The 72089-nt window shown below is 38.1% G+C and overlaps 1 protein-coding gene and 1 pseudogene across 1 annotated transcript; both read left to right on the forward strand.

Annotated features, from left to right (window-relative positions):
* The first annotated feature begins 13141 nt into the window (after positions 1-13141).
* On the forward strand, positions 13142-35424 carry FMR1NB (FMR1 neighbor). The gene is made up of 6 exons (XM_055269165.1): positions 13142-13275; positions 16682-16822; positions 18605-18701; positions 33580-33728; positions 35095-35129; positions 35261-35424. The coding sequence occupies exons 1-4, from the start codon at positions 13188-13190 to the stop codon at positions 33713-33715; spliced, it is 462 nt and encodes a 153-aa protein (XP_055125140.1). The 5' UTR covers positions 13142-13187; the 3' UTR covers positions 33716-33728; positions 35095-35129; positions 35261-35424.
* Positions 35425-59640: 24216 nt separating this feature from the next.
* Positions 59641-61960, forward strand: LOC129475433 (ferritin heavy chain-like; annotated as a pseudogene).
* The last annotated feature ends 10129 nt before the right edge of the window (positions 61961-72089 follow it).

The following is a 72089-nucleotide window of genomic DNA, read 5'->3' on the forward strand; positions in this document are numbered from 1 at the left end:
CTGGGTTAAAAATTCTTTTCTTTAAGAATATTAAATATTGGCCCCCACTCTATTCTGGCTTGTAGGGTTTCTGCAGAGAGATCAGTTGTTAATCTGATGGGCTTCCCTTTGTAAGTAACCTGACCTTTCTGTCTTGCTGCTCTTAACATTTTTTCCTTCGTTTCAACCTTGGTGAATCTGACGACTATGTGCCTTGGGGTTGCTCTTCTCGAGGAGTATCTTTGTGGTGTTCTCTCTGTTTCCTGGATTTGAATGTTGGCCTGTCTTGCTTGCTAGGTTAGGGGAAGTTCTCCTGGATAACATCCTGAAGTGTGTTTTCCAACTTTGTTCCATTCTCCCCTTCACTTTCAGGGACCTCAATCAAACGTAGGTTTTGTCTTTTCACATAGTCCCGTATTTCTTGGAGGTTTTGTTCGTTCCTTTTCAATCTTTTTTCTCTAATCTTGTCTTCGTGCCTTATTTCATTAAGTTGATCTTCAATCCCTAATATCCTTTCTTCTTCTTGATTGATTTGGCTATTGATACTTGTGTATGCTTCACGAAGTTCTCGTGCTGTGTTTTTAAGCTCCATCAGCTCATTTATGTTCTTCTCTAAACGGTTATTCTAGTTAGCAGTTCCTGTAACCTTTTGTCAAGATTCTTAGCTTCCTTGCATTAGATTAGAACATGCTCCTTTAGCTCAGAGGAGTTTCTTATTGCCCACCTTCTGAAGCCTACTTTGTGAAACTCATTCTCTATCCAGTTTTCTGCCCTTGCCAGAGAGGAGTTGTGATCATTTGGAGGCGAAGAGGCTTTCTGGTTTTTGGAATTTTCAGCATTTCTGCACTGGTTTTTCCTCATTTTTATGGATTTATCTACCTTTGATCTATGAGGCTGAAGACCTTTGGATGGGATTTCTGTGTGGGGGTTCTTTTTGCTGATGTTGGTGTTACTGCTTTCCGTTTGGTAGGTTTTCTTCTAACAGTCAGGCCCCTCTGCGGCAGGTCTGCTCGTTTGCTGGAGGTTCACCCCGGACCCTGTTTTCCTGGTTATCACCAGTGGAGGCTGCAGAACAGCAAAGATTGCTTTCTGCTCCTTCCTCTGGAAGCTACATCTCAGAGGGGCACCAGCCTGATGCCAGCCAGAGCTCTCCTGTATGAGGCGCCTGTCAACCCCTGTTGGGAGGTCTCTCCCAGTCAGGAAGCACAGGGGTCAGGGACCCACTTGAGGATGCAGTCTGTCCCTTAGCAGAGCTCGAGTGCTGTGCTTGTAGAACCCTCCTTGTCAGGGTCCACTGCTCTCTTCAGAGGTGGCAGGCAGGAACGTTTAAGTCTGCTGAAGCTGCGCCGACAGCTGCCCCTTTCCTCGGGTGCTCTGTCCCAGTGAGATGGGAGTTATATCTTTAAGCCCTTGACTGGGGTTGCTGCCTTTTTTTCAGAGATGCCCTGCCAAGTGAAGAGGAATCTAGAGAGGCTGTCTGGCCACAGCTGCTTTGCCACACTGTGTTGAGTTCCACCCAGTCCTTAGCACAGTCAAGGGAAAGCTGCCTACTCAAGCCTCAGTAATGGCGGATGTCCCTCCCCACACCAAGCTCAATTGTCCCAGGTCGACTTTAGACTGCTGTGCTGGCAGGGAGAATTTCAAGCCAGTCATTCTTAGCTTCCTGGGCTCTGAGGGAGTTGGACCCACTGGCTTGGCTCCCTGGCTTCAGCCCCCTTTCCAGGGGAGTGAACAGTTCTGTCTCACTGGGGTTCCAGGTGCCACTGGGCTAAGAAAAAAAACAAAAACAAAAAAAATTCCTGCAGCTAGCTCCGTGTCTGTCTGAACAGCTGCCAGTTTTGTGCTTGAAACCCAGGGCCCTGGTGGTGTAGGCACATGAGGGAATCTCCTGGTCCGTGGTCTGCAAAATCCGTAGGAAAAGCATAGTATCTGGGCCAGATAGCACAGTCTGTCACAGCTTCACTTGGCTGGGAAAGGGATGCTCCGCTCCTTGCACTTCCCAGGTAAGGCGACAGACACCCCACCCTGCTTCTACTCACCTTCCATGGGCTTCACCTACTGCCTAACCAGTCCCAATGAGATGAACAGGGTACCTCATTTGGAAATGCAGAAATCACCCAACTTCTGCATTGGTCTTGCTGGAAGCTGCAGACCAGAGCTGTTCCTTTTCAGCCATCTTGCCAGCAGATGCCCCTGTTTTTGTATTTTTATATTGATATATCATAGTTGTATGTATTTTTGGGGTATATGTGATATTTTAATATGTATATACAATGTGTAGTGATCAAATCCAGGTAATTGAGATATCCATTACCTCAAAAATTTATCTTTGTGTTGGGAACATTCCAATTCTTCTCTTCTAGCTACATTGAAATATAAAACAAATTATTATTAACTATAGTTTCTCTGTTGCAAGGGAGGTTTTGTTTAGTGTTTCAATCTCTTTACTTGTTATAGGTATTTTTTGAAAGGTCTTCCCTCCTTAACCTCCCTTCACAAAATACCACATTTCCTTTCCCTCCTTTCAGAAATGACTTTCTCTCACAGATGGCTTTCCTCCCTCATCTCTCCCAAGGCCTTCTTTTCAGTACCTCCATCACATGGGACTAACCTTCATCGCACCACTCAAACTACTAACCTTCATCATCTCCTCTCTTAAAGCTTTTCCACCCCTAGCCTCACTTGCTAACCTCCCTTACTTCATCACACATATTTCCTCAATCACCTCCCTTCACAAAAGTCTTTCCTTGCTCATTTCCCCTCATGAAAGCCTTTCTTTACTCACCTTCCATCACAGAGTCCTACCCTCCCGCATGTTCACTCACAAATGCCTTCCTTTATCTCTCTCTAAAGGCTTCCTACCACACTTCTTCTGAAAAAGTGCTTACTTTTCTCACCTCAGTCATGGAGGCCTTTAATTCCTCAACTCTCCACTAAAATTCCTTGTGTTCCTTCACAAAGACCTTCCTCCCTCATCTCCTCTCACAGGGGCCTTTCTTCTTTCACCTCCCTCATGAAATAATAACCCCCTTCATCGTCCTTTCTTCTCTCACCAATACATTCCCTGCCTCACCTTTGCTTATATAGTTCCAACCTCCCTTATCTCTCCTCACAAAGGTATACCCTCCATCTTCTCCTCTACCAAAATCTTCTTTCCATGCTCTCCCCTAACAAAATTCTAACCTCTTTCACCTCCCCTCACAAATATCTTATCTTCTTTCATGGTTACCTTTCCTGCTTTCTTTACCCTCACAATTGACTTCCCTCCCTGCTCAAAGGCCTCCTTCCCTCAAGTCCCCTCAAAAACCCTAACTTCCTCACCTCCTTTCCCAAAAAACTTCCCTCCTTCACTTATCACAAAGGCCTTCTCTCTTTTACCCTTACAAATGCCTTCCCTCCTTCATCACCATTCCAAAAGTTTTTCTTGTCCTTCAATCAAGGTCCTTTCATTTCTCACCTCCCCACAATGACTTTCCTTTGCTCACTTCACAGGCCTTTTCTCAAAAGCTTTTCATTCCTTATCTCACAGAGCCCTTTTCTCCTCTCTTCAAGTCTTCAGTCCCTTTACTTCCCTTCTTTTACCTTATATCATCCTCTCCCTCTCTAAGCTACCTTCACTAAGGCCTTCCCCTCTCCCTCAAATTCCTTCCCTTACTTCTTTATTTACCCTCCTCCAGGCCTTCACTCACTCCCTCTCAGAAGCCTACTTTCAGCTCTCCAAAAGTTCTTCTCCCCACTCAAGTTTTCCTTCCTTTGTCACCCAAAGGTACTTTCCACTTCTTCCCCAAAAGCCTTCTTTTCTTCCTTCTATTTAATGATCTTTCTGCCTCACTTTCTTCACTCAAAGTCTTTCCCTCCTCCTCCAGATTCTCCCAACCTGAACTGCTTTTCCTTTTCCTACAACCTTCTTTCCTTCCATAACCTTCCTAAGTCTCAGATGGTTTTCTCAAAACAGCTTTCTCAATATTACCCACAATGGCGTGCCTTTTCTCCCAACCCCCTCGCAAACGTATTTTATGTTCTCATCTGCACAAAGGCCTTAGATTTCCCACAGTCTCCTGCCTTTGAGCTCCAGACCCAAGCCCAAAGACTTCAGCATCCCCACCTCAATCCCAGTGGCTTCTTTCTCCCTGCTCTCCCTAGAGGTTTTCCGTCTTCTCAACCAAGGTCCACCCACAGTCAAAGAGGGAGGCAAAGATTGGGCAGTGGCATCACAACTAAAAAGAATAGACACTTCTATACACTATGTCACAACTACATGGGTTTATAGGTTTTTGTGAGGAATGAAATTCGAAGTTAAATAAAATATATGCTGTGTTTTATCAATTATTTGAAATAAGTTAGAAAATATGATTTCTGTTCTTTGAAAAAATATTAAGGTATTTTTAACGATCATTTACAAATCATAATGCTACTACAAATTATTCAGGTTTATTTCTACTATTTATCTAAAACACCAAAGTATTTTTGAATTACTAAATTTGTAATAGTACAATACTAAAAGTCTTCTTATCCTCTAAAAAAGTAAGCTGAAAAACAAAACTATAAATTGTGTATTTTTTCTTAGTCAGTGAGTTCTTCATTTTCTATTTCTATTTTGAGTAGAACTCCCACGCAAAAAAGAATACTGTCTAATTCAGTGTGATTTCTTTATTTCCAGGAGTACTTTTTCCATTATAGGTCTAACATGTTTTCTCCTAAAATAATCTATGATTCATTCTTTATATTGTTAGATTTCCTAGATTCTCAGGAGGTAATACGTGACTGTATGAATTAAATTTAATTTGCGTTTAAAATTAGTTCACTTAATTAACGTAACAAAATGCACTTGTTATGGGTTAAACTGTGTCCCCTCACCAAAAACAGTTGCAATTATAACCCCAATACCTTATTTGTGATCTTGTTTGGAGATAAGGTCTTCATAGAGATAATCAAGTTAAAATGAGGTCATCTGGAGTGTATTTTAATCCACTATGAATGGTGTCCTTATAAAAAGGGGAGACCTGGACACAGAGACAGACACCCGTACAGGAAAGACTATTTCAATCTGCAAGCCAAGGAGAGGCCTTTCCTCACAATCCTCAGAAGGAACCAGCCCTACTAACACCTTGATTTTAGACTTCTAGCCTCCAGAGGTGTGAGACAATAAATTTCTGTTTTAAGCCACCCAGTTTATGGTATGTTGTTCAACAGCCCTAGAAAACTAATATACATCAGAAGGTAAAATAATTGTCCATGGTCCTGTAGAATTATGGCGAAAGCAAAACATATGGTTCTGACATTAAAATTCCCTTTCTCATTTCTAGACGGACCCTAGTGAATTCTCTTAGATTTAATGCTACTAAGAGGAATTGAAGTTGAGTGACCTGAGGTAACTCTGGGATATACCTCCAGTTTGTATTGTCATTTGCATTCCCAAGCCACATTGCCTTTCAAGCTATATTTATGCAGAAGACGTACGGACCAGTGGCACACAGGATGAGGAGAGAAGCAAACTGTGGACTGGGAGTTTGATTCCACCAATAATCTGTAACCTATTCAGTCAGTCCTAATTGCTCATCCTTTTCAGGGAAATTTAAAAAATGAGAAATAAAGATGGACTAGTAGGTAATATTTTCAAATTGCCTTAGCTCCATGGACAAATCTCAGTAACTAGTTTCTGTATCATTATATTAGAATATTTATCTGATATCCTTGGGGAGTGAATGAGGCATTACACATAGAAAGTCTGGCTGCCTGCCGTGTACCTAATTGATCACGAGACTAGCTTTTGCTTTAACCCTGTGTACATGTGGTGTAGTTGGAGGAGCCCTAAGCTAGGAATCAAGAGATCTAGGTTGCCCTGATTGTTCACACTAACTTGCTGTGTGACCATTGATGAGTCATTTTACCTCTTTAGGCTTCAGTTATCTTGTCGAAAAAATGAAGAAATTTCACTAGGTGGGCATTTCTCCTGTTCAGTCAAAATGCTTGGTTATCTTAATGATAACAATCTTTCATATTTTCCTTTAAGCTACCTTACTTTTTTACATTAATATATTTATTTAAAAAGGGAACTGTACCATAGTTATAAATGGAAAGTTGACCATATTTGCGATTAAGAAAGTTATTAATAAAAATAAATATCCTGAAAACAAAGTAATGATATTAAATTTAAAGTTGTAAGCAATAAAAATAAACAATGAAAGACATGTAACAAACTATTTGTTTTGCATTGTATTAAGCACTTCACATGTGACATCATTTAATCCTCATAACACTTCAAAATAAATATCACCATTTTGCAGATGAGTAAACTGAGGCAACAAGAAGTTTACTGACATGCTCAAGTTCACCAACTAGTATGTGGCCGAGTCAGGATACAAACTCAGGTCTGTTTGAGGCCAACACCCAGAAAGATAGTGGCATAGGTAGACCCTCAACTTGAAGCCTCAGCAAAATCCTTTGGAAACTGATACAGTTAGCCACTGCTTTTTCTGTCTCCTCACCCTGTCATTCAGTTTCTCATCTATTAGACCTCACTCCAGAGCGGGGGGTGAGGGGCAACATAATTCGTAAAATGAAAATACAAGATCTCTCATTCAAAATTCATGGATTTCAAAATGGTGATAGCAAAACATTAAACCAAGCATGGAGCTCCCCAAGTGTGGGGCCCTGTTTGACTGCACAAGTCACATATAGATGAAGCTCTCTGTCTGCACTGAGTCTGGTGTTTCTTTTCCGTTGAAATGTAGTTAGATTTTTAGTCTTTTATTTGTAACAGGGAAATTAAAAATTAAAAATTCTTTGTGACAAGGAAACATAATTGGTTCTTTAATATTTTCTGCTATCAATTTAAAAGGCTGACTCCTAATCTTTTATTTGCTGAACATGCTAATGAGTGTAAAGATGCAAATTAGAGGCAAAGAGGATGACATTATTCTTCATATGAAAAATAATGGAGGAGGGGAAAAAGGCTGGAGGCTGTTTGGGTAGAGAGGAAGACCTGAGAAAAAGGCTTGTGTGCTAGCTGGTGGGAGACTTTGGAGAGAGTTAAAGAGGAAAAGGAGGCAATCGTCCCAGGGAAGAAAGAACAGGGACAAAAGTTTATAAAGCCTAAGCAAAAAGAACAAAGCTGGAGGCATCACACTACCTGACTTCAAACTATACTACAAGGCTATAGTAACCAAAACAGCATGGTACTGGTACCAAAACAGACATACAGACCAATGGAGAAGAACAGAGGCCTCAGAAATAATGCCACACATCTACAACCATCTGATCTTTGACAAACCTGTCAAAAACAAGTAATGGGGAAAGGATTCCCTATTTAATAAATGGTGTTGGAAAAACTGGCTAGCCACATGCAGGAAACAGAAATTGGACCCCTTCCTTACACCTTATACAAAAATTAACTCAAGATGGATTAAACACTTAAATGTAAGACCTAAAACCGTAAAAACCCTAGAAGAAAACCTAGACAGCTCCATTCAGGACAATGGCATGGGCAAAGACTTCATGACTAAAACACCAAAAGCAGTGGCAACAAAAGCCAAAATTGACAAATGGGATCTAATTAAACTAAAGAGCTTCTGCTCAGTAAAAGAAACTAGCATCAGAGTGAACAGGCAACCTATAGAATGGGAGAAAATTTTTGCAATCTATCCACCTGACAAAAGGCTAATATCCAGAATCTACAAAGAACTTAAACAAATTTACAAGAAAAAACAAACAACTCCATCAAAAAGTGGGCAAAGGATATGAACAGACACTTCTCAAAAGAAGACATTTATGCAGCCAACAAACATATGAAAAAAAGCTCATCATCACTGGTCATTAGAGAAATGCAAATAAAAACCACAATGAGATACCATCTCTCACCTGTTAGAATGGCAATCATTAAAATGTATGGAAGCAACAGGTGCTGGAGAGGATGTGGAGAAATAGGAACGCTTTTACACTGTTGATGGGAGTATAAATTAGTTCAACCATTGTGGGAAGACAGTGTGGCAATTCCTCACAGATCTAGAACCGTAAATACCATTTGACCCAGCAATCCCATTACTGGGTATATATCCAAAGGATTATAAATCATTCTACTATAAAGACACATGCACACATATGTTTATTGCAGCACTATTTACAATAGCAAAGACTTGGAACCAACCCAAATGCCCATCAATGATAGACTGGATAAAGAAAATATGGCACATACACATCATGGAATACTATGCAGCCATAAAAAATAATGAGTTCATGTCCTTTGCAGGGACATGGATGAGGCTTGAAACCGTCATTCTCAGCAAACTAACAGAGGAACAGAAAACTAAACACCGCATGTTCTCACTCAGGAGTTGAACAATGAGAACATATGAACACAGGGAGAGGAACATCACACACCAGGGCCTGTCAGGGGGTGGGGGGCTAGAGGAGGGATAGCGTTAGGAGAAATACCTAATGTAGATGAGGCGTTGATGGGTGTGGCAAACCACCATGACCCATGTATACCTATGTAACAAACCTGCACATTCTGCACATGTATCCCAGAACTCAAAGTATTAAAAAAGACAAAGTTTATAAAGATTTGCCATATGGCAAGTGATGTCAGCCGTGTTTGGTGTCATGGTAGGTTTGATATGTTACTCATATTTTTTTCTTCTACACTTTCAAATAAACTCATAGCAAACATTAATATATCCGTAAGTATTCATATATGTTCCACCTAAAATTCTTATGTACTACTAGTGGTAGACTACACTTTGAGACATACTGCTCAAATTAATTTAAAAATAATTTTCTTTCAGAGTATGGAAGAAACCAAAGGTGGAGGGCAGGGTAAAATATATTCTAGACTTATGGTTGAGACTGCCACTGATGTTGCTCATCTTAGTTAAGATATTTAATTGTCGCTTTCATTTCAATGCCCATTGTAATGACCAAGATCTATAAAGGGTGAAAACCTGGAGAACCTAGAAAGTTTCCATCTGGCATCTATATGCCAGAAACTTGGAGGGTTCTCTGAAAGATAAAAACATGATGGAGAGAAATCACAGCAACTTGTGTTTCATGTCAAGCCAAGGGCAAGCCTGTCCAGCAGGGGCTGGAGGCTAGGGCACTCTGAGTTGGGTACTCTAAGTTGGGGGATCAGTATTCTAGAGGAATTCCAGAGAGCACATAACTTGCTGAATATAACTTGGAATGGAGACTCGGGCCTCAGTGTGCTACTGTCAGCCAACACTTACTTCAGATGGTGTGCTGAATCAAGTGGCAACAAGGACAGCAAATTGACGAAGGGGGACACTGAGCAAACAAGCAGCAGTATGGAACTAAAGTCTTGTCAAGGTCCCTTCCATCTGTAGCTCCCTTCTCATGTCATGTAGGTCAGAGGGTTCTCTGATCTGGCAAAGTGTGCCTAGCAACATTAATCTCATTTCTTGTCCTTGTGCTGGACAAGAAATGTCCACTTTCTTTCTTCATAGCACTCATTACAATTTGTAATTACTTAATTTGTTAGTGGTCTGTCTTCTCTACTGCTTTGTAGTAAGCTCCATGAGGGCAGGGATCTTGTCTGACTTGTTCACTGATATATCGTCAAAACACAGAATATAGTGGGTGTTCAATAATGAGTAAGCATTAGTAGAAAACAAGCAGGACAAAATGGACTATGTTTAATATTGTCAAGGTGTAATATATAGTGAAGATAAAATTGTCATGATTGAATATTTATGCATTGTTGGAATATATGAAACAAATAGTTTTAGAAATTTATGTAGAAGTCGTCAAAACCACAATCATGGCAATCATGGTGAGATACTTTAATATTTATCTTTTAGTCCTTGACAGAAAAATAAAGATACAGAGCATTTGCATAATATAATTTAGCTTGATTTAACATTTATAATAGAGTTCATTGTGAGAGTACACATTCAAATGTATGTGTATGGAAGTCGCTCTCATTAAAATGAGAAAGAAGATATTATCATTGATATAAAGGAGATTTAAATATTACAAGTGAATAGTCTTATGATTCCATGCTAATAATTTCTTTGTAGATGATTTCCTAGCAAAATAAAAATAACAAAATTAACTGTGACCTTGAAGAAGCAAAAGATAAAGAACTACCCCTCTCCAAATAATGAAGACTCAGACTTTTTCTGGATGAGTTTTCCCAAACCTTTAATGGATCAAATCACTCCTATATTGTTTCATCTGTTTTAGTCTAGAAAAAACAACAAGAAGCTTCCTAGGTTATTTTATGAAACAGGTATAACTCTCATGCCAGAATTTACAGATGTAGCACACACAAAAGAAAACTGCAGACACACTTCACTTAGGAGTGTTGAATCATGAATCCTATATGAAACATTAGCACTTGTGTACTTTGTTCAAGAATGCAAGAATATTTTAATATTGGCAAATATAAATAATATTCAATAATTAATAGGCAGGGGGAAATATCATCATGGCAGTAAATATTAAAAGGATTTGATAGAATCCCAGTTCTATCCCTGATTCAAAATGAAACAAAATAACAACAGAAAATTTGAGAAATATATCCTTAATTTAATAAAGGGTATCTATCTTACACCAGCAGCCAACATTATACTTAATTATGAAATACCAGCACATTCCCATTAAAGTCAGGAATGACTCAAGAATGCCCATTATTATGCTAAATGACGAGTTAATGGATGCAGCACAGCAACATGGCACATGGATACATATGTAACAAACCTGCACATTGTGCACATGTACCCTAAAACTTAAAGTATAATAATAGTAAAAAAAAAAAAAGAATGCCCATTATTATGGTTATTAATCAACATAGTTTAAACATTTCTAGGCAATACAGTGAAAGAAGAAAAATAATTCACCTGTTAATATTGTAAAGAAAAGAGACAAAGTCATCCATATTTAGTGTTAATGTTGTTGTCTATGTGGAATGAAACTGAAGAACAGTGAGAACTAACGAGAGTTAACTAAGGGAGTAAGAAAATACATGTATAAAAATCAATAGCTCTCCTACATACCATCAATCCACTAGAAAATGTGGTGAAATGGATTATGTTCACAAAACAACAAAATATATATGATGCCTGGGAATAAGTGTACTAAGAAAAGTGCAGGGCCTAGCTGAATACAATGATAAACCTTATTCAGGGACATAAAAAGAGACTTGAATGAACAGAGAAACAAAACTACTTAGGTGAAAAAATTTTGTAACATTATCAATTCTCTCTAAATGAGTCTACATTTAATTGAATTCATGCCTAGCACATGGGACACACAATAAATGATTTTTGAATGAATGATAAATAAGTGAACATAATTACCATAAAATTTAGAAATTTTTGACTTGACAAAATGATTTTAAGGTTCATCTAAAAAATTCTCAGAGCTGAAAATAAAATTTGATAGTGGAGACAATGAAAGGATTACCAGATCATTTATTAAAACATAATGACATAAGATAGGCCGGGCGCTGTGGCTTATGGAGGCCGAGATGGGTGGATCACCTGGGGTCAGGAGTTCAATACCAGCCTGGGAAACATGGTGAAACCCTGTCTCTACTACAAATACAAAAATTAGTTGAGCATGATGGCGCATGCCTATAATCTCAGCTACTCGGGAGGCCAAGGCACAAGAATCACCTGAACCAGGGAGGCGGAGGTTGCAATGAGCTGAGATTGCGCCATTGCACTCCAGCCTGGGCAACAGAGCAATACTCTGTCTCAAAAAAAAAAAAAAAAAAAAAAAAAAAAAAGAAAAGAAAAAAAGAAAAGAAAAGATAAACAATAACAATAGTATTGGCACATGAATAGATAGATTGGTGGAACAGAATAGAAAGTCAAGAAGCAGATCTATGACTATGTAAGGATTTAGAATGTGATGATGTTATCGTAAGTATAATAGAAAAGGATGGATTTAATAAAGGGCCTTATGACTGCTGGAAAAATTGTATCCCTAGTCCACAACACACTCCAAAATATACTCCAGGTGTATTAAATATTTGAATTTAAAAAGTACAACCATGAAAATGTTGGGAGTATTAGAGTATGGAATGCCTTTATAGAGGTAAAAATAATAAAGGAAGAGATTAATAGATTTAATTACATATAAAATTTTAAGCTTCTGAGCTTCCCAAGCACCATAAAAAAGTAAGGATAACCAATTACCTTGAAAAAATATTTTAAATATGTGGCAGATTAAGAGTTAAGTTCTCTGCCATGCAACACACTATGAAAGATGTAAGCTCACTGATTATGAAAGTTGCAAATTAAAACAAAAGATATTTTGTTTTATTTTGGCCATCAAATTGGCAAATAATAAAAAATGGAGAAGTGTCAGAAAACTGGCACTTGCCTGTACTACTGGTAGAAGTGTATTTTGGGGTAGCCATGCTGGAGGATAATTTGGACATATTCAAGAGCCACCATGCCTTAAGAATTTATCTTAAGTAATTTTTCATGAATATTTGCAAATATATACAGCTTCAGTGATAATCATTGCAAGCTAATGATAACGTAATGATAATCATTGCAGCATTCTTTATAACATCAATAAATTGTAAACAACCTAAGTGTTTTCCTATGGAGAAATTGCTAACTCAGTTATAATAGAGCCGTACAATGGAATTCTGTGACATTATTAAAGATAGTTTTGGGAAATATTTAATGCTATGGACAAATCTGTGTTATCCTCTTCTCTCATGTAGGAGGGAATTGTGTAAATAAGACTAAAAACCAATTCTTTAAAATAGTGAGAAAGAAGGATAAGGAAGGTTTTACTGTATGTAAGGCCTTGATTTTTATCAATACATATGTAAGCCAACATATTTTCCAAAACTTTCTGTGATGGGATCTGATTTAGTTGGAATACATACTGTTTTCAGCTCATCAGTTGATTAGGCCTCTTAATGCCGTTTGTCAGAGGTAAGTTTACTATTGTAAATCAGCTTACAACAATGGCATGTGTCAGCCTATAGGTTAAGCATTTGTAAATTTAACACTTTTTCAGTTTCACAACAAAATTGCATTCTGATTATTAATAATGCTTCAGCTGTTATGAGATGAAAGTATATCTGTTAGCTATTTGACATTCTATAATTAATTTAAGCAAAGGCAATTACTATTAAAGGGTCATTGAAAGTGATAAATGCTTTATATGTTGGGATTAATAATTTTACTTCTTCTTAAGGGTCCTCATATTTTGTGCTTCCAAGTGGATGTATGCTGCAAAACAGTGAAAATGCTAATGGCCAATCTCTGGAAGAAGATTCCGCATGGGAAGCTTTGCTGAATTTTTTCTTTCCAACAAGTAAGTTCTTGTTTGATTTTTTTCCCCCTCTAATGTTCTTGTTTTGAAAACAGTAATTAAATGTTTAGGAAGCAGTGTGGTGTATTGGCACTGGAGTGGGACAGAGCTGAGTTTGGATCCTGGCTCTGCTCTTTGGCTTAGGCAAGACAATCTCTCTGAACCTCAGTGCCCTCATCTTTGAAATGAAAATATTTACCACAAAGAATTATGAGGATGAACTGAGATAACATTCATAAGGCATTTCATAAATGTGTGTTACTGTTTATAAAATACTTTTCCTTTGCAAATATCTAAATCTTTCACAATTTACCTGAATGGCATTGCCTGAAATTTAGTCACTGATCCAGTATTGTGAAATTAATGTCTTCTGTGGCATTAGTGAGGGTACTGTGTGACTGATGTTATGGAATATGCCAGATGTTTTCCCATCTATTTTAATGATAGAAATCCCAGGTTTCAAGTCTCACCGTCTTTTTGTGATTCTGTATATAATGTGTTTATCAAGCACATTGTGACCCCTGAGAATTATTAACCACAAATAAACGCGTTTCATTTTGTATAGCATGTGGTGCCCTTTCAAGGAGAAGCTTCATATAAATTGGAATATGTGAAGTACAAAGATAAAGCTCTTATGAAAAGTCATGCAGAATTTATTCTAACAAAATTTGATATACTCTATAAGCACAAAATTATATCTGTTTTTCAATTCCAGGCCTTACCACTGAATTCTTTAGTGAACTTGAAAAAATCTCTTCATGTTTCTTTATGCTTGTTATATTAAGTTTAAAATAGGCATCTACCAATGAGAATAGCAAAATAAACAAGTTCCTTAAATAAACTCAAAATACTGCCATGGTCAAATTGAGTAAATAAAAAAGAAATCTGAGAAGGTGTTATGTCGTATAGGCTGAAGGAATGCTTTGAGTGCCAAAGTTAGTCGTAAACAATAACTAATGATGATTTAAGCTTTAAAGCTTATGAAAACAACAGATGTAAATGGTCACATACTTACCTATAATAACTACATTGTACAGACACTGAAACCACCTGTAAAAATGGTCCGGAAAAGATACCTGCATTTCTCAAATATTTCTCCAACCTGGTGCAGGAAAGTAAGTCAAAATCAATTATATGGAGTAAAAATTTTGTCCAACGAAATAAAGTTGTGCCATTTTAATAGAAACATCTGACCTAGGTTGATTCTAAAAGTGATTAAATATTTATAAAATGTACATACTGTCTTTGAAGACAATAACTACAGCTTCATAAAACGTGAAATGTTTTTAACCAATTTATTTCCTCCCCCACGTAATTGAAAATAAACACTCTTACCACTTAAGCATGAAAAAAAAGTTTGTTGTTTTGTCATTAGGCTATTATTTCTAAAATATTTATCTCTTGCAGATTAAAATGATAACCTTGACACACAGTGGCAGGGAAGCTTGAGAGATCACCTGATCTTTCTCCCTTTGGACAAAACTATATACTTAAACCTGACAAAAAAATTGTTCTACCTTTTTGATTCTTTAAAATTACCAACGCCTCTTAGTAATTTGAGCCTGAAAGTTAATTTGTTTTTGTTTTTTTGAGACAGAGTCTTGCTCTGTTGCCAGGCTGGAGTGCAGTGGCACGATCTCGGCTCACTGCAACCTCTGCTTCCCAGGTTCAAGCAATTCTCCTACCTCAGCCTCCTGAGTAGCTGGGACTACAGGAACGTGCCACCACGCCCACCTTTGTATTTTTAGTAGAGACAGGTTTTCACCATGTTGGTCAGGACGGTCTCGATCTCTTGACCTCGTGATCCGCCCGTCTTGGGCTCCCAAAGTGCTGGGATTACAGGCGCGAGCCATCGCGCCTGGCCCGTGTTAATTTTAATATCTAGCATAAAGTCCATCAGATGCACTTAAAGCATAAATTAACAGATGATCTTAGAGATCATATAGTCTAGTCTCTTCTATGATTTAACCCTAACCCTAACCCTCTCTTTAGCATTTCTGGAAAGTGGTGTTTGAACGGTACCCACGGTGAGAAACTCAGCATGCAAGGAAATCCATCCCATCTCTGAGTAGTCCTGACTATTGTCACCATTTTCTGGCTGTTTGACACCCAGAACCTGAACACTTGATGCAGTCCAACCTAGGGGAGAAGAGCCACTCTGGGCCTAGCAGAATTGAAGAACAGATTACTTAGAATATAGAACAACAAGTAGGATAAACTGTCATGTCTAAAATGTTTGGAAAATGAGTATCTAGGCCACTTGGTAGTGCATTAAATTTTTGATCTTGCATAAGTTACTTTGATCCTTTATTATTTTTAAAACAGAGATTGTAAAACTCAGTTTGGGAGTTTGTTGCAAAGATTAGTAATAAAGTGTGTAAAGCAAGGTTCCTGGCCCAAACAGGTGCCTAAATAATGGTAGATATTATTATTTTTACCTTGGCTTCAGCAATTGCCAATCTTTAAAAAAGAGGAATGTAGTAAAATATACTGAGGTTAAAATTTGCATAAAACGATTGCATTGTTCTTTGCTGATGTTGAAATGCTTTAGTGATTATAAAATATCAGTTACTACTTTTAACTTTGTACTTATTGATAGTATAAGAGATTGAACCAAATCTATTCTGGCCTTAACACATAGACATACTGTGGAGGTTTTTCTGTTTGAATGAAAATCTGATATCGTGCTTTTTAGTTTGTATTTGTTTCTTTTATAAAGCAGGATATTATAGAAAATAAGCTATTTGAGCTTGCAAGTCTTTTAGATTCAGGTATGTACGAATTTATTGCAGTTGCATGAATCTTGGTGTTAATGCCATAAATCATTGCCTGTTTAAAATTATAGAGTCATAATTTAAGGGTGAAACGAAGAATCTTAAAATATATAGTAGTGCCAATATGATAAGTGTTCACAAAAAGTAGGTCAATACCAGTGTATCACTTACTTTAGTCACTAGCAGCAAACTGTGTAATTTTAACTTACATTCATTCTCATTGATGCATTCAATGAGTTTCTGTAGCTTAGTAACGTTAAGCCGGAGGATATATGTGGGATCATTTTAACAAGGGGTTAGTTTTAAAAGCATTTGACCTGTTGTTATTTAGTTCCTTCTGTGTTATATTTATATCATCACCACTCAGCTCATGATTTATTGTCCTTTTAAACTATCTTACCAATAATTTTTTAACAACTTGTAATTTTCTGCAGTTCACCTAGATTTGAAAATGTGATGTTAAATAACTTAGTGGTAACTTTTAGTTTAAGCCTTATTTTCTTTTAGCACCCATCACTAATTGTATATGCCATTAAATGTTTGCTTTTCTTCTTTGTCTTCCAGTAATTATTTAATTAGGGAAAGTGCCAATTAACCATGCTGTATTCTCTTTCTTAAATTTCTGTTTTTAAAAGCTTGCATTCTGAGGGAAAATCAGATGGCAAAGCCTTGTAATGAGCTGCAAGATCTTAATGAGAGTGAATGTCTGAGCTACAAATGCTGTTTTTCATCATTGGGGACCACGAGCTTCAAATGTTTTGCTCCATTAAGAGATGGTAAGTTATTCCTCTTTCATTTATTTCTATTTTTAAATATTAAATAAACAGATCACAATGGCATAAGTTCATATTTGGATTTCCCAGCTTAATACTTAAATGGGACTCCCAGTCCTAGAGCAGTGCTCCTTAGAAGGTCCTGAGGTGGTCACGACTCTAGTCAGGAGCAGTTTTTGCTTAGCCTTTAGATGGTGACTTTGGTAATACAAAAATTAGTCTCACATTTTCTTTTGCTTTAGTCACTCCCTGTGTTTTGTCCTAGTTTCCAGGCTCTATGGAACCCTCAATGGTTGAGAGAAGATACCGGTTGGGCATGCCTTAGCTTACTTTTCTTTGCCCAGCTTTTCCTCCTAGGTGGAATTCTTCCCATTTGTCTTGTCTTCATCTCAGTATGTAACAGTAGACTTGAATGTTTCTTGTTAAGGTCTGCTTATTAGTTTTTCTTTATTGGGTATTTTTTGAGATAGCATCTCACTCTGTTACCCAGGCTGGAGTGCAGTGGTGACGTGATCACAGCTGACTGCAGCCTCGACATCCAGGGCTCAAGTGATCCACGCGCCTCAGCTTCCTGAGTAGTTGGGACTACAGACGTGCACCAGCAAGCCCAACTAATTTTTAATTTTTTTGTAGAGACAGGGTCTCCCTAGGCTTCCCAGGCTGGTCTCCAACTCTTGGATTCCAGCAGTTCTCCCGCCTCGGCCTCCCAAAGTGCTGAAATTTATAGGTGTGAGCCACCACACCGAGTCTTGTTCTATAGTTTTTGAATTAGGTTCTTCTGAATATTTTTTTCTTTACAAAGTTTTGAGAACTACACCGTCTGTTTTTGCTACCTTCATTTGGATAGTGGGGATGTATTTCCAGTTGCTCTCATGATGCGTGGATTTGATATGATGAAACACTAACAAATACTACAAAAAGGATGCATGCAAAATATCTTAAGTTAATATAGTCCGTACTCAATTTACGGCTTTTTGTTGAACATGTAGTGTTAATACTGGAAACTAAAACCTGATCATGAATGTAATATTACAATTTTAACATTGTCACATGTTATTTGTAATTCGTTTATCAGTTTGGTCTTTATATTATGTATGAAGCAACATTTGGTTCTTGCAGAGGAAAAAATTTAACTGTGACTTACAATTCCCCAATCACATTAGGACGCATTTTCCAACGAATATAAGACTAAAATATGCTTATTTCACCTGCACATTCTTGATTCCTTGTTTAATTTAATGTTTCGTAATTTGGAAGTAAACATGCAGCATCGGGTTATTCCCAGACAGTCTCCCATCCAAGTACTAACCAGGCTAGACGCTGCTTAGCTCACAAGATCAGATGAGATGGGGCACATTCAGGGTGGTGTGACCATAGATTAAGAAGCTATTTATTTACCAAGTTAACGGTTCATAGATTAATGTGCTCCCCAAGTGCTCTAGGATATACAACATATGGCCAAGAGAAAAAGCCAATTTAGGGCCAGAGGAAGAAATATATCGTATGCATCATGATAATCAATGATTGTACAAAAAGAGTAGGATCATTTTGTTAAGGCTTCATTAAGGGATACATATTGAAAGTGTAGCCTTCAGTTGTATTTCAAGAACATTTCATGAACTCCTGTTCCTTATAAAGTAGCAAGGATATTTACCTGTCACATAAGAATACCTCCTCATTTCACTTTATTAACTGATAGTTTCTTTATAAGGACTTTATGAAAGAGCTTGGATTTACTTCTCTTGCTTAAGTCATAAAAGTAACAGGATATAATTAAACCAACAGAGCCTAAACAGATGATGCGAATGTTTGGGCTTGGTGCAATCAGCCTGATCATCCTGGTATATCTGCCCATTTATTGCTGCTCTCTTTTCTGGAGAAGGTAGGCAAACATAAACTTTTATTTGCTCTTTGCTAAGTATACGTGAGTATTTGTGTATAGACATATTTATTAATATACTTCAGAAATATAGGGATTATGTTTGGGTTCTTTATGTTGAAAATACGGTAGCTTGGGAAAAACCTAAAACTAGAGTTGCCATAATATGTTTTTAAAATGCATGTTATTGGCCAGGCCCGGTGGCTCACGCCTGTAATCCCAGCACTTTGGGAGGCCTAGGCGGCTGGATCAGTCTGAACTCAGACTGGTCAGGAGTTCGAGACCAGTCTGACCAACATGGCGAAACCCTGCTTCTATTAAAAAAAATACAAAATTAGCCGGGCATGGTGGTGCACGCCTGTAATCCCAGCTACTTGGGAGGCTTAGGCAGGAGAATTGCTTGAACCTGGGAGGCCGAGGCAGGTGGATCACTTGAGGTCAGGAGTTCAAGACCAGCCTGGCCAACATGGCGAAACCCTGTTTCTATTTAAAAAATACAAAATTAGCTGGGCATGGTGGCACACACCTGTAATCCCAGCTACTTGGGAGGCTTAGGCAGGAGAATTGCTTGAACCTGGGAGGCAGAGGTTGCAGTGAGCCAAGATCACACCACTGCACTCCAGTCTCAGCAACAAGAGCGAAAATACGTCTCAAAAATAAAATAAAATGCGTTATTTTATTTTTCCATAGATTTTATTCTTGCATAGTATCTGTACATTCCCTCATCAAACAAACCCACAATTAGAAGGAAAAATAAATTAGCAAGCTTGGTGTGTGTGCAGTGGGGGTGGCCATTAACTGCAAATCAGAAGAGTTCCTGGAAGTGTTAGTTTCCATTTAGTCATCTGCCGTTGGTCTTTAATGATCATCTACCGTTGGGTCATAAAGCCTTGATCTGTCTTCAAGCCAATTGGTAAACAGATTTCTTCTTAGCATCTTATACAAAATGCCAATGGACTACTAGCATGATGCTTCCAAGCTTTTTTTTTTTTAATAGCTCCCCACCTGTGGGGACAGAGTGGGTATAGAGGTACAGAGCACAGTCAGGACTAGAGTGAGGTGAGTGAAGCACTTAGAGCACAAAGTTAAGGGAAGCACTCACTCTCAGGTTTATGCGCGTGCAAGGTCAGCATTGTCACTACCCTGAGAATAAGTACCTCCTTAAATTCTCTGATAAAGAGAAGGTGCCTGTTGAAGGTTAAGCATGTTTGATTTTTTTATTGAAGTTAATGTGGAAGTAGTAGTTGAGTTCCCAGAATATGATTTAGATTTCGCAAGAAGAGTTAGACTATATACACTACCTTACTTTGGATAAAGATCATCAAAGTGATTGGCAGTAGGAGTGGAATTTTTGACCCTTCCTTCTTCTCTTCAAAGGTTGATTTTGTATTAAAAAAATAAACCATGAATAACAATAAAGTAACATTTGCTAGAAATTGGTGGCTAGGAATATGCCATGAAATTTAGAGAGTTTCTAGGATTATAAGTTTGGTATGATAACTTCATTATGGTCCCTGTGTTATACCTCTGTAAAGGAATTTTATGGGGGTGTTCAGGTCTCCTGGATTTTTTTTTCTCTAAAATGAAATCCAAAGGATTGTTCTCTGATCCTAATATATTTCCTTCTTTCTACATAATACAGACTGCTTGAGAAACAATGTGAATAAGTGTATATATTGGATACTATACATTTTGGTTTACTGTGTTTTATTTATTTTACTATTTTGTGCAAGAGCAGTGTGCTCCTTCTGTCATCTTGAGCTGACTATCATGACCTTTGGAGCAGGTAGCAGATTCATCTTGCTGCTTAGCTGAATTTCCAGGAACAATGATTGAGAGTGGATGGGCACTTTCAGCCTATTGTGGTAGGCTGATTTTAGAGGCAAGGAGAATAATTGTAAGAACGGGAAAATCCCATCCCTGATATCCAACAAGGAGCCAAGTGCAAGCCAAAGTCTGCTTTTGCAGGGCAAGATATCTCCTTAGAACGATTTCCTTAACTCACTTTCTGTTCTCCATTTCAAAGAATAAAGAGATAGATAAAATATTAGAGTAGGTAAAATAAATAACCCATAAAAGAGAAATAGACACAGCAGTAAAATCAATATGTGGTGGCTTAAAAAGGAAAAGAAAGAAGCCAAACACAATTGTTTGTCTAAATCAGAGGTACCAAAAGCTATTATGACTATCTGCAGTAATGTGATTTGGGCCTCTTTTGGAAGACATTTTTTTGCTCTTTAATCGTTGGAAGACACCCTTAAGCTCTTCCTCCTGCTAAATCCTGTCTTAAACATTAAATAACTGAGAATTCCTTTAAGAAAGAGCTGTCATAGCTCTCCTCTTGGCCTTCGGTTGCAAGCCAAAACAATGTTTTGGTATTCCCCAACCTCTGCAATTTGGACAGTGTCTTTTTTTAAGGATCACCTAAGGAGCCAGCAACTGACAAGAGTTGGAGAGCTTAAAAAATGAGAAGCACTTTGGGAGGCTGAGGCGGGCAGATCACGAGGTCAGAAGTTCGAGACCAGCCTGAACAACATGGTGAAACCCCATCTCTACTAACAATACAAAAATTAGCCGGGCATGGTGACATGCGCCTGTAATCCCAGCTACTCAGGAGGCTGAGACAGGAGAATCGCTTGAACCCGGGAGGCGGAGGTTACAGTGAGCCGAGATTGCGCCACTGCACTCTAGCCTGGGTGACAGAGTGAGACTCCGTCTCAAAACAAAAACAAAAACAAAAACAAAAACACAAAAATGTGAAGCGATTTGAGTTGGTGGGAGAAGTAAAAGCAGTGTAGGTGAAAAGGGTAATTACTCACCAGAGCCATATATACTTCAGTTTTTGGCGCCTAAGTCATTTTTCCACTATTGACCATATTCATTCAATGTTTGCCTGTGCCAGGTATAACGGAGGATACAGAAATTTTTAAGACATAGGCCCTACTTTTAAGGAGCTTAAATCCACCTTAAAACAAATCCCAAGTATGTCACATTTAAATTACAATATAAGATGAAAATAATTAAGGACTAAAATGGATGGTAGCAATAACTTACAAAAGTTTTGAAGCAGTGGAGATCAGGTTAAGTGGGAGAGGGCACATCAGGCTTCATGGTAGAGGTGCCGTTTCAGGTCGGTTTTGAAGGGGGACAGATTTGGAGTAGATAGAGAGGGGTCCTTTTCACAGAATTAATTACATTCAGATGGTGGTCTTCTCACTATAGACACCTTAATTTATTTCATTTCTGAGCAGATACAGCTTAATTTTGCCACTGGAAAAATCTATAACTGAATCTTTAGTTTACTTCTGCTTGACTTGAGTTCTAGTGTGATATGAACCCGGTACACAGAGGACTCAAGCCGGTTTGAACTGGTTGCACATACAAAAGGAAGCAGAGAGCATTAGTGAAAAACTTTCTAAGAATTTACTAATAGCCATATTAAACTAACATATAAGATGTGTTTTTGAAATATATTGTGTCCTCAAGGTTATGTAAGATCTATTTTTATCCTCATTAATAGGGATCAGAAGCTTCATTAGGTATAAGTGTCACTAGTAGGCTTAAGCCTTTGCTTAGAGGAGAAGGAAGGAAAAGATCAAGTGGATAGCGACAAAAGGAAGCAGGGGAGAGGAATTCTAAGGGGAAGAGAAAAAGGGAGGTGGCTGAATTGTTCTTATAACAGCTATTACTGTAGCCAGCGACAGTAGTCTCAAGTGCAGTTTCTAATTCAGTTTCTAATCTTTGTCTGTTTTTAGATAAAGTTTAAATCTGTGTGTATATGCCGTTTAAGCATCTGTGGATTATATAGTGATATGATACTTGAGTGTGTCTGTAGCTTTGGTAAGGTGGAAAATTTAAACATAATACCATGCCTGTTAAATTCAGATGAAGTGCATTTTCATGTTCTTTTTCTTCCTATCAGATTGAATTTGTAACTTTGAATTAAGATAAATTCAGAACTCAGTCTGAAAATGACAAAACTGTTTTCTTTCAATTAATAAAATATCTATTTTTTTAAAGATTGTAGATCATCTGATACACAGATGATGTAAAAAGCACATCCCCCATACACTTTCAATGTTGCTACTTGCCAGATGGCTGTTACTGAAAATTTCTACATTTAGACAAATCCTGCTGCATGATTCCCTGTATTATAATCTGGTTTTCATTATGCCGACAGTCTTAGTGCCACTTATTTTCTTACAATGGGAGGTAAAGAACTGGGAATAAATGTGTCAAAAACTGCCTAAAAATCGTCACCCTTTGAATTTAAAAAATAGGCATTTACATTTTCAATTTCCCATGTTTGCATATCTCATTATACTGTACAATATAATTAGTAATGTTATTTTGAAAAGCTTTATGCAGTAATTAGTGAACTACTGGAAAGTTTGAAGTTCCTAGGATTATATACATTTGGATTCATAGGAAAGAAATAAAATCTATAAATTTTGAAAAGTATGACTAGGCTCTAAGAACTTTGATAAAATATGTCAGATGAGAATGTGAGCAAACTGGAATTCTGTTCTAACATGAGTCACTATAGGTTTGAAATTCGTATAAAGCTGGTTCTTCTTGGACGCTGTTCATAGTAATTTAATTACTGAAATAATAAGAGAACCTCATTATACGGATCATATGTCTGAGGTGTTCTCATTGCAAGGACTCCAAAGACAGCATTTTACAGAACTCTGGCATAGTAGGTACTATTAAAAAGAACATTCTGTTGCCAAGTAACTAATAACTTCATTGCAAAATGAAGTGACCTTTTCTCAATTCCCATTCAATTTGATCTTTTTGTCACAAAGTACACTGTTGACTGCTCCCTTCTTGAAATTTTCCCCCCTTGGATTTCATTGTTCCTCTTACAATTTTGATCCATCTCAGTCTGCTTTTCTTTGTTCACCCAAATGTGGTTGTTTCCCAAAGCCTTACTCTCATTTATCAGAAAATGTTAGAAATATATAGTAGGAAGAACATTTTAAAAGATCTGCGTTCTCATTCTGCTTTCGCCACGTTTCATGGATGTGTTTAAATTCTTTGAGTATTGATTTTCTAACAAAATTATAGTAGAGCCTTGAGTTAGATAATTTCTATGGTATTTTCTGACCACAGTATTCCAAGAGTCTCTGGGTAAATTACTCTTAAATCCAAATCCTAAAATCCTCACTTCTACCTGTTCCATATTTCCAGTCATTCTCGTGAATGAGATGTTTTATCAGCACCTCAAATGCAACATGTGAAAAAGTGAACTCATTTTCTTTTTCTCCTAAATCATCTCCCCTTGACCCTTCTCCATTCCTGTCAGTGATTTCTTTAGTTTCCCGGGCTAGAACCTTAAGAGTTACTGGTGACTATTTCTTCTCATTTATCCTCAATATATAATCTTTTCACTTACTTTCCTTGTCATTTTGTTTTGTTTTGTTCTTTGGAATGAGTCTGGAATTTGCCCCTTCTCCCATTTTATTGTTGTAATTTAGTACCAGCCTTGAGTGCCTTTTCCCATTCTAGGCAAGTGGCTTCGGGAGAGGAGCAAAAGGGAACTAAGGGTAGCTTCTAAAGAGCAAAGGCAGGTTTCAGAGCTGAGAGGTCATAATGCTATATCTAATCCAAGCGATTCTTATAAGAGAGACATTATCTGAGATAGGGCTGCAAGTGGGGCTTGGAGGATGGCTAGGAGGTGGGTTCCAGAGAGGTTTCCTGGTACTTAAATAGGAATGTATGGCATTGGCCTTAGGTAAAGAGGAATTAAGGATACCTGCCAAACCAGTTTGGACATATACCTGGACTCCTAATCTACTCTCCCTCTAATCCATCCTGCAACGTCTTGCCAGACGCATCTTCCTGAAATATCTCTATTCCATTTCATTATATCATTCAAGAACTTCTAATGCTTTCAAGAATATCTGTGTTCCAGGCCTTGTGTTAGGTACTGTGAAGGACAAAGAAGCAAATCAGATTATGCTCTGTGCTCTCAAGGAACACACATAGTCTATGTAATAAGGGACATATACAAGTATCCAAAGTAGAAAATCATTGTCCGTAAAAGAGGTACCGATAAAAAGTTAGTATGTAGATGGCTTTTATGGAAGTAAACTTGGGAATTTTTTTTTAAGACAAGTTCTCGCTCTGTCACCCAGGCTGGAATGCAGTGGCACAATCACAGCTCACTGCAGCCTCGACTTCCCGGGCTCTGGCAATCCTCCCACCTCAGCCTCCCGAGTACCCAGGACCACAGGCATTTGCCAACACACCCAACTAATTTTTGTATATTTGGTAGAGACAGAGCTTCACCATGTTGCCCAGGCTGGTCTCAAACTGCTGAGCTCAAGGAATCCACCTGCCTTGGCCTCCTAAAGTGCTGCGATTACAGACAGAAGCCAACATGCCCAGCTCGTGGGTCCTGGGCTTTTCTTTTGCTGGGAGAGTTTTATTATAGCCTTGCTTTCGTTACTTGTTATTGGTCTGTTCAGGTTTTGGATTTCTTCCTGGTTCAATTTTGTTAGGTTGTAGGTGTCTAGACATTTTTCCATTTCTTCTAGATTTTACAATTTATTGGCATATAGTTGCTCAGAGTAGCCACTATTGAACCTTTGAATTTCTATGGTATCAGTTATAATGTCTTCTTTTTCATCTCTGATTTTACTTATTTGGGTATTCTCTCTTGTTTGCTTAGTCTGGCTAAAGGTTTGTGAATTTTATTTATCTTTCTTAAAAAAACAACTTTTTGTTTCATTACTCTTTTGTATTGTTTTCTTCATTTCAAATTTATTTATTTCTGCTCTCATCTTTATCATTTTTATTTTCTTAATTGTGGGTTTGGTCTGATTTTGCTTTTCTGGTTATTTAAGACGTATCATTAGGCTGTTTATGTGAAGTTTTTCCTCTTTTTGATATAGGTACTTATAGCTATAATCTTCCCTCTGAGTACTGCTTCTGTTGTATCCCAGGTTTTGGTATATCATGTTTCCATTATCAATTATTTCAAGAAGTGTTTTAATTTCCTTCTTAATCTCTTCATTGATTCACTGGCTATTCAGGATCATATTGTTTAATTTCCATGTGTTTGTATAGTTTCCAAATTTCCTTTTGTTACTGATTTCTAGTTTTATTCCATTGTGGTGAGAGAAGATGCTTGTTATCATTTTAATTTTTTTCAATGTTTTAGGGCTTGCTTTGTGACCTAACACACAGTCTATCCTTGAGGATAATTCCTGTGCTGGGGAAAGAAGGTGTATTCTGTAGCCATTGTAGGAAGTTTTCTCCAAATATCTATTAGGTCTATTTGGTGTACAGTGCAGATTAAGTCTGATGTTACTTTGTTGATTTTCTGTCTGGAATATCTGTCCATTGCTGACAGTAGGGTATTGAAGTCACTAGCTATTATTGTACTGGGGTCTATCTCTATCTTTAGCTCTAATACTATTTGCTTTATGTATCCAGGTGTTCCAGTGTTGGGTGCACATATATTTACTGTTGCTATATTCCATTGCTGAATTGGCCTCTATCATTATGTGGTGACTGTCTTTGTCTCTTCATATAGTTTTGTTTTGAAATATATTTTTTCTGATGTAAGTATAGCTACTCCTTCTCTTTCTTGGTTTCCATTGGTATGGAACGTCTTTTTTTCATTCCTTTATTTTCAGTCTGTATGTGCCTTTATAGGTGAAGTGTGTTTCTTCATATAGTTTTGTTTTGAAATATATTTTTTTCTGATGTAAGTATAGCTACTCCTGCTCTGTCTTGGTTTCCGTTGGTATGGAATGTCTTTTTTTCATTCCTTTATTTTCAATCTATATGTGTCTTTATAGGTGAAGTGTGTTTCTTGTAGGCAACTGATGATTGGGTCTCATTTTTATATCCATTCAGCCACTCTGTGTCTTTTGATCGGAGAGTGTAGTCCATTTATATTCAGTGTTATTATTGGTAAGTAATGACTTACTTCTGCCATTTTGTTGTTTGTTTTCTGGTGGCCTTGTGGTCTTCTCCTTCTGCTTTCCTTCCTTCCTGTCTTCCTCTAGTGAAGGTGATTTTCTCTGGTGATACGGTTTAGTTTCTTGCTTTTTATTTTCTGTGAATACATTGTATGTTTTTTGATTAGAAGTTACCATGAGGCTTGCAAATACTATCTAATAACCTATTATTTTAAGCTGATAACAACATAACACTGTTTGCATAAACAATCAACAAAAAGGAAACTAATAAAAACTCTACCTCATAGCTTCATCCCCCAACTTTTAAACTTTTTATTGTTTCTGCTTATATCTTACAGTAGTCTATGTTTTGAAGAGTTGTTGCAGTTAATATTTTTGATTGGTTCATCTTTAGTCTTTCCACTTAAGAGTAGTTTATATAACAAAGTTACATTGTTATAATATTTTGTGGTTTTCTACATACTTATTGTTGCCAGTGAGTTTTGTACCTTCAGATGATTTATTATTGGTCATTAACACCCTTTTCTTTCTCATTAAAGTATTCAGTGTAGCATTTTGTGTAGGATAGATCTGGTATTGATGAAATCCCCCAGCTTTTGTTTGTCTGGGAAAGTCTTTCTTTTTCTTCATGTTTGAAGGATATTTTCATTGGACATACTGTTCTAGGGTGAAAGAGTAGTATGTCTTATTTTTCCTTCAGCACCTTATATATATCATGCTACTCTGTCCTGGCCATAAGGTTTCTGCTGGTAACTCTGCTGCCAGACTCACTGGGGCTCCATTGTATGTTATTTGTTTCTTTTCTGTTAGTGCTTTTAGGATCCGTTGTTCATCCTTGACCTTTGGGAGTTTGATTATTAAATGCCTTGAGGTCATCTTCTTTTGGTTAAATCTGCCTGGTATTCTATAACCTTCTTGTACTTGTATATTGGTATCTTTGTCTAGGTTTGGGACATCCTCTGTTACTATTGCTTTGAACAAACTTTTACCCCATCACCTTCTCTACCTCTTTTTTAAGGCCACTAACTCTTAGATTTGTCCTTTTGAGACTATTTTCTAGATGTTGTAGGCATGTTTCATTGTTTTCTTTTTTTTTTTTGTCTCCTCTGACCATTTTAAATGGTATTAAATGTATTTTAAAATAGCCTATGTTCAAGGTCACTAATTTTTTATTCTACTTGATCAATCTGCTATTAAAAAACTCTGATGCATTCTTCAGTATGTCAGTTGCATTTTTAACTCCAGAATTTCTGCCTGATTATTTTTAATTATTTCAACCTCTTTTTTCAGTTTGTCTGATATAATTATGCATTCCTTGTCTGGGTTCTATTGAATTTCTTTGTGTTTCCTCAAAACAGCTATTTTGAATTCTTTGTCTGAAAGATAATATGTCTCTGTTTCTCCAGGATTAGTTTCTGGTGCCTTATTTAGTTCATTTGGTGATTTCACATTTTCCTGGATGGTCTTGATGCTTGTGAATGTTTGTGTCTGGGCATTGAAGAATTAGATATTCATTGTACTGTTCACTGTCTGGGCTTGTTTGTACCTATCTTTCTTTGGACAGTTTTCCAGGTGTTCTAAGGGACTTGAGTGTTGTGATCTAAGCTGTATTCACATTAGGAGGCATACCAAATCCAGTGACGCTGTGGCTTTTGCACACTTGTAGAGGTACTTCCTTAATGATCTTGGGAAAAAAACCAGAATAATTCTCTGGATTACCATCAGAGGCTCTTGTTCTCTTCCTTTCCTTTTCTGCAGTCAAATGGAGTCTCTCTCTCTGGACTGAGCTGCCTGGAGCTTTGGGGTGAGGTGACCAAAACACCACTGAGGCCACCACCACTGGGACTGCACTAGGTCAGACCTTAAGCCAGCACAGCACTAGGGCTTGTCCAAGGCCCACTATAATCACTACCTGGCTACTGCTTATGTTTGCTCAAGGCACTGGGACTCTACAAACAGCAGGTGGCAAAGCCAGCCAGCCTTGTATCCTTTCCTTCAGGGTGGTGAGTTCTTGCAGGCCCCAGGCATGTCCAGAGGTACTTTCCAGGAGCCAAGAACTAGAGTCAAAACCTTAGAAATATACCTGGTGTTCTGTTGTACTGCAGGTGATCTGGCACTCACCACAAGATGCAGTTCTTCCCACTGTTTCTTCCCCTTTCTACAGGCAGAAGAGCCCTACCTTGTGGCAGTCAACACTGCAGGCCCACCGGGAGTACTGCCAATGTTCTCTTAAAGCCCAAGGGCTCTTCTGTCAGCTTGTGGTGAATGTTACCTGGCTTGGGACTCACTACCCTTCAGGGCAGTGGGCTCCTCTCCGGCCCAGGGCAGGTCCAGAAATGCCATCCAACAGCCAAGGCCTGGGATTGGGTATGCTAAAAGCCCACTTGGTGCTCTACTCCCCTGTGACTAACCTGGTATCTAAGGTTCGAGACAAAATTCCCTTTACTTTTCCCACTGCTTTTCTCAAGCAGGAGTCTCTCCCTGTAGCCACCACAGCTGAGGATATGCTGAGTCACACCTGAATTCAGTAAGTCTCAAAGTCTCACCCAAGGCTCACAGCATAACCTGGGTATCACTGCTTGTTATTCAGGGCCCAAGGGCTTTTCAGTCAGCAGGTCCTGCCAGGACTGGATCCTTCCCTTTAAGGCAGTAGATTCTCTCCTGGTTCAGGGTGTATCTAGAACTGTCATCTGTGAGCTAGGGCCTGAAAAGTGGACCTCTTGACTCTGACTGGTGCCCTTTCCTACTGTGGCTGAGCTGATATCCAAGATGTAAGACAAAGTCTTCTTTACTCTTCCCTCTCCTCTTCTGAAACAGATGGAAGGAGTCTCTTTTGGAGCTTTGAGTTTTGCAGCCTGGAGTTAGGGGAGGGGTGGCACCAACATTCCCTTAGCCACCCTGGCTGGCGTGTCAGTAGGTTGTGTGCCTCCTAAATCCACTGACTCTTAGCCCAGTTCAGCACTAGGACTCACCTAAGAATTGCAGTCCTTGTGGCCTAGACTGCCTTTCAAGATTATTGAGGGCCCCAGTGAACTTTTGGCCCACAGTGGCGAGGCTTGCCAGATTCAATCCTGACCACTGGGATGGGTGGTTCCCCTCTGGCTAGGTCTGGTTTAAATAGTCCCTCTCTGAGTGGGCATCAGCTGAGTTCAGCCTGGTTTTGCTTTCTGCTTTGACAGGGCAGCTCTGAGTTCAATGTAATGTCTCACAATTGCTGCACTCTTTCTCTCCCAAGTGCACAGATTCTCTTTCTGTGCCATGCAGCCACTGCTGGGGGATAGGGGAGAGGTGGCATTGGCAATTCAAGACTGTCTTTCCTACTCTCTTCAGTACTTCTTTCAGCTGTATGAAGTTAAAGCAAGTACTCTGAGTGCTCCCCTGATTTTTGGTTCTTATGAAGGTGCTTTTTTTTTTTTTTTCCTGTGTAGATAGTTGTTAAATTTGGTGTTCCTATGGCGGGGTAGGATGGGGATAATTGTTAGAGCATTCTATTCCGCCATCTTGCTCTGTCCTCAGGCCATTTCTTTCTTTCCGATCAGTTATGTTAAACTCTTGAGGTTCCAAAACACCCAACAAATTTCTTCAATGATGTATGTTTTTGTTTCTTTGAGCCCCTAGCCTCAGAGTTCCCTGATGTACTCAATTCTGAGGAATTGCCCCTTTACTCATCATTGGCCACCCAGTTTCATGCCCACATCTTGAACATTGTTATTCACTAAAAATTGAACCTCTGAATCTCTGAAATCTTGAAGTTCAAAATCCTACTCTTTCACCGTAGGTTCCTTGTCCTCCAGCTTTTTCTCTGCTTCATTTTTGCTGAACCTGTTCTTTAACTCATTGAGGCCTCCAGCCTCTTTAACTCTCTCTTTTCTCCTGGTCTGCCATCTTCCTAACATCATCTGCTTTTTTTTTTTTATCCAGCCTGGATCCCATTGTCTAGTACTTTAATCCATTCTTGTTTCCAGTCCCCTTGTTTCATTGAAACTGAATCCATACCACTTCTCTGCCATTCTTGTTTCCAGTCCCCTTGTTTCATTGAAACTGAATCCATACCACTTCTCTGCTCTTAGATCTAGGCTCCTGGGAATTTTTAGAAGAAAAAAATGTCCCACAACTGTGTGGGTCTGTGTCATTAGAAATTTCCAGTGAGCTCACTTAACATTTCCAGCCATGCCACTCTACTTGATGTTTACAAACAACATGCCACCTTGCCACTCTGAGTCTCATAAAGTGTATCTGCTGACTGAAATGCTGTTATGCATCTCCCCGCCTCCACTTTTCTTTGTCTGGCTCTCTCCACTCAGGCTGTAGGCCTCATCTTAGATGTCACCTCTTCTAGGAAGCTTACTCCAAACCTCCTGCATACATTGGGTCAGGCTTCTTCTTGTCTGCCTTCTACCAATCTCCGATTACCTCTACTTGAACTCATCTCAACGTAATATTGTTAGTCTGTATATCTACGAAATTTCCCTTCTAAATTTTAAGCTCCTCAAGGACAGATACCATATCTTATTCATGTTTATGTCTCTAGTACTTAGAATAATGCTTATTTAGTAAATGAGCAAATATATCAGTGCGTGAATGAGTGTGTAAGAAATTGACCTTTTCAGTATGCATATGCTGGTCATGATATATGACACTTTATATGAAAAGAAGAAAACTACCTCTAGGACACTGAAAAATCATTTCACTCCTACTCTCTTCCTTGGGCATTTTCATTGGCTGTTAGGTAGAATAGCTAACCTTGGATCTCAGTAGTAAAATGTTAGTCATATAGCCAGTTAGTGATGAGGCTGAACAAAAAACAAGTCCTCTGAAACCTAGGTCGGTTTTGAAATAATAAGGCCGTGTTGCTTTTTTGTCGTTAATTAAGGTGAAATGTACGTGACCAAATTTAAAAGAAAATCTGTAGATAGAGAAAACATAGTCATTTTAATTATATAAAGTAGGATATATTGACGTCACAGCATTAGAAAAAGGCATAAGTTCTCAATTTCTTCTCTAAAATCCTGAAATTCAAAAATTTCTGCAAACCTAAAAATTTTGTTGTATTCATTTTATGACAAACCTGGACTGAGATTCCTTCTAGTCATTATTTAATTCTTAGAGTGAATATTCATATATTTTGTTGCAGAAATGCTACTGTGTTTGATTATGAGATGCTACCCCAGACCCTATGGGAATGTCATGTAGTATTCAATATATCGTGTCATATTACCTTTCTAAATCCAAAAGAATCTGCGTTCTCAAGCACATCTGGCCCCAAGGGACTGAGAACTGTGTAGTTGTTTCAGTTATTATTTTTTTAGACTGCAGGTAACAACATGGCAACATAAACAGGCCATAGATAAATCATATAAATATATTTTTTGCCTTCACTCACCATTTCATTTATGCCTGGAGACATTTTTATGATTAATTAGGAAAGAATTTGTTTCTTTGACCCACATTTGTCTTACCTCGTGGAGCTCAGTGTCAACCCAGTAATACAGTTTTAGGGGAGAAAAGTTAGTATTATTTATCTTTAAAGTCATAATTTCAAAGGCAGACTTATCTATCTCTGGGACCCACATGCTCAGAACCTTGTTTTTCTGTACAGCTAAGTAGCACTTACAAGGTCCTGGTATCTTCTTCTGTATGCTACCTAGCTTGAGCTGAGGATAGGATTATTTATCTGTCATTACTTCTTCATAATATTGTGTGCAAATCTTTCTCTCTTTTTTTCTGTCTTTGGATTTTTCTCTTTACCTCTGCCATGAACATTACTATTTTTTTTTCTTCTTGGCTTATGTTTAGTTCTTTAGAAAGTAAAAGCCCTATAAGCATAAAAATCAACAAACATTTCCATTTCCTCTGTGGGATATAAAAAAGTGATAAGGTAAGGTTCCAGTCTGAAGGAATTTACAAGCTTTGAGGAGAGAATGAGACATGTTAGTGTAGTAGGAGAGAGATTGTACTTTAGATTTAGGTAGGTCTGGATTTGAATCCTGGTTCTACTACTGAGTAGTTTGGTGACCTCGGCAAGTTACTTTCCGTCTTGGTGCCTCAGTTTCCCCATATGAAAAAGGGGGATGATAGAAATAGTACCTGCCTCATCAAGTCGTTAATGAAGATTAAATGAGATCATGCACATGAAGTGCTTATATACAGGCCTTGGCACATAGGAAGTTTATCATACCTGCTGCTAGCCATTATTCACGAACACTGCAAAGTGGTCTAATGGAAAAAGCTTGTACTTTAGAGTCAAACAGACCTACGTTTAAATTCTAGCATCTCCATTACTAGTTATCTGTGACCTTGGGTGAATTATTTTACCTCTTTAAGCCCCAGTTTAATCATTTGCAAAGTAAGAAACACACTATCCACCTTCCAGGGTTGTTGTGAGGATTTAATGAGAAAGTATATAAAGCACTTAATGAAGTTCTTGGCATGTGATAGCCTCTCAAGTGCCCCTTTGCCAACTGTCCACACAAATACAAGGAGGTACGAGATTGTATACCCAATGACAATAGGAGTAAGTGAAAGTGCTTTGAAAATTGTAAATGCTAATACAATGTGAGCCATTACTGTGTAGATTTGAAGTTCATAGGAGGAAGGAAACCCTCTAAACTAGGAGTGGAAGAGCTGGCTTCCTAGACAAGATAATATCTAAACTTACTGTTAAAGAGTGGGTAACATTGGTGTCAGCACAGGGAAGTGGGAGAGCATTTCTGTTACAGAAGGTCACATAATCAAAATGACTGTATAGAGAATAATAATGATGGTTATGACCAATATGAGCAAGCCAAGTGGAATAATTTCTATCAGATTTATTAAATCTGGTGAGTTAAAAATATCAGGTGGGAAAGTATAGTTATCTGGGCAAATATTTTTTTCCTTATAACCCTCCCATTGTTATTCTATCACTAATGAGAAATACGGTTTCACTTGAACTTTTTATGTTACAGAGAATGGGCCAAATACTTACGAAGGGAGGACAACAGAGTTGTAATGGGTTTGAAGAAACAAAGAAGGAAGCGAAAGAGGAAGTCTAAAATGTTACAGAAAGCAGCAAGAGGAGGTGAGGAACATGGTGAAGAGTAGCAAGAGACCAAAGGTCATTGACAATAGGATGTACAGTTGAAGTGCTCAATCTCTGATTCTTGTCAGCTTTATATTTCTACCATCATCTTTGCTTGACTGTCACATTTTTTTAACCACACAAATGTTTGGATCACAGGAGGGTCAGCTTCTGAACAAATATTTATCACTAGAGATATTGAGATGGTAGGAAAATGGATAAGAAATGTGCCAAATTGTTTTGAGTGCCACATTAGATGGTATACACAGGTCAGCTTTTGTTTTGAGTGCCACATTATATGGTATACACAGGCCAGCTTTTCAGAGGGAGAAAAGAAGTTGAACCTGCCCACTCTGACTCTATGGCTCCCTGATAGACACCCTTGGTAAATAATGAAGGCCGCAGTCCTCATATGTGACCACATCACATATCCAGGGGAAGGAGAATGGCCTTAGGAGTCTGACAGAGCTGAGATTGAATCCTGGATCTTACCTGTTAGTCTCAGCTACCTGTTCGTCAAACCTGCACGATGTAGTGTTAGAAGAGGTTGAGAGAGGGATCCCAGAATCCTATACTAGGGACTACTTTGTACAGGTTACGCTTGTACAGGCTTATAGATCCCTAGCCTTGACTTGGGTCTCCTCCTCCCAAAATAACTGTGAAGGGACAAGTAAGAATAAAATGGTTGGTGAGAAACAAAGCTGTATCTCAGGGACTGGGAGTAAGGACACCCAGGTCATTAACTAGTAGTGTTTCCATGGGCAGTGAAATTAACCTTTCAGTTCCTTGATACCATCACAGATTTTCTGTGTAACTTAAACAATATAATGTATGTGAAAATGTTTTGAAAATTGCAATGCAGTACCCAAAATTAAGGTGTTAAGTTACAGAGAAGCAAAGGAATGGAATAACAGACCATTGAATTCCGTGTCAGGAGACTCTGGCTTTAGTCCCAGTTCTGCCATTATTTACAGTGTATGGTTGAGCAAGTCCTTTAACTTTCCTGGGCTTCATTTCACCAATCTTCAGAATGAGAAGGTTGATTTGATGAATAGGAAAAGTGATTTATCTCAGAAGAAAAAAAAGAAAATCTTTATATAAGGTATCATATATGTATAGTTGATACATATTTACTTAAGGTAACACATAAAAATATATTACTATAATAATGCCTGTATATTATTATTCATATGAATATATTACCTTGTATTAGTTTAATGCAATACATGTGTGCATATGTACACATGTACACACACATATATACATATATAGCATCATAACTAGACTAACAAAACTTGGTTTCTGTGGACCATTCACTGAGACATGGAAGTTAACTTTGTTATTCAGAAATTATCTCTGTAATAATGTTTGCTCTAATCTATTTTATATGTATGCCTCACAGTAACAGAAGATGACGTACTGGCAAACTGAAAATACGTAAGTTAATCATAACATTCACTATATAGAATTTGATAATTTTGTTGTGGGGACTTCTTTTATGACAAAGTGCGATATGTGAATACTAGTCTTTTCAAGTTGTTTAACCCTCCTTTACTTTTCTCCCATAGCATTATTTTCCCCTCAAGACAACAGAAGCCATTCAGAGCAGAGGGGACTGTCTCAGCCATCCAAACCTCATGGAGCATTTTGGAAAGTAAAAAATTGGTTCTTATTTTTGTCATGTTTACTTTCAAACATGAAATAAAATTGAGTTCTGTTTTCGTGCATCAAACCGGAATCTGAATTATTTTTATTAAAAACAGTTCCTACAGAATCTTTAAAAACATGCCTCAAACACCGGTGGCATTCAGATCCTAAAAAGTTACATGATTTTTGCACCTTGGGTTATTGTATCAACGTATACTTCTCTTGGTACTAAATAAGACAGATGTCCCATATTGTTATTCACCTGTCAGCAAGCAGAGAGAAAAACCCCAATGATCATATGTTGCAGTGTGTGATACTTTGTTTATTTTGAGGAAAAGAGGTGAAGATAATTTGTAGGGTTTTTTAATTTTATAATTTATAATGTTATTTTCCCCACTATAAAAGTAAAATACACTTATAGGAAATTTGGTAGAGAAGAATATATAGGATAAAGGAAAAAATCAAATCATTATTTCACTAGTGCTAAATACTGTTACCTTGTGTTTTCTTTACTTTTTAAATAATTGTGTTCTGTGATATATATGAATTTATTATGCTGTTTTTAAAAATTATGTCTTATGATTCACTTTTTTCTTTTGAAATATGTGAGACTCAAGTTTACCTGGGCTTGTTACTCACTCATGTGGCAAACATTTATTGAGTTCCTGTTATGTGCCATGCACTCAATGTGCTTGGAGATACTCATGAGCAAGACAGACTTGGCCCTGTCTTGATGGAACTCACAGTATAGCGGGAGAGGAAGCCAGGTAAAGAAGTAATGACAGGGCTATGATAAGAAGCGTACCAAGTTCTATGGCAGCACGTAACAGGGGCACCTTGCCCCAGACTAGTAGTCGCTTGGATAATGAGAAGAACTGAAAGGGGAGGACACTCAAGTTTCTCAGGATTCAGTTATGATATGAATAGATTGCAATTTTGAGGGAGGAAGTCTTGGTTTTTGGTGATCAGAAAAGAAAAAACTCTTATTACAAAAACTTTAGATAGATCCAAAGCTTGCAGATATAATGAGAATAAAAGAGTTCCTGTCAAACGGAGGTTCATAAAGACACCATGCCTGGGAAATGTGCACATCTCCATATGTGCTCTATTGCAGGAGGTGTCATTTGAGCCAACAAAGCACAAAGCCCCACAATTGAAAATGCCTGCTGAAGGTAAGATCCACAACATGTGCATTGCAAGATTTATCAAGACAGCAGTATGATTACCTTCTGAAGAAGCTGTCGAGATGTTTGATAGACACCAAACAGAAGGAGACCTGTTGCAGATACCCTTTTGAATCAGGAGTCCAAATTTTTCGGTGCAACTGAAATGCACATTTAGTGCAACTCACTTGGATGCAAATGAAAATAATGTGGTCATTTATTCATTTCTTCAACAATATGAGCTAGGTACTGTGGTGCTGGGGAGACAGAAGTAAAAAAAAAAATACAAAAATATCTGCCCTTATAGAGTTTACATTCTAGTGAAGTAGCCAGAAAAGAAACAAAATCAATCAGTAAAATACATAGTATGTTAGATAACATGTGCTAAGGAGGAAAAAAATAAAGCAGGGAAAAGTACTAGGGAGTGTGAGGGAAGTTTGTAGTTTCACATAAGGTGGCCAGAGTAGGCCTCACTGAGAATGTGGTATTTGAGTGAGAATCTCAGGAAGGAAGGGAGAAAGCTGTACAGATGTCATTAGGGTGTGTATGTATGTGTATTTTTATATATATATATATATATATAATATGAATATATCATATATACACAAATAAATGTATTATAAGAAATTGGCTCATGTGATTATGTAGGTGGACAGGTCCCAAGATCTGCAGGGTGAGTCAGCAAGCTGGAGATCCAAGAGAGCTGGGTTTAGTTCTAGTCTGAGTTCAAAGGCCTGAGAACCAGGAGAGCCAATGGTATAGTTTCCATTCAAAAGCTGGTGGGCTTGAGACTCAGGAAGAGCCAGTGTCTCAGTTTGAAGGTATTCTGGCAGGGGGAATTCTTTCTTACTCAAAGGAAGGTCACCCTTTTTTGTTCTACTCAGGCCTTCAACTGATTGGATGAGGCCCACTCATGTGAGGGAGCACAATCGGCCTTACTTAGTCTACCAATTTAAGTGTTAATCATATCCCAAAACACCCTCACTGACACACCCAGAATAATGTTTGACCAAATATCTGGTCACCCCATGGCCCAGTCAAGTTGACACATAAAATTAACCATCGTAGCCTAAAGTGCCTAGGACAGTGACTGATGTTCAACAGATAAAATATCTGTGTGTATAATTGAATTAGAAACAAAAATGACTTGTGGAGTTCTTCGCTTTTGCTATGATGAACAGGCATTTCCAAGGCAAACTGAAATCTTAGAAAGGAGTCATCATGTATACCAAATGATCACCAGAGTCCAGTAAACAAGTGTTTGCTTTGAAGGTTATTTCCCAAGAATCTGATATTGCTGCTCTAAATTTTCAGAGCTGTATTCAGCAGAAACAAAATGAAAAAGAGCAACAAAAAAGTTCGGTGTGTAGAAATAAATAATAAAATAACTACATAAGAAAACAATTCCTTTAGAACAAGCTGGTCCAACCTGCAGCCCATGGGCTGCATGTGGCCTAGGAAGGCTTTGAATGCTACCCAACACAAATTTGTAAACTTTCTTAAAACGTTACAATAGTTTTTTTGCAAATTTTTTTTTAAGCTCATCAGCTATCTTTAGTGTTAGTGTGTTTTATGTGTGGCCCAATTCTTCTTCTTCCAGTATGGCCCAGGGAAGCCAAAAGATTTGACGCTCCTGCTTTAGAACCTAATATTGAAATTTTAGTGAAGACATTTGTAATCTATAAAGAAGATAAGCATAGTCTGAAGTAATACTTTGAAAGCAATAGAGAAGAATTATCTGCAAGTATTCTTTAACAGCTTTGAAGTTAGGTTTCAGGGTACACAGACAAAGATTATCATTAAGTTGTCAAAGAGTGTGAGCTTAGAGTGATAGTTGAACAATTAGTGCTGCAGAATAAATGCTGGACCAGAGATGAAAATTGAGGCAATCGAAGGTTGTTATTATTAACGATTAAATGCCAAAGGGACTCACAAGAGTGGGAAGCAAATAAGGTTGTTCAGAATGCTGTCTCCAACACCAGTGCCTAATGCAGTACCAAATCATGTCTGACATGGATGTTCAAGCCCTGCAAGTCATAGATGGGTAGATAATAAGTGTGTCACTAATGTACAAACATTAATGGTCACAGAGTCATTTCCCTCAAGCCATGACCATATCTGTTCCAAATGAAAAGACACTAGCTAAATGAGAAGTATCTCTGATGAAGAGCCTGAACTTAACTTGACTAGGGTGACTGCTTTAAACCAGAGGTGCTAGACAATCTCCTTACTTCCACAGACACAGGGACTTTAAACCAAGGATCACCAAGTGGTCAAAAACAAAGATCTTTCACTTCAGCCCTAGGACAAGCAGACTTCGGTAGAGAATGTGGATACATGTAAAGTTCAGTCACTTGGACAATGTGCACAAGCTCTCTCTTGGCTGTTAGCATCAGCATCGTGGACAATGGAAGCTCTATAAAGTAAGTGGCTCTTTAGTGTAATAAAGGAATATTTTATTCATTATGACATTTTGGAATGCTTTTTGTCTATTTATGGTCTAAATGATACACAAATTTCCCTTGGGGGGACTAGGAGAACTGATACTACTACGGGATTGCCAGCCTGAATTTAGAGCCCCAGTCCAAGCTGTAATATGTGGGCACTCCAGGTTAGCGGCTGTCTTCCCCACATCTCAGGCAAGGGACTTGCCAAGAGAATTTACCTGCAGATGAGTTATAACTTCAAGGGTGCCAAACTCAAATGGAAAGGTGTTCAGGACTAGCAGGACTGGCTATTTGACATGTGGGGCCTAGTGCAAAATGAAAATATGGGACCCTATTTCAAGATAGCAACAGCAGAGCATTAAACCAAGCATGGGACCCTTCTAAGAACAAGATGCTATGTGACTGCGTAAGTTGCATAATCAGGAAGCTAGCCTTAAGAAATAGGTTAGCTCATAGGATTGATGCAGTGCTTAAGGGATATCAAGGTGAATTGTGAATAATAAACTCTACTTAAATATTTCATTGGCTTCAATTTTGCAGGAGTGCATATATAAAGCAGAATGCACTGTTTATAGCACTATCAGGACACTATACTCAGCAATTCATTCATTCATTCATTCATTCATTCATTCAAGAAATACTTATAGAGCCCTTATTTTTTGTCAGTTACCGTTCTATGTACCAGGGATATAGCAGTGGGCAAAATGGACAAACATTTTTGCTCTCATGAACTCTACATCTTGTGTATGTGTTTGCTGCCTAATTGAGGCTTATTTTAATTTCACGCATTATAATCTCTTGCATAGCCAAGCCTGGCTATTTGAATCATGAGGACAGAACCACAAAGTCACTGCCCACTTACTGGCAGGATACAGTAAATGAAGTCAGAATAAATAGGCAGAAATGACTCTTTGAAATGTAAAAGTTGAGAATAGTGTTACAAATGCACTGAAACTATGACTTGACAGGTAAGGGGAAGTATGAGGGGTAGAGCTCTAATGGGTAGGTCTATTGCTTGGTAGTCAGGATTCCTAAATCCTTCTACTCATGGCTTGTACACACTACTTGAGTGATGTTGACTCAAATGATAAGAAAAAAAAAAATAGCTGCCTGTCTTCTCCTAGAGGAAAGTTCTCTGAAAATAATCAAGACAGTATATGTTGGGTTGTTATGAGATGCTATTAGTTCATAACATTCTCTATAATTACGCTAATCATTCAACACAATTTAACAGCCTCCTAATGTATGTTAGACACTGTGTTAAATACTGGGAGAGGGTAAAAATGAACAGCCACAGTCCTTCTTAAGAAGCTTGCAATCTAATGAGGCAGATATTTGTCAACAGTGCCTTAGACTTAGAAACAGATCACTGCTATGGGAACAGAGAGGAGAGGTGCCTAACATTCTTTGTGGTGGATAGAGCAGGGAAACATTTTCCAAAGTTCTAAAGAATTTTGAGCAAACAGAAAAGAGATGACATCGGAAAGGCAAAGAATGTCTGAATGTGCTGTAAGAACAAAGGAAGGCAATTGACAACATTTTTAAAGGGCTATGTTTCCTCTTGCTTGCAAAGTTCCTTTAAATCAGCATACTGGGTCATATTGAACAGAAGTTGTCATATTTGGCAAATCAAGTTATTATATATGGCTCCCTCCCCCACATTCCCCTCTGCCAATGCCAAAAGATTGATAGGGGAGTTAATGGAACTTGGTGTCAAACAGCAATGAAAAGTCTAAAAGTCTAACAACGAAGTTTTTCAAAGATCTTTGAGCAGGGCCAGTATATGAAGGGAAATGTACAAGATAGGGCCTACGTATGGTGGAGTGGTTAGGGTAAAGGTTTCTTTTTGCATTCTTTACTTTCCCCTACTTGTTCTTAGGGTCAGACCCCAAATTTTTCAGGTGAATTTTACTGAAATTTCAGAACAAATAATCCCAATCTTATATATGTTGTTCTACAAAGTAGAAGAACAGAAAAAGCTGCTCATCATGTTTATGAAACTAATATGCTGTCGATATCACAACCAGCCAAAGGTAGTGCAAGAAAAAAGTGATAGAGGCCAATTTAACTTACAGACATAGATATAAAAATCTTGCAAGTCTGTCTGTCTATCTACCTATCTATAATCTCACGATGTACTAGGTAGACCTTATTTTAGGAGTTCAAGGATGTTTCACTGCTGGAATGTGCAGGAGTATAATTACATTAATGGAACAAAGGAGAAAAATTCCATGATTTTCTGAAAAGGTATAGAAGAAAGCAATGGATAGATATCAATGATGATTTCAGATTTAAAGAACTCAGTACACTAGAAATGGAAGGGAACTCCCCTAACCTTATAAAAGTAAGCCAAAATAAAAATATTTAATGGAGAAAATTTAGAAGCATTCACTTTAAGGTCAAGAGCAAAGCAGTGATGCTTGTTATCACAGCTACTATTTAACATAATACTGGAAGATCTGGCCAAAGAAATTATATAAGAGAAAGAAATGACCTCTAAAGTCCAAATCAGGGATTAATAAGAGAATTAAAATTGCTAGACCCAGCCCCTAGAGCCTATATGTGGCCTGAAACACATACAAGTCCATTGCATATCTGCTTCCCCTTACTTACTGCATTGAGCAAAGATGGCCAATTACCCGGGTTGCCTAGGATGGAAGAGTTATCCTGGACGTGGAACATTTCATACGAAACCTGAGACAGTCATCCTAGTTCTGGCTCTGATTTCTTTCTTTCCTTATGACTCCTGGAAATTTACTTTCCTTTCAAGCTAGGCTATGCATTAAAGTTGGATAGTTTAGGTGTTATATTTTATTCAGCATTCCTAGATGTTTTTAAGCAGAAAGTATATATTCATATCAGCTCAATCTGCTCTTTTGCCAGAATTCTCCTTATTTAGCCCTTAATAATAATGAAATGTTTAATGGCATGGGAAAATGCTCATATGTAGAGTGAAAAAAGCAGATTATAAATCTCTATATATAGTTGGATTCCAATTTTGTTGGAAAAATGTATCACATATTCATGCCCTTGAAATTTTTGTGATAGCTACCTAAACTTCTGCAGGTATAATTGACTTCAGTGTCTTTGTGGGGGAAAAGTTACTGTGGATAGGTGGGGAAAATAAATCTTACAGGAAGAGTAGCTGGAAAAAGGGAAGGATGGTGGGGTAGGGGAAGAAAAATGATGCAGATTGGAAGAGGTAGCACAGTGGGAATGTTTCCGTTGTAATGAGAGGGTTTGCATTTTAAATACTTATGACCCATAGCTCTTTTGCACATTGTAGATAGAAAGTTATCGAATGTTATTCCTTAGAGCCCTAGATCTAGATTTCATTGTCTTATTGAGCATGTAACTAGGTCATTGGAGGAGGCATTTTAAACAATTGCTTACTAAGGGATTTTTTTTTTAAATCTATGCTTCAATAATGACAAGAATAGAATAAGTTAATTAAAATATATTTGAATATTAAACATCCCTAGAAAGGCCCTGATATAGCTCGGATTTTTTTACGGCAATAAAGCAGACTGGTAGTTGTCTGCTTACGCTCAAAACAGAGGTTTGACAAGTTGTCAGAGATTTCCTTGCCATGAAAATAATACAACTGTTCTCGGAGTTTTTAGGTATAGGTCACAACAGGAAAATCCCATCTTCTGCAGCACATTCCTTAAATAGCTAAAAATAGATTAAGTAGAGAGGAGGAGGATGGGTGTAACTGTAAATGTTTAGCACTAGGGAGATCCTTGTGGTGATGGAATACAGCAGGTCCTCGCATAACATTGTTTCATTCAACAATATTTCCTCATAACATCCATGAGGAAAAAAATTGATTTTCTGCCAGGACCACTGTCTGTGTCGAGTTTACATGTTCCTCCCATATCTGCATGGGTTTTCTCTAAATACTCCAGTTTCCTTCTACATCCAAAAGCTGTGCACCTTAGGCTCATTGGCCTGTCTACATTGTCTGAGTGAGTGTGGAGGTGTGCGTGAGTGTACCCCGTGATGGAATGCTGTCCTGGCCAGGGTAGGTTACTGCCTTGCACCCTGAGCTGCAGGGATAGGCTCTGGCCCTCCAGAACCCTAAACTGGAATAAGTAGGATGGAAAATGAATGAATGAATGAGTACAAATTATGGTAAAATAAAAATTTGTAAAGCCTACAGTAATGTTACACATACACGACAATACATGAAACGGTAAGAAAGTGATCAGTGAGCCTGCCATATTTGTTATTGCTTGTTTCTGAACTGAGTGGTGGGAGGAGGTGCTCCTAACAGTGTTCACTTTGCAGACATTTATTTCTTTATTTAATCCATTATCACTGTGACCACTGTCATTCAGTGATTCACCAAAAATTGGGTAAATAATAATCTTGTTTTCATTAGTCTTTTTAAAATGTAGGGATAGCTTGCATTCATTTCAGTGTTTAATATTAGAAGTGTTTGAGGTCTATATTTAAAAGTTTGGTGATGTTTTTGTGACCAGAAATATACCATAGAAACTTGACTTTTGTTTATATCAGTTAGCCTGTGGTCAAATTGGCTTCATTATACATAATTTCACTTTAAAGTCACAGTTTCCAATAACTATCAATAACATTAAGTGAGGACTTACTGTATTTCTGCATTTGGATTTCCGTGATGGTTACAATAAATCTACACATGTGATCAAATGGAATAGAACTATATATACACACATTGTTCCAATGCCAATTTCCAACTGTAGTTATGTAAGATGTAACTATTGGGGGAAATTGGGTGAAGAATACACCAGATCCCTCTTTTTCATCTTTGCAACTTCTCATGAATCTGTCGTTATTTCTGTTAACCTAAATAACAGAGAGAAACCTCTTTAAAAGAAAAGATGTTTATTTGGGAATAGAATATTGTAATGGGAATACTCATGTCATATTTAGGGAAGTAAAGGAAGACAAAGCTTTTTCAAGGAAAAAATGGGGTGAATTGTATATTTGTTTTGAAATAATTATCTTTGGCTACAAAGATCAATAACAAGGGTGATACCAGTCCAAGGTTGGACAGGCAGTTGTTGGGCAGATAGTCCTGCAGAAGTATTTTTATGTATTGGGTTCTGATGGCCCTTGTGTAAGGTTGTGTTTTTTGTAGTATTTTGAAATTTATTTTTTGTTATTGGTCATACAAGCATAAGAACCCTCTCTTCATGGCCTTTCCTGACTCTATTAACATTAGTAACTGCATTTTGATTTTGACAACTTTTGCATTGCAAAATAAAATTTTTTAAAATAGAGAAACAACAATAAAATAAGTCAAATAGACTAGACTCTCCTAGGAAAAGCCAACATGACCCTCTTATATCCTGCCTACTCTGTCTTAGTTGGGCACCAAAGCTGAGAGAAGACGCTTGGGCTGACTGATGCCTGTGTCTCTTGCTAAATAATGTGATAGATAAGGGAAAGCTAAATATAGCTTTGTTTACTTTCACTTATATAGGTCACAGTGTCTTGCTGACTTTAGAGAAATGCCCTTCCAAAACATTATTCTACAACTGGTTTATTTGGACAGTCCAGTCAAATGACCAGTTGATTCACTGAAGGGGAAAAAAAAATCACCTAACGAGTTGAATGAACACTCAGAATGTCAACTCCTTCACCCAGTACAGACAGTCATGGGATGCATGTTCATGATAAAACAGCTCCCAGAACAGCTTTTAGGTAATTTAACTTAAGCCTTTTAAAAGTAGAGAATCATACCTGGAATAAGCATTACAAATAATTAGAACTTTGGAAATGTGCTAATTTAACTGTAAAAACTAAGCTGAAATGTCACAAGAACATTTAGAACTAGAAAAGACCAGAACTGTTCCTGTGTTAGTTTGCTAAGGATAATGGCCTCCAGCTCCATCCATGTTCGTGCAAAGGACATGATCTCATTCATTTTTACGGTCGCATAGTATTCCACGGTGTATATTCACCACATTTTCTAATACCGCATGTTCTACATTATAAGTGGGAGATAAATAATGAGAACCAATGAGCACAAAGAGGGTGAACAACAGACGCTGGGGCCTACTTGATGAGGGAGTGTAACAGGAGGGAGTGGAGCAGGAAAAATAACTATTGGGTACTATGCTTAGTACCTGGGTGATGAAATAATTTGTATACCAAACACCCATGACATGACAAACCTGTACATGTACCCCTGAACCTTAAATAAAAGTTAAACAATAAAAAAGACCAGAACTCATCTACTCTAATCACTTAATAGTAGCAGAAGTTTATATCTGAGTGAAAACTAAATTTCAGACATATCTGGGCATCCGCTTCCGTAGGTTCATTATATTGGGACTGGGCCTTAGAGGAGTTTGTTTTACTTTCTGGCCCTTGAGGGAAGAATCTGGGTGATGAATGGGTGAGCAGAATGCCTATTCCTTTGACTGGCTCCATAGACTAGGCCTGAGTCCTATGGAAAGAAGAGCATTCTTTCCATTTCCCCTCAGAACATAGCATGTGTTAAATGCAGTGAGGACTGAATGGAAGCTGCAGATTGGGAGCACAAGAAGGCAGTGTTTCAAAAACAGTAGCAATGGCAGTGACTTTTCTGGAAGAAAAGAGAAAATTTGTCTATTTAATAAATATTTGTCGAGGACTTACTGTATTCCAGGCACTGTTCTGGGTGCTTGTGATACAGCAATGCTCTCAAGGAGCTTAAATTCTAGTGATGGGGGTATGGAGAGTAAAAAGAGAAGAAACAACAGGCATAATGAATAAATAAATTATATAATGCACTTGAATGTTGTAAGTAGTATGGAAAAAAGTAAAAATGCAGAAGGAGAGGGGTTCAGAGTGGCTCTGAGGAGCGGTACAGGCTGTACTACTGAATAGTCAGAATAGACTTCATTAAGCAGAGAAGATTTGAAGGACATCAAGGAGTTAACAGAGCTGACATCTAAGGGAGGTGCATTCCAGCAGAGGAGACAGCCAGAGCAAAAGCCCCGAGGTGGGCATGTGCCTGCAAGTTTGTGGAATGGCAAAGAGGCCTGTGTGACTGAGAGAGGGCAAGAGAAAGAGTATTGGGTAAGTAGTTAGAAAGGTGATTGCACCAGATGACATATAGGGCCTTGCAGGCCATGGTGAATACTGCGATTTGATTCTGCAGGAGATGGGAGCCAGTTCAGGGTTTTGAGCAGAAGAGGGGCAGGGCCTGGCTTGTGTTTGAATGCAATCACTCTGGCTGCTGTGCTGGGAATAGACTGTAGGATGGCAAGAAGATAAACAAAATGCCAGTGATGAGCCTGTTGCAGCAATATAGGGGCCCACACCAGAGTGTTAGCGGGTGAGAGGTGGTGTTAAGGTCAGATTTGGCCAGGTGTGGTGGCTCACATCTGTAATCCCAGCACTTTGAGAAGTCGAAGTATGTGGATTGCCTGAGCTCAGGAGTTTGAGACTAGCCTGGGCATCATGGTGAAACCTCTTCTCTACAAAAAAGACAAAAATTAGCCAGGCGTGGTGATGCATGCCTATAGTCCCAGCTACTTGGGAGGCTGAGGTGGGACGATTGCTTGAGCCTGGGAGGTTGAGGCTACAGTGAGCCATGATCATGCCACTGCACTCCAGCCTGGGAGACCCAGTGAGACCCTGTCTCAAAACCAAAAACAAACAAACAAAAAAAGGTCAGGTAGAAGGTCAGATTTTGGGGAATGAGTTGAAGGAAGTGTGTATAGGATGTGTATAGGATCTCCTGACAGATTGGATGTGAGGTGTATGAGAAAGGAAGTAATCCAGAAAGCATGAGAAGGATGGAGTTGTTATCAATACTGATATGGGGCAGACCACAATAGAAGCTGGTTTGAGGAACCAGGAATTGGCCATGTTGAATTGGAGATGAGTATTAGACACTGAAGTGCAGATGTTGAATAGTTGCTGGATATATGAGTCAGGAATTCAGAGCTAGAGATATAAATTTGGGGATCGTCAGCAAAAAGCTGATATTTAAAGCTGTGTAGTAGAGCAAATGAGATAGTTACAGAAGAGGACCAAGGACCAATCCCAAAATTGACATAGGGAAAGAGAGGAGAGCCAGCAAAGGAGACTGAGAGTATTGAATGAGGTAGGAGGGAAACACAAAGTGTAGGGTGTTTTGGAAGTCAAGGGAAGAAAGGGGAAGGATGTAATACAAGCTCAAATGCTGCTGATAAGTCAGGTGAGAGATAAGACTTGAAGGTAGATTTATCAATATAGAGGTCATTGTAGACCTTGATTAGGGCAGTTGTGATAGAATGGTAGGAGTGAAAGCCTGATTGTAATGATTTTAAGAAAGACTAGAGGATGCCTGGGTGTGATAGCTTGCAGTTGTAATCCCAGTGCTTTGGGAGGTGAAGGCAGGAGGGTCGCTTGAGGCCAGGAGTTTAAGACCAGCCTAGGCAACATAGTGAGACCACATCTCTACAAAAATTTAAAAAAAATTAGCCAGGTATGGTGGGATGTGCCTGTAGTCCTAGCTATTTGAGAAGTTGATCATGACACTGCACTCTAACCTAGGCTAAAGAGTGAGATTATGTCTCAAAAAATAAAATAAAATAAAATAAATAAATAAATAAGTAAATAAAGACTAGAGGAATTGGAGACAGCAGAGATAGGAACTCTTTTGAGAATTTTTGCCTGAAACAGGAATGAACAAATCAAACAATAATTGGTGGGAGGAGTGAGGTCAAGGGAAATGCACATTTTTTAAGGTAATGTATTTCATAATTTAAAAAGGAGATTATTTCCACCTTTGAAGTTTATCGACAAATGCCCAATTGATGCAGATTGTGTTGAATTAAGATATGATGTGTCAAATGTAAAAAGAGGGTGTAGAGCAGTGATTTTCAAAGTAAGATCCCCATAACAGCAAGAGCAGTATTAACTGGGCGTACGTGAGAAATGTAAATTCTAGGAGGCCACATCCCAAACCTACCAAGTCAGAAACTGTGGTTCAACAAGCCCTTCAGGTGATTCTGATGTACATTAAATTTTGAGAGCTCCTGGCGTAGAACACTGTTATCAGGTGAGTTTACTTCCAAATCATTAACATGAATGGATGAAGAATGTTTATTTTTTCATCAAGAGCAGAAGGTATGTTTTTTTTCTTTCCTGTCCTTGCCCAACCATGTATTGTTCAGGTGTCTCCATCCTAAGGAAAATCCCCCCCGCCCCCGCACTCCCCAACTCAGAAATAACAGCATATTTATATGTTGGTGGAAATGATCCAGTAGAGAGTAAAACATTAGTGATATAGGAGAGAGAGTGTAAAAATGTTGGAGTCATGTACTTCAATAGGTGAGAGAGGAAGGATCAAATACATAGGTGACATTAGATAGGAGCAAGTAGAGCCTCACATGTGGTGATAAGCAAGATGACAGAGAGCATAGGTACAAAGGCGGGGGCAATAGGAGTCTGAAGTTTCTTACTGCTTCAATTTTCTCAGTTAAGTAGGAATCAAAGTCATTAGCTGAGAGTGAGGACGGAGGAGTTTTGACAAGCTTGGCAACGCATTCTGTGGGCAATACTCTATGAAAATAGTCACTCAAACATTGCTAGTGGGAGTGTGAAATTATAGCGACTCCTTTGGAGAGAGATTTTGCAATATTTTTATCTTTTGACGCAGCAATCTCACTTCTGGTATTTTAACCAGAAGATCCCCCTCCACAAACAAGAAACAACGTATGTACCGAGGTTATTTATTGCAGCATTGTTTGTAATGGAAAACAATATTGGAAATAACCTATATGATCATTTATAGAGGACTAGCTAATGATGCATGATTAGGTTGTTTATTCTGAGTTTTTCTTCTTTTTTTTTGATGTAGGTGCTTATTGCTATAAATTCTCCTCTTAGTACGGCTATCACTATATACCATAGGTTTTGGTATGTTGTGTTTCCATTTTCATTTGTTCGAAGACATTTTTTAATTTCCTTTTTAATCTCTTCAGTGACCCACTGGCCATTCAGGTTGATATTGCTTCATTTCCATGTGTTTATGTAGTTTCCAAAATTCCTCTTATTATTGATCTCTAGTTTTATACCATTGTAGTTAGAGACAATGCTTGATATTATCTCAATATTTTTAATTTTTAATACTTGTTTTGTGGCTACTATATGGTCAATCTTTGAGAATGATCCATGTACTGAGAATAATGTGTATTCTGCAGCCATATGATGAAATGTTCTATTCTGTAAACATCTGTTAGGTTCATTTGTTCTGTAGTGGAGATTGAGTCTGATGTTTCTTTGTTGATTTTCTGTCTGGAAGGTCTGTCCAGTGCTGACAGTTGGGTGTTAAATTACACAGCTATTTTTGTATTGGGGTCTATTTCTCTAGCTCTAATAATATTTGCTTTATATATCTGTGTGCTCCAGTGTTGGATGCGTATCTATTTAAAATTATTACATCCTCTTGATGAATTCACTCCTTTGTCATTATATAGTGACCTAATTTGTCTTTTATAGTTTTTCTCTTGAACTCTATTTTGTCTAAGTATAGTGACTCCTACTGTTTTTTGGTTTCCATTAGCATGGAATATCTTTTTCCATCCCTTTATTTTCAGTCTATCTGTGTCTTTATAGGTGAAGTGTGTTACATTTAGGCAACTGATCACTGGGTCTTGCCTTTTAATCCCTTCAGCCATTCTATGTCTTTTGATTGGAGAGTTTAGTCCATTTACATTCAATGTCATTATTGTTAGGTAATGACATTCTCCTGCCATTTTCTTACTCGTTTTCTGGTTGTTTTGTAGTCTTTTTTTTTTTTTTTCTTTCCTTCTCTTCCTTTTAGTGACGGTGATTTTCTCTGCGGTATATTTTAATTTCTTCCTTTTTAATTTTGTGTATCTGTTGTATGTTTTAAGATTTGAGGCTACCATGAGGCTTGCAAATAATATCGCCCATATTTTAAACTGATAACAACACTTATTACATAAATTTAAAAAATCAACTAGCGATAAGAAGACTAATAAAATCTTCACACTTTAACTTCATTCCCCCAATTTTTACTTTTTGTTGTTTCTATTTCTATCTTACTATACTGCCTAAGCCTTGAAAAGTTGTTTTAGTTGCTAGTTTTGATTGGATCATCTTTTGGTGTTTCTACTCAAACTACGAGTAATTTATACACCATAATTTCAATGTTTTACTTGTCTGTTTCTCTGTGCACTATTACCAGTGAGTTTTTGTTGTTGTTGTTGTTTGTTTGTTTTTTGAGATGGAGTTTTGCTCTTGTTGCCCAGGCTGGAGTGCAATGGTGTGATTTCGGCTCACAGCAACCTCCGCCTCCCAAGTTCAAGTGATTCTCCTGCCTCACCCTCCCAAGTGGCTGGGATTATAGGCATGCACCACCATGCCCGGCTAATTTTGTATTTTTAGTAGTGATGGGGTTTCGCCATGTTGGCCAGGATGATTTCGAACCCCTGACCTCAGGTGATCCACCCTCCTTGGCCTCCCAAAGTGCTGGGATTACAGGCGTGAGCCACGGCGCCCGGCGCAGATGTTTTCTTATAGTTCATTAGCATCCTGTTCTTTCAGATTGAAGAACTCCCCCTAGCATTTCTTGTAGGACGGGTCTTGTGTTGAAATCCCTCAGCTTTTGTTTGTCTGGGAAAGTCTTTATTTCTTCTTCATGTTTGAAGGATATTTTGTCTGGAAATGCTAATCTAGGATAAAAGTTTTTTTTTTTTCTTCAGCACTTTAAGTATGTCATGCCACTCTTTCCTGGCCTGTAAGCTTTCTACCGAGAAGTCTGCTCCCAGACATATCAGAGCTCCATTGTATGTTATTTGTTTATTTTCTCTTGCTGCTTTTAGGATTCTTTCTTTCTTTCTTTCTTTCTTTCTTTCTTTTTTTTTTTTTTTGAGGTGGAGTCTTGCTCTGTCACCCAGGCTGGAGTGCAGTGGCGCGATCTCGGCCCACTGCAAGCTCCGCCTCCTGGGTTCATGCCATTCTCCTGCCTCAGCCTCCCCAGCAGCTGGGACTACAGGCGCCCGCCATCACGCCCGGCTATTTTTTTTGTATTTTTAGTAGAGATGGGGTTTCACTGTGTTAGCCAGGATGGTCTCGATCTCCTGACCTCGTGATCCGGCCGCCTCGGCCTCCCAAAGTGCTGGGAATACAGGCGTGAGCCACCGCGCCTGGCCAAGGATTCTTTCTTTATCCTTGATCTTTTGGAGTTTGATTAATAAATGTCTTGAGGTAGTCTTACTTGTGTTCAATGTGCTTGATGTTCTATAGACTTGTTTTTGTACTTGAATATTGGTATCTTTCTCTAGGTTTGGGACATTCTCTGTTTTTATCTCTTTGAATAAACTTTCTACTCCTATTTCTCTCTCTACCTTCTATTTAAGGTCACTATCTCTTAGATTTGCCCTTTGAGGCTAGTTTGTAGATCTCGTAGGCATGCTTCATTCTTTTCTTTTTTTTTTCTTTCGTCTCCTGTGAGTGCAGATTTTCAAATAGCCTGTCCTCCAAAAAACCAAACACCGCATGTTCTCACTCATAGGTGGGAATTGAACAATGAGAACTCATGGACACAGGAAGTGGAACATCACGCTCCGGGGACTGTTGTGGGGTGGGGGGAGGGGGGAGGGACAGCATTAGGAGATACACCTAATGCTAAATGACGAGTTAATGGGTGCAGGAAATCAACATGGCACATGGATACATATGTAACGAACCTGCACATTGTGCACATGTACCCTAAAACCCTAAAGTATAATAAAAAAAAAAAAAAAAAAAAATAGCCTGTCCTCAAGCTCAGTATTTCTTTCTTCTGCTTTATCAATTCTGCTGTTAGGAGACTTTGATGCATTCTTCAATATGTCACTTGCCTTGTTGATTCCTTTTTTTTTTTGGAGACAGGGCCTCACTTTGTCACCCAGGCTGTACTGCAGTGGTGTGATCTTGGCTCACTGCAACTTCTGCCTCCTGGGTTCAAGCAATTTTTGTGCCTCAGCCTCCCGAGTAGCTGGAATTACAGGCATGTGCCACCACACTGAGCTAATTTTTGTATTTTTAGTAGAGACAGGATTTTGCCATGTTGGCCAGACTGGCCTTGAGCTCCTGGCCTCAAAGTGATCTGCCTGCTTCGGCCTTCCAAAGCACTAGGATTACAGGCATGAGTCACTGCGCCAGGCCTGGTTGATTCTTTTTTGATTTAAATATCTTTGTTAAATGTATCTGATAGGAGTCTGAATTCCTTCTCTGTGTTATCTTGCATTTCCTTGAGCTTCCTCAAAACAGCTATTTTGAATTCTGTCTTAAAGGTCACATATCTCTGTTTCTTCGGGATTAGTCACTGGCGCCTTATTCAGTTGGTGAAGTTATGTTTTTTTGGATGGTGTTGATGCTTTTGGATGTTTATCAGTATGTGGGCATCAAAGAGTCAGGTATTTATTGTAGTTTTCACAGTCTGGGCTTGTTTGTATCCTTCCTGGGATCTTTCCAGGTATTTGAAGGAGCTTGAGTGTTGTGATCTAAGTCTTTGGTTACTGTGACCATATCTGCTTTGAGGGTTCCCCAAGCCCAGTAATGCTGTGGCTCTTTAAGACTCGTAAAGTTACCGCCTTTGTGGTCTTGGGTAAGATCTGGGAGAATCCAGGCAGAGACTCTTGTCTTCTTCCCCTACATTCCCTGAAACAGAGTCTCTCTCTCTCAGTCTCTCTCTCTCTTTCTCTCTCTCTCTCTGTGATGAGCTGCCAGGAGCTGGGGGAAGGGTGACACAAGTACCCCTGTGACCACCATGACTAAGACTGTACTGAGTCAGACCTGAAGCCAGTACAGCACTGGGTCTTATACAAGGCCTGCAGTCACCAGTGCCTGACTACTGCTTATGTTCACTCAAGGCCCAGGGACTCTACAATCAGCAAATGGTAGAGCCAGCCAGGTTTGTGTCCTTCCCTTAAGGATGGTGAATTCTCTTTGGCTCTGAGTAGGTCCAGTGATGCTGTCCAGTAGCCAGGGCCTGGAGTTGGAAACCTTAGAATTCTACCTGGTGCTCTATTTTATTATGGCTGAGCTGGTACCCACGCCACGAGACAAAATCCTCCTCACTCTACCCTCACCTTTCCTCAAGCAGAGGAGACTCTCCCCATGGCCACCACTGCTTAGGCCCACAGTAAGTGCTGCCTGGCTACCACAGATGTTCAACTAAAGACCGAGGATTCTTCTGTCAGCTTGCAGTGAATGCTGCCAGTCTTGAGTCTCTTCAGCGTTGTAGATTCTCCTTTGTCCCAGGGCAGGTTCAGGAATGCCATCTACGGTCCAAGGCCTGGAAACAGGGATCCTAAGGGCCTGTTTGGTGCTCTACTCCACTGTGGCCAAGCTGGTACCCAAGCTGAAAAACAAAGTCCCCTCTACTCTTCCCTCTCCTTTCCTAAAGCAGAAGGAGTCTCTCCCCATAGCCACCATAGCTGGGAATATGTTGGGTCACACCTGAAGCCAGCACAACTCTGAGTCTCACCCAAGGCCTACAGTGAGTGCTGACTGGCTACCACTGCTGATCATTCTGGGCCCAAGGGCTCTTTAGTCAACAGGTGATGATTTCTGCCAGGACTGAGTCTTTCCCTTCAAGGCAACAGTTTCCCTTCTGGCCCAGGGTGTGTTTAGAAATGTCATCTGGGAGCTAGGGCCTCAGGACTCTTCCTCGGTTCCCTATTCTACTATGGCTAAGCTGGTATACAAGTTGCAAGACAACATCCTCTTTACTTTCCGCTCTTCTCTCCTGAAGCCCAGGGAAGGAGTCTCTCCCAGAGCTGCAAGTTGTGCTGCCTGATGTTGAGGGAGAGGGCGATGCAAGCACTCCCTTGGCCACTCCAGCTTGTCTCACTCTGTTGTGTGCCCCCTAGTCCACTGGCTCCCAGCCCGGCAGAGCACCAGGACTTGCCCAGGAATTGCCCAGGAATTGCCATCCTTGTGGCCTAGACTGCCTTTCAAGTTTATTTAAGATCCTATAGCCCTTTAGCATACAGTGGTGGGGCTTGCTGGAACTTAGGTTCCAACCACTGGGCTGGACAATTTGCCTTTGTCTAAGGTTGGTCTAAATGCTCCCTCTATGGGCACCAGCTGAATTCTGCCCCATGTTGCTTTCCACTCTGACAGGGCAGCACTGAATTCCAATGCATAGTCCCACAACCACTGTGCTCTCCCTCCACCAAGTGCATGGATTCTCTCTCCATGTGCCGTGTGACCACTGCCGGGGAAGGGGGAGGGGTTGTGTAGGCGACTGGGGGCTGTCTTTCCTACCCTCTTCAGTGCCTCTTTCTTTAATATGATGTTATAATAAAACCAGGTACTGTCATTTCTTAATTTTTGGTTCTTATGAAGGTGTATTTTTGTGTAGATAGTTGTTCAATTTTGTATTCCTGTGTGGGAAACAATTGTGGGAGGCTTCTATTCAGCATCTTGCTCTACTTCCCCCTCCAACTGAGGTTTCATATAAATTTGAATATTAGCTTATTAATTTTCACAACAACCTTGTGACTTTTTGGGGGGAGAGATTTTATTGACTCCATAAATCAAGTTGAGAGGAAATGATATATCAACAAAATCAAGACTCCAGCCTATGAACATGTATATTCATGTTCATAAGTATATTCCTATATTTAAATCAGTTTTTAAAAAATTTCTCAGAAATATCTTACGGTTTTTAGTGTAAAGACCGTACACATCTTTTTAAAGATTTATTTCTAGGTATTTGACTATTTTTGGAAGATATTGTAGTTTTAAAAATTTGTACTTTCCTGATCTAGATAAATGAAATTGGTTTTTATATTTTGAACTCATACCAACCTCCTTAAAACAGCTATTAATTCAAAACTTTTGTAGATACTTTTGGATTTTTTCACTTCTAATCCTTATACCTTTCTTTCCTTTCTTCCTTGACTTATTATGCTGATTAGGATCTCTAGTATGACATCAAATAGAAGTGTTGCTAACAGACATCTTATCTTGTTCCTGATCTCAGGAAATTTTTAAGATAATTTAACAATAATTATGATGTTTGCTGTAGGATTTTTGTAGCTGCTATTTTTTCAGATTGAGGAAGTTCCCTTGTCTTCTAAGTTTGCCAGGAGGCTTTCTTTTTTTTTAAAAAATCACAACTGAAAGTAGAATTTTATTAAATGTCTTTTCTGCATCTAGTGAGGTGATCATATGATTTTCTATCCTTTTTTCCTGTTAATATAGTAAATTATAAGTTAAATGAATTAATCTTCCATAAGCTTCATGTGGTTGTGATATATTAGCATTGTTAAATATCACTAAGTTAGATTTACACACACATATTATTAATGTGATTTTTATTTCTTGGAATGTCCTTTACAAGTTTTGGTTTTTCTGGCTTCATAAAACAAGATGAGAAGTGTTCCATGTTTTCTCTCTTTTTTTTTTTGGAAGTATTTGTGTAAGATTAATGTTATTTACTCTTCAAGTGCTTGAAACACTTTGTCAGTGAAACCATTTAGGTCTGGAGTTTTACTTTGTGGCGAGGTTTTTAATAACAGGTTTCAGTTCTTTCATAGATCTAGGACTATTTATTTTTGTTTCAATTTTACTGAGTTCTGTTTCTTAAAGAATTTGTCCACTTTCTCTAAGGCTGCTTCTACCCTAACTCCCTTGCTCTTCTTTTCTCAGGTCCCCCAACTACACTTATATTAGTCTTTCCCACTATTATATATATATATATCTTACAACTTTTTCAGGAATATCAATGCTTTTTACTTCTACACTTCATTCTAGATACTATCTAGTGCACTAATTCCATTTTCAACTTTGCCCAATCTGCTGTGAAATCCATCTGTTGAGCTCTTAATTTTAGCTATTTTATTTTCTGTTCCAGACTTCCATTTGGCTTTTTATTATAGATTCCAATTCTGTGGTGACATTCTGTCTTTTGCGATATATTTCCTTGAACCTGTTCATCACAATTATTTTAAAGTCTTTGTCTGATAACTCCAATATTACCTGTTTCTGTTTCTAGCCTCTCTCTTTTTCTCTTGCTCCTATTTATTTGTATGTCAGTAATTTTTACTGAATAGATCAAGAATGTGAAGGATTAGACCCTCCTCCTCTCTGCCTATTTCTGACCCAAGAGATGAGGCCTAAACTGAGATTGAAGAGAAGATTTGAATTCAGAATGTGATTGAAGTTTTGATTTAAATTCTGAAAAGCTTTAATACCTGAAAAGAAGATTGTTTTAAAAAAAGAAAGTGCTTATGTTTCTCTTATTGTTTCTTCAGAGTTTAAAAGAATACAACTCCTTGTCATATAAAGAATGGTTTTGACTGAGTGCCCAACATTGTGTATGAAACATATACAGACTTCAGATCATGTTATCTTCCTCCAGAGGATATTGCCCTTTCCTCTGTCAGGCAGCAGAGAATTAGATAAATGTAATTTAACTTTGGGCTTTGCTAACTGAAAGCTAATTTGCGGTCTTTGTATGTCCCAGTTTACTTCTGGTTTACTCCCACTTCTAGGGTGTAGCTCTCTAGGAGTTCCCACTAAGAATCAGGGTTGTTTGTTGGAGCTCCTCCTACTTATAAGGTCATGAACTCCAATTTTTCACCCTCTAACATTGTGAGCCTGCTTGCTTGCTCTGCTTTGTTGATGCTTTCTGATTGGCTTCTTACCCTAATTTTCTGCATCAGTTTAAACTGTAAATGCCTCTAGAAGAACCCTGGTTCCAAGCGCTAGGTTCTATTCTCTGTCCCTTCTATCTCTCTGAGAGCTTGGTCTCTCAACACCTAGCTGCCTTGTCCACTGCACACTTTTAATCTCCCCAGCCCCAAGAGGTGACCTAAAACTGCTCTGCTAAATTCTTTATCTCATTCTCCATGCCAAAAACATCAAGGAGGAAAATAAGTGTCCATGAAGTAAGCTCACCTTAATGAGCTCCCTTCTTTCTGGATCTAGTTTCTCAAGTCCTGGCTGCCTTAGTAGCCTTCTTATTTCTTCTCAAAAAATGTTTATAAAAACCTGCCTTTTCTATTTTTTCTTGTTAAAATATTCATCTCTACTACAAGCTACTCAATCATAGAGGACCTCTGAACTCATTATTAAAATACGTGTATGCGTGTGTGTGTGTGTGTGTGTGTGTGAGTGTGTGTGTATGTATTTCTATCTCTGTTCATTGATTGACTGGATATAGGAGTAACGACCCTGTAGTAGCATACATACCTAACACCAAGATGTTTGTTTCTATGCATCATTTCCTACTTAAACTAATCAGGTTTCTTTGGAGAAACTACTGATTTCAGTGAAAGTACAAGTATAATGTGAGCCTAGATATAGATATCTTGCTATACCAGTGATATGGTTTGGCTATGTCCCCACCCAAATCTCATCTTGAATTGTAGCTCCCATAATCCCCACATGTTGTGGGAGGGACCCAGTAGGAGGTAATTGAATCATGGAGAAGGGCTTTTTTTCCCTGCTGTTCTCATGATAGTGAATAAGACTTACAAGATCTGATGGTTGTATAAAGGGCGGTTCTCCTGCACATGCTCTCTTGCCTGCTGCCAGGTAAGACATACCTTTGCTCCTCCTTTGCCTTCCACCATGATTGTGAGGCCACACCAGCCATGTGGCACTTGAGTCCATTACACCTTTTTTTTCTTTATAAATTACCCAGTCTCGGGTATTTCTTCATATCAATATGAAAATGGATTAATACAACCAGAAAGTAAGAAAGTGATCAGAGAATGATGGGGACATTTCATAAGGACACAGGAAGCAACTTGAAGGGACACCCACTGGCCAAGTCTGGGATAATTTAAACATAAAAAAAAATTGGTAATAATTTATAGTACATTAAGAAAAAAAATCCACAAATTTATGGTAATATTCAAAGTAAAATAAAAGGAAAGGAGAAAAAAGAATTCCCAGTGTGTTTTTTAAAACAGAAGAATGCCAGCTACTAAATGTAGAAGGAATAAAAATAATTAGAAAAGCGATATTTTTTAACACCCAAAGTAATAATTGACTCAGGTAAGGATCATCAGAGGATGCTAATATGACTAGGTAAAATGTTGAAAATAAGTCTCAAAATATCACTCTACAGACTACTTTTAAAGAGAAAAAATGTGCTTTCTCAATGGAAAAGTCTGGTGGTCACGACTTTAACCAACTGGTCAAGCTTGGCAATGCCAATAGTGGTTTTGCTTGATGATGTGCCTTCAGTATGATCAAGAGGAAGGTACACAACATCATTTATGTGACGTTCTTGTTGGAAATGTTTGATCTAACTATCATAGCGAGGAAAGAGGCAATTCTAGAATGTGAGGCATGATGCAGGACATCCTACCTGGACTCTTTAAAGAGACACTCAAATGCTCTGAGTGAATGTTGAGTGGATCTTGGATTGGAAAAACAGAAGCCATAGAGGATATTTTGGTGGATAGTCGAAGGAATTTTAGTAAAGACTGGATGCTGGATGATATTGAATTCATGGTGACTTTCTTAGGTGTGTTGATATTGTGGTTAAATAGAGGAAATCAGTTTATTCTTGGAAAATACATCCTGAAATATTTTGCAGTGAAGTGTCGTGATGAAAGCAACCTACTTTTGTATGATTTGAAAAAAAGGATGTGTGGGTATGGGTGTGTATTTAGATAAATAGAGTGGGTGTATCCAGATGTTAACAGTTGGCAAACATAGGTGAGAGGTATGCCGGTCTTGAAAATTAGAAGAAAAAACTCTTGCAGCGTTTTATTTTTTCAACGAAAATCCACAAGATGGCAGTAGAGGAACGCTCTCAGAATGGGTTTCCTGGGGGCCTCTTGTAAGGTAACATTTTCTGATTTGAAAAGCAGGATGAGAGATCCAACAAAGGATTGTTTTGGCTTTGTGAATACATTTACATGTAATGTTATACAAAGGTATGAAGACAAAATGCCGTTTGGTTGTATCATTCTATGAATTACTTTCATCGAAATAAATACCATTTTGTTAAATTTGGTCCATAAACTCCTGAAATGTGTCCAAAATGTTATGTGTATGAGCATTTTCCTTTTATGATGAGAATATCTACAGTTTCTACTATGTCTCAAAGGGGTCAATTATTGCTCCCCAAGCTTAGAAGCTTGAGGGGTTCAAGAAAGTGGCACTAGATCAATGCCTTAATCACATCAGAACTGGTAGTAGTTTAAGCCATTTCTCTTTAATATGTGCTTTGAAAGTGAGTTTAATGAAGTGCTCTGGCAGTGCTTATTTGTTAAATGGATTGATGTAGGAACTAGTGGATGTGGAGTCAGAAGACCTGGGTGTGAATGTAGCACTTATGCCATCCTCTTCCCCAACATTTTTCCCCAAACACACACACCAAGTTAAAACTGTAGCCAGCAAGATGTTTGTGGTCACATAAAACAATTCCCCCCCAAACAAAGTCAGTTGTTTGCCTGTATTTCATTTTTTACTCCCCGAACAGAAACAGCTTATTGGTCAGTGGAGATGCCTGCAATATAAAATTTTCTCTTTATAAATATTTGTGAAAAGAGTTCGTATTTTTAGGGCAACATGAGCCAAGCTTGTAATTGCAGGAAGCTTCTAGTCTTCTGTGAGTGTCACCTTGCCTCTTGTTCCCACCTTCAACCCCTGCCACCCCAAGAGTTCTTGGTTTGGATCAGGACTAGGTTTCTATAAATTGCAACGTGAGCAGCTAGGTGATCACAGTAAGAGCCAAGCCGCATAATGCTCTTTCGATTCATTGGGCAGGTAGTGTCTTAGAAACTTACATGATGACTTGATTGTAAAATAAAATCCCTGTTGAGCAACTTGATCTGGCTATTTGGGCGGAATGGATTTTTTTTGAAGTGTAAACTAAGGGAAAATAAAATACTCATTTAAAATGTGTTGGCAGCATGTAGTTGGCTTAAAGTGTCATTTACTGAGTTGTTACCATTTTTGCTCTCCCAATTTTATTAGTATTAAAAATTAATTATTGAGGGACCATGAGCTACATGCAGTTAGTAATGTGACTGAAAGTGACAGACTAAATAGTAAGATGGTCATGTCTTTAGAAATAAACTTTTAACTTCTCTTTACTGCATTCCCCATGGAAATACCATGTTGTGCCATGTTGTTCCTTAAAAGAGCTTATGTTCAGTAGAGAACTGGTGAAATAAATAATGACACATTTATATATTGAGATTGTATGTAACTGTTGAAAATAATGACATACATTCACATATATTGACATGGAAAGATATCCAAGCTGAACTGCAGGAGAAACAGAGCAAGTTGCAGAGCTATATGTAAAGCAGAATACTATTTTGGAGTATACATTTGCTATTATTTGTTCAGAAAATAAGATATGGGAGATCATATACAAATTTGCTTAAAGCGATTTATTTATGTTGTGGGGAAAGGAGTAGTATTGTAGTACAAGGGAACTTATGTTTTGTGTTTTATATGTTTTTCTGTTGTCTGGATTTTTAAAAATGAGAATGTAGTCTGAATAAATAATGATATAAAGGGAGTGTGTGTTGGCACTATCTTTTGAGACCTTCAGGTGCTAAATATAATTGTGCAGTATAATCAGTTCTGTCATTCATCTTGAATAGACAACAGCCAAAGAGAGCCAGCTGGTTAACTTATAAGTTATATCCCTTCCACATTCAAAGATGTTTACAATATTAATAGACTGAAATGAAACAATAAAAACAAATGTATAAACTAAAAAAGACAAATTGTTTAGAAGGAATGAGATAACTCTTTAGAAGGAATGAGATAACAGGACCTGGAATATGGAATGATTTCTCTACAGAATATAGCAAAAAGTTTACCTCTGAGCTTTCTGGTATCCAAGGGGAAAAGGAAAATATGTTGGCTCTATATATTTCTTCCAAAGTAAGGAATGCTACAAAGAAATTTATCATACGGCATCACATATGTGACACTGACATATTGGACAATTTTTAAAGAACAATTTTGCTTATAATTTATTTCACTGATTTATTTTACATATATGAAATAGAAAAATGATATTCCAAAGAATTATGCCTCTCAAGTTTTGGAGGAAATTACTTTTTAGAAATAAAAAGAATTAAATTCAAATTGCACAAATAAAAGATAAATTTAAGCTCTGCTTAAAAGTAAATTTCAGAGACGTTCTTCGCGGAGAGTCGTCGGGGTTTCCTGCTTCAACAGTGCTTGGACGGACCTCGGCGCTTCTCCCCCACCCCGGCCGGCCGCCCATAGCCAGCCCTCCGTCACCTCTTCACCGCGCCCTCCGGCTGCCCCAAGGCCCCCGCCGCCGCTCCAGCGCCGCGCAGCCACCGCCGCCGCCGCCTCTCTTAAGACGACCGCGTCCACCTCGCAGGTGCGCCAGAACTACCACCAGGACTCAGAGGCCGCTGTCAACCACCAGATCAACCTGGAGCTCTATGCCTCCTACGTTTACCTGTCCATGTCTTACTACTTTGACCGCGATGATGTGGCTTTGAAGAACTTTGCCAAATACTTTCTTCACCAATCTCATGAGGAGAGGGAACATGCTGAGAAACTGATGAAGCTGCAGAACCAAGGAGGTGGCCGAATCTTCCTTCAGGATATCAAGAAACCAGACTGTGATGACTGGGAGAGCGGGCTGAATGCGATGGAGTGTGCATTACATTTGGAAAAAAAATGTGAATCAGTCACTACTGGAACTGCACTAACTGGCCACTGACAAAAATGACCCCCATTTGTGTGGCTTCATTGAGACACATTACCTGAATGAGCAGGTGAAAGCCATCAAAGAATTGGGTGACCACGTGACCAACTTGCGCAAGATGGGAGCACCCGAATTTGGCTTGGCAGAGTATCTCTTTGACAAGCACACCCTGGGAGACAGTGATAATGAAAGCTAAGCCTCAGGCTAATTTCCCCACAGCTGTGGGGTGACTTCCCTGGTCACCAAGGCAGTGCATGCATGTTGGGGTTTCCTTTACCTTTTCTATAAGTTGTACCAAAACATCCACTTAAGTTCTTTGGTTTGTACCATTCCTTCAAATAAAGAAATCTGGTACCCCCCCCCCAAAAAAAAAGTAAATTTCAATAGAAGATTGTTGTTTTCCTTGAATAAGAAGCTGAAATTGTGGAGGGAAGTTTTTATTTGTTTTAATTTTTATGGGGGTTTTTATTTTTTAATTTTTATTTTAGATTCAGGGGGTACATATGCAAGTTTGTTAACTGGGTATATTGTGTGATGCCGAGATTTGGAGTATATGAATGATCCCATCACCCAAGTACTGAGCATAATACCTAATAGTTTTTCAACCTATCCCCTCCCTCCTCCGTCCCTCCCTCCCTCCCTGCCTCTTCTAGTAGTTCCTAGTGTCTATTGTTGCTATCTTTAGGACAATGGTTTTTTAATTATATTTTTACAAAAGACACAGAGACCTTTGATTGAATATTTTCACTATTTACCCTCTATAAAAATGCAGTCAAAACATCAAATCACAACTCACTCACTGAAAATATCTTTTTGGGAAAACTGAGGGAATATAATCCAGGTACATATTTTCCTAATAATCCAAACAAATTTTTTTCAAACCTGGCTGCACAACAGAATCAACTGGGGAGTTTTTAAAAATTTACTATCTGTAATCCACCATGAATCTTCAGAGATTCTCATTCCAAAGGTCTGGCATGGATCTTGGGAAACTAGCTATTGATGCTCTGCACATGTTCTGATGCAAATCCTGGTTCGAGAACCACTGATCTGTGATACATAATAGGCATAGCATGCCTTCCTCTAGCATATGTTTTATTTGAAGGCAAATAAGTTAAAACATTTTTGTATGAAAACAGATGAATTATGGGACAATTCTAATTTTGCATTAGTTTCTGAAATAAAATATGAGCTTTAGACATTTGATGCACTCAAGGGCTCACTTAGGACTATATTCCCAAACTCTGTGGAGGTAGAGTTTATGATTCACTGCTATGAAATTGTTTTGGTGGAAAGGTTTTTTAAAGCACCAAGGGAATTGTATGAGTTAGGGTTCAGTGCTTATAAAATCCTTGGAAAGGTTAGAAGATTGGAGGTTGGGAAACACACCACCAGAACTGTCACCTAGAGGCTAAGAAGCTACCACTCAAGAACTTCTGCCATCACTGCTGTTACTTCCACTACTCCCCCACAGAGCTCAAAGCTGACTAGTAAACTTGACCAACAGTGGCCAAAGCAGTAGGAAGATGGCATTTTCCTCCCTCCCACATTTCAAATCTTGTGCAAGTGCATCTCGTTGGACAAATGGAATTCACATCTAGAATTTTAGTTGCAAGAGAGGCTGGGAAATAGAGTTTTTAGTTTTTTTTTTACCTCTGTGAAATAGGAAGGTACATGGAAGAGGGTACTGAGGATGCTGAGGGTCAAACGATGTTGTCAAGCACAATCATGAATGAAAAGTGCGAAAAAGTTTGATATAATTGGCTAAGGAGGACACTGAGATTCACAAAGCATGGAGATAATGCCATCCCCTTGTAAAGCTAAATGAAATATTCCTTCCATACAGCCTAAAATGGAAATTTACATTTTATCTCTTTTGTAGAAGTTATTCTATAGATGGCTCTGTCTTGAAAGATGACATTCATTATTGGCAGTGACATTTCAGCCAAATTCCTTCAACTGAGTTTGTGAATCGCATTTTTTCTTTCTTTTTTTTTTTTTTTTGAGACAGAGTCTCGCTCTGTCGCCCAGGCTGGAGTGCAGTGGCGCAATCTCGGCTCATTGCAAGCTCCACCTCCCAGGTTCACGCCATTCTCCTGCCTCAGCCTCTCCGAGTAGCTGGGACTACAGGCACCCGCCACCACGCCCGGCTAATTTTTTTTATATTTTTAGTAGAGACGGGGTTTCACCGTGGTCTCGATCTCCTGACCTCGTGATCCGCCCACCTCGGCCTCCCAAAGTGCTGGGATTACAAGCGTGAGCCACCGTGCCCGGCCTCAATGAATCGCATTTTTTCTAAATTAATAAATTGCTTATGAAAAATAGTTTCTTTCCGTGTATATGCAACTGAATCAGAATTATATGTGAAATGCTATCCCATTCATTTTGCTTGAGGTGTGCATGTGCATGTATGTTTGTGTGTGTGTGTGGTGTGTATGTGTGCATGTGGACACTTTCTGGAGGGCTTTATTAAGCTAGGATATAAACTGGTTATTTCCCTGATTGTCCACACATAGGTCATTCAAGGCTAGCTTTAACCTGACAATGATTCTATTAGCCTGGAGTCAAAAGGGGTGCTTCTCTGAGGGAATCACAGTAATAATAGGTACTTATTGAGTACCTGTTCTTTGCCTAAGTTTGTGCTAAATGCTTTACATGTAGTGTTTCTCTTATCCTTATGACAATTATTTGAAATATGTATTACTATTTCCATTTTGTAGGTGAGGAAATATGCACAAAGAGGTCAAATATCTTTCTGAGTTGACAGAGCTTGTAAGTGATATAATCGGAATTCGAATGCAGGTGTTTGATGCCAAGGCTTGGAGTTTGCACCTTCTGAAGCAACAGCCCGAGCTATACCTTGGCCCCATTTAGCCATGGCTGGAGCTGCTGAGACACAGGGCACCAAGTCCCAAGGCTGCATATAGCAGGCAGGCCCTGGATCCAGCCCACAAAATCATATTTTTCCTCCTAGGCCTTCAGGCCTTTAATGGGAGGAGCTGCCATGAAGGTCTCTGACATGCCCTGGAGACATTTTCCCCATTGTCTTGGTGATTAACATCTGGCTCCTCGTTACTTATGCAAATTTCTGCAGCTGGCTTGAATTTCTCTTTAGAAAATGGGTTATTCTTTTCTATCACATTGTCAGGCTGCAAATTTTCCAAACTTTTATGCTCTGTCACCTCTTGAATGCTTTGCTGCTTAGTAATTTTTTCTACCAGATGCCCTAAATCATCTCTCTCAAGTTCGAAGTTCCACAAATCTCTAGGGTAGTGGCAAAATGCCATGCCGCCAGTCTGTTTGCTAAAACACAACAAGTGTCACCTTTTTTGCAGTTCCCAACAAGTTCCTCATCTCCATCTGAGACCACCTCAACCTGGATTTCATTGTCCATATCACTATCAGCATTTTGGTCAAAGTCATTCAACAAGTCTCTAGGAAGTTCCAAACTTTCCCACATCTTCCTGTCCTCTTTCGGCCCCTCCAAACTGTTCCAAGCTCTGCCTGTTACCCAGTTCCAAAGTCAGTTCCACATTTTCAGGTATCTTTACAGCAGCACCCCACTTCCCAGTACCAATTTACTGTATTAGTCTGTTCTCACACTGCTAATAAAGACATACCCGAGGCTGGGTAATTTATAAAGGGAAGAGGTTTAATGGACTCACAGTTCCACATGGCTGGGGAGACCGCACAATCGTGGTGGAAGGAAAAGGAGAAGTAAAGCTGCATCTTACATGGCAGCAGGCAAAAGAGCTTGAGCAGGGAACTCCCATTTTTCTTTTTTCTTTTTCTTTTCTTTTTTTTTTTTTTTTTTTTTTTTGAGGTGGAGTCTCACTCTGTCTCCAAGGCTGGAGGGCAGCGGCACAATCTCGGCTCACTGCATCTCCACCTCCCAGGTTCCAGCGATTCTCCTGCCTCAGCCTCCCGAGTAGCTGGGACTATAGGCACGTGCCACCATGCCCGGCTAGTTTTTGTATTTTTAGTAGAGATAGGATTTCCCCATGTTGGCTAGGCTGGTCTCAAACTCCTGACCTCAAGTGATCCACCAACCTCGGCCTCCCAACCCGTGAGCATGGAATGTATTTCTATTTTTTTGTCTGCCCTCATCAATTTCTTTAATCAGAGTTTTATAGTTTCCTTGCAAACATCTTTCACTTCTTTAAATTGATTCCTAGGCATTTTATATTCTTTTTGGCTATTGTAAATGGGATTGTTTTCTTGATTTCTTTTTCAGCTTGTTTGCTGTTGGTGTATATAAATGCTACTGATCTTGTATGTCAATTTTATATTCTACAACTTTGCTAAATTCATTTATCAGTTCTTACAGTTTTTGTTGGAGTCTTTAAGTTTTTACAAATCGTTTCATCTGCAAACAAGAATAATTTAGATTTTTCCTTTCCAATTTGTATGCCCCTTATTTCTTTCTCTTGCCGAATTGCTATGGCTAGGACTTCCAATACTATGATGAATAAAAGTGATGAAAGTGGGCATCATTATCTTCCAGATCTTAGGGGAAAGGCCTTCAATTTTTTCCCATTCAGTAAAATGTTAACTGTGGGTTTGTCATATGTGCCATCTATTATGTTGAGGTATGTTCCTTCTATACCCAGTTTTTTTTTTAATTTTTAATTTTTGTGAGTATATAGTAGGTGTATATATTCATGGGGTATATTTAATATTTTGATATAAGCATACAGTGTGTAATCATCAGGGTGAAGTATCCATCACCTCAAGCATTTATCATTCATTTTACAGACCATCTAATTATACTCTTTTAGTTGTTGTAAAATGTACAATTAAGTTACTATTGACTATAGTTACCCTCCTGTGCTGTCAAATACTAGATCTTATTTATTCTTTCTATGTTTTTGTACCCATTAACCAGCCTCCTTCCCTCCATGACCCCCCTAACTATCCTTCCCGCCTCTGGTAACCATCATTCTACTGTCTATCTCCATGAGTTCAATTGTTTTGTATTATTTTTTAATTTTTAATTTTTGTGGGTACATAGTGGGTGTATGTATTGATGGAATACATGAAACGTTTTGATACAGGCATATGATGTGAAATAATCACATCATAGAGAATGGGGTTTCCACCCCCTCAAGCATTTATTCTTTGTGTTACGAACAATCCAATTACACATTTTAAATTATTTTAAAGTCTACAATTAAGTTATTTTTGACTATAGTCGCCCTGTTCTGCTATCAAATAGCAGGTCTTATTCTTTCTATTTTTCTGTACCCATTAACTATCCCCACCTCCTCCTCAGGACCCCACTGCCATTCCCATCTTCTGATAACCAGCCTCCTACTCTTCATCTCTGTGAGTTCAATTGCTTTCAATTTGCAAGAAATAAGTGAGAATATGCAAAGTTTGTCTTTCTGTGCTTGGCTTATTTAACTTAACACAATGACCTCTGGTTGCATCCATGTCATTGCAAATAACAGAATCTCATTATTTTCTATGGCTGAATAGTAGTCCATTGTGTATATGTATCACATTTTATTTATTAATTTGTCTGTTGATGGACATTTGGGTTGCTCCCAAGTGAATATTGCTATTGTGAATACACATGGGAGTGCAGATATCTCTTCGATATACTGATTTCCTTTCTTTTGGGTAAATACCCAGCAGTGGAATTTCTGGATCATATAGTAGTTCTACTTTTAGTTTTTGAGGAACCTCCAAACTGTTCTCCATAGTGGTTGTACTAATTTACACTTCCACCAACAATGTATGAGGGTTCCCTTTTCTGTACATTTTCGCCAGCATTCATTATTACCTGTCTTTTGGATAAAAGCCATTCTAATTATGGTGTGATTATTTTATTTCAATATTTTCTTTTAATACTTTTATAGTCTGAGGTCTTAGATTTAAGTCATTAATCCACTTTGATTTGATTTTTGCATGGTGAGGGACAGGAGTCTAGTTCCATTCTTCTATATACAGATATCCAGTTCTCCTAGCACCATTTACTGAAGAGACTGTCCTTTTCCCATTGTATGCTCTTGGCACCTTTGCTGAAAATGAGTTTGCTGTAGATGTATGGATTTATTTCGGGGTTCTCTGTTGTATGCCCTTGGTCTCTGTGTCTGTTTTCATTGTAGTATCATACTGTTTTGGTTACTATGACTCTGTAGTATAATTTGAAGTCAGGCAATGTGGTTCTTCCAGTTTCGTTCCTTATGCTCAGGATAGCTTTGGCTGTTCTGGGTCTTTTGTGATTCCATATAAATTTTAGGATTTTTTTTCCTAATTCTGTGAAGAATGTCATTTGTATTTTAATAGGGATTGCATTGAATCTGCAGATTGCTTTGGATAGTATGAACATTTTAACAATATTGATTCTTCCAATCCACAAACATGGCCTATCTTTCCATTTTGTATGTGTGTCCTCTTCAATTTCTTTTATCAGTTTTTTATAGTTTTCCTTGTAGAGGTCATTCAATTCTTTGGTTAATTCATAAGTATTTAATTTTATTTGTTGCTATTGCAAATGGGCTTACTTTTAAATTTTTTTTCAGATTGTCTGCTGTTGGCATACAGAAATGCTACTGATTTTTGTATGTTGATTTTGTATCCTGCAACTTTACTTAATTTGTTTATCCATTCCAATAATCTTTGATAGAGTCTTAAGGTTTTTCCAAATATGAGATCATATCATCTGCAAAGAGGAATGATTTGACTTCTCCTTTTCCAGTTCAAAGAGACCTTTCTTTGTCTTGTCTGATTGATCTGGTTATGACTTCCAGTACTAGTGAATAACTATGGTGAAATAGACATCCTTGTCATGGTCCCAGTCTTAGAGGAAAGGCTTTCAGTTTTTCCCCATTCACTATGATACTAACTTTGGGTCTGTCATATATGGCTTTTATCATATTGAGGTATGTTCTTTCTATACCCAGTTTTTTGAGGGTTTTTACCATAAAGGGATATTGAATTTTATCCAATGCTTTTTCAGCATCAGTTGAAATGATCCTATGGTATTTGTCCTTCATTCTGTTGATACGATGTATCACATTGGTTAATTTGCCTATGTTGAATCATCTTTGCATCCCGGGAGTAAATCCCACTTGGTCATAATGAATGACCGTTGTATCTTGTTGTTGAATTCTATTTGCTTTAATTCTATTGAAGATTTTTGCATCAATGTTCATCAGGGATAGTGGCCTATAGTTCTCTTTTTGTGATGTGTGTTTTTCTGGTTTTGGTGGTAGGGCCATACTGACCTCATAGAATGAGTTTATAAGTATTCCTTTCTTGTCTATTTTTCAGAATTGTTTGAGTAGGGATAATATCATTTCTTTAAATGTTTGGTGATATTCAGCAGGGAAGCCATTGAGTCCCAGGCTTTTCTTTGCTGGGAGACTTTTTTAAATGGCTTTAATCTCATTACTGTTATTGGTCTGTTCAGATTTTGGATTTCTTCATAATTCAATCTTGGTAGGTTGTGTCTAGGAACTTATCTGTTTCTTCTAGGTTTTCCTATTCATTGGCATAGCATCACTTATAGTAACTTCTAATGAGCCTTTGAATTTCTGTGGTGTAGGTTGTAATAACTACTTATTCATTTCTGATTTTATTTATTTTGATCTTCTCTCTTGTTTTCTTATTAATAGTCTGGCGGAAGCTTTGTCAAATTTAGTTTTTCAAGAAACAACTTTTGTTTTGTTGATCTTTTATTTTTTTTCATTTCATCTATTTCTACTCTGATATTTAATTTTTCTTTACTTCTACTAAGTTTGTGTTTAGTTTGCTCTTGGTTTTCTTGAGATGCACCATTAGGTTGTTTATTTTGAGTTTTTCTTTTTTTGATGTAGACACTTATAGCTATTAAATTCGCTCTTAGTACTGCTTTCACTGAATCCCGTATGTTGTGGTATGGTGTATTTCCATTATGATTTGTTTCGAGAAATTTTTCAGTTTCCTTCTTAATCTATTCATTGACCCACTGGTTATTCAGGAGCATATTGTTTAATTTCCGTGTGTTTGTATAATTTCCAAAATTCTTTTTGTTATTGATTTCTAGTTTTATTTTGGTCATTGTGGTCAGAGAAGATTCTTGATATGATTTAAATTTTTTGAATGCTTTAAGACTTATTTTCTGGCCTATCATATGGTCTATACTTGAGAATGATCCTTGTGCTGAGGAGAAGAACATTGGGTCTTGTTTTATGATCCATTCTGCCACTCTATTTCTTTTGATTGGGGAGTTTAGTTAATATAAATTTAATGTTATCATTGATACGTAATGACTTATTCCTGCTATTTTGTTACTTGTTTTCTGATGGTTTTGTCATCTTCTCTTCCTTCTTGCCTTTTCTCTTGTCTAATGAAGGTGACTTTCTCTAAGAATATATTTTAATTTCTTGCTTTTTATTTTTGTGATTCTGTTGTATGGTTCTACATTTGAGGTTACCATGAGGCTTGTAAATAATATCTTATAACTCATTATTTTAAACTGATAACAACTTAATACTTATTGCATAAATTAAAAAAATCTAACAAACAAGCAAAAAAAAACCCAAAAAAACTAATAAAATAACTACACTTTAACTTCTTCCCCCTACTCATTATTGGTTTATAGAGGTTTACCATTTCATCAAGGTTTAATCTTTGTAGGTGGTATGTATCTAAGAATTTATCCATTTCTTCTGGTTTTCCCATTTGTTGGCATATAGTTGCTTATAATATTCTCATGATTTTTTGTATCTGAGGTCTCAGTTATGTCTTCATTTTTTGTATCTGAATTTATTTATTTGGGTCTTCCCTCTTGTATTTAATCTTAGCTAAAGGTTTGGCAATTTCATTTATCTGTTCAGAAAACCAGATTTTCATTTTGTCAGTCTTCTGTGTTGGGTTTTTTTTGTCTCAATTTCATTTATTTCTTCTCCAATCTTTATTATTTCTTTCCTTCTACTAATTTTGTGATTGTTCTGTTCTTGGATTTCTAGTTCCTTGAGGTGCATTGTTAGGTCATTTATTTGAAGTTTTCCTTCTTTTTTGATTTAGCTATTATTGCTATAAATATTTCTCTTAGTACTGCTTTTAATGTATTTAATTGATTCTGGTATGTTGCATTTCCATTTTCGTTTGTTCAAGAAATTTTTAATTTTCCTTTTTAGTTTCTTCTTTTGATCCTTTCATTGCTTTGGAGCTTGTTCTTTAAGTTCTGTATGTTTGTGTAGTTTCTGAGATTCTTCTTGTTATCAATTTCTAATTTAATTCTATTCTAGTCAGAAAAGATACTTCATATTATTTCTATGTTTTAAAATTTGTTGAGACTTTTTTTGGCTCAAGATTGTTCTATGTTCTGATGAAAGAATGTGTGTTCTACAGCAGTTTGGTGAAATGTTCTGTAAATGTCAGTTATGCTTATTTGACTTAGTGTGTAGTTTAATTCTGATATTTCTTTGTTGATTTTCTGTCTGAATGAACTGTTTGCTACTGAGAGTGGAGTTTTGAAGTATCCTATAATTATTGTTTAGCAGTCTCTCTCTTTAGATCTATTCATGTTTGCTTTAGATACTTGAGTACTCTAATGTCAAGTGCATAAATATTTATAATTGTTATATATCTCCTTGTTAAATTTACTTGTTTGCATAGTGATTTTCTTTGTCTCTTTTTGTAGTCTTTGACTTTTGGTTTATTTTATCTGATATAAGTCTAGCTTCTCCTGCTCTGTTTTGGTTTCAAGTTGCATGAAATATCCTTTTCCACCCCTTCACTTTCAATTTACATGTGTCTTTATAGACAAAGTGGGTTTTTTGTAGGCAACATCTAGTTTTGTCTTGTTTCTTTATCTATCCAGCCATTCTATGGCTTTTCATTGGAGAATTGAGACCATTTATATTCAGTGTTACTATTGGTAAGTATAGACGTTGTACTGTCATTTTGTTGCTTATTTCCTGGTTATTTTGAGACTCCTCTCTTCTTTTCTATCTTTATTACTGTCTTTCCTTGTGGTTAAATGATTTTCTCTGGTAGTATGCTTTAATTTGTTGCTTTTTATTTTTACTGAATCTGTTATAGGTTTTTCCACTGTGTTTACCATGAGGCTTACAAAAAAACATCTTTTAGATATAACAAGTTATTTTAAAGAGATGACAGCTTAGATCATAAAGAAAAGAATGGAAACAAACAAACAAACAAAAAACCCATTACACTTTTAACTCCATCTCCCTTCCTATTTAGACTTTTAGTTGACTCCATTTATGTATTTTTATATTGCCTATCTCTTAACAGACTGTTGTGCTTATAATTGTTATTGTTTTTGACAGATTTGCCCATTGAGCTTCATAATAGTTATGAGTACATTGCACATCACAATTACAGTTTTAGATTATTCTGGGGTAGTCTGTTTATCCATGTGTTATATATTTATTTTATATATTGATTTAAATATTTATTTTACCAGTGTGTTTTATGCCTTCATTTTCTTTTTCTGCATGTTAGTGTTTTTTTTTTTCTTTTAGATTGAAGT

Source organism: Symphalangus syndactylus, chromosome X (assembly GCF_028878055.3).
Source record: "Symphalangus syndactylus isolate Jambi chromosome X, NHGRI_mSymSyn1-v2.1_pri, whole genome shotgun sequence".
In the NCBI taxonomy this organism is placed as follows: Eukaryota; Metazoa; Chordata; class Mammalia; order Primates; family Hylobatidae; genus Symphalangus; species Symphalangus syndactylus.

What these genes read in the sequence shown, in the direction of transcription:
- FMR1NB (XM_055269165.1), top strand. Translation starts at nt 13,188, where the DNA reads ATGCTGCAAAACAGTGAAAATGCTAATGGCCAATCTCTGGAAGAAGAT. An exon ending in TTTTGCTCCATTAAGAGATG is followed by an intron (nt 16,823 to 18,604) that starts GTAAGTTATTCC and finishes TTAAACCAACAG; the next exon opens with AGCCTAAACAGATGATGCGA. An exon ending in TGCTCTCTTTTCTGGAGAAG is followed by an intron (nt 18,702 to 33,579) that starts GTAGGCAAACAT and finishes TTTATGTTACAG; the next exon opens with AGAATGGGCCAAATACTTAC.